At 32.5% G+C, this 55888-nt stretch overlaps 1 protein-coding gene and 1 pseudogene across 1 annotated transcript; one reads left to right on the top strand and one right to left on the bottom strand.

The window, feature by feature from the left end:
• The first annotated feature begins 13003 nt into the window (after positions 1 to 13003).
• On the top strand, positions 13004 to 17291 carry LOC133172988 (uncharacterized). Its single transcript, XM_061307856.1, has 2 exons — positions 13004 to 13097; positions 15680 to 17291. The coding sequence occupies exon 2, from the start codon at positions 15695 to 15697 to the stop codon at positions 16676 to 16678; it is 984 nt and encodes a 327-aa protein (XP_061163840.1). The 5' UTR covers positions 13004 to 13097; positions 15680 to 15694; the 3' UTR covers positions 16679 to 17291.
• Positions 17292 to 32180: 14889 nt separating this feature from the next.
• Positions 32181 to 41337, bottom strand: LOC133173614 (F-box/LRR-repeat protein 4-like; annotated as a pseudogene).
• Between the last annotated feature and the right edge of the window lie 14551 nt (positions 41338 to 55888).

Below are 55888 nucleotides of genomic sequence, written 5' to 3'. Positions count from 1 at the left end.
TCAATACGGTGTGTTCCCCGAACGTCTACTGGACTAAACCAACATCTAATTATCACACTCAATTAAGGGGCCCTGTAAGGGGTACAGGTAGGATCTACAATCATTTATGAACTAGCTTTACCTGTATTTATTGAAGGAGGAATTCTACAGCAACAATAATGTTTGACATCTCTTCTGAAACATGGTTTCAGCATGGAAATATTGATAAAAGATATTTATTGTTTTAACATGATTTTTTTTCGGGGGAAATGTAAAAATCTTGAAGATTTTATGCATTAGTTAAAAAATGCTAAAAATAATGTGTTTTATTTTCATAAATAATTTTTTAGCAAAAATTAAAAAAAAAACCTTATCTGATTTTTCTTGACATTTTCGATTAAATATTTATATTATCCATTTATTTAGGACAAACTTTAAACTCTAAAGGATCTTATTTGCAATTAAAACAATCTTTTCATTTTCTCATAAAAAAGCCCTCAAAATTCATAAAAATTAATTTAAACTAATATCGATCTTTCCATACTTAAGCCATATTTTAGAGGAGATGTCTTAAAGATCGGTTAAATAAAATTTCCGTGAACATGTAAGTAGCATTCTTTCTTAAACAGAAAAAATCTATCGATCATATGTCATTTTAAATAAATTTTGCTTTAGATACTTTTGATTTAATTTAGTTTTAATCACCATTTCAAAGCATTAATTTTAAATATTATATCAATAAATAATTTCAAAATCTTTGTAAGTTTGTATCATAAAACTCAATCACAATATACATGTAATTTATTTTGGTAAAAAATCTATCAAGAAGAGTAAGATACGATTATATTTGAAAAAAAAAAATCATTTTGAATTTTACATCCCCCCTAACTTTAGATATTGCTTCCAAACAAAGAGGTAGCAATGGTTTAAACAGTGGGAGAAGGGGCAACCCCCCAGAGAAATCTAACAAGTAAAATTTATTAAATAATTAAAAAAAAAATCTTGAAAATCCTATTTTGTGTGTTCGTTTGTGGGGAGGGGTTGACTTTCTCTGTTTGTAGATTTTTTTTCTAAGTGCTGGAATATTCGCCAGCGCTCGACCTTACAGCAACAGAGTGTAAGAGGGGGCAACATCTAAATGAAAATTTACATATTTAATATAGATTAAACAAAGCTTAAAATGTTTAAAAAATGTGGTGTAAGTGATACTTCAATTAAGTGCCAAGTGTTAAGTGAAAAAAAAGGTATGCTTAATTGAAAATAATTTATAGATTATTTATTACATGTACATGAAAAAATATTTACGGTAATTGTTTAGTGCCTTCAATTATAGCAAGTATTTAATCAATAAATCTATGCTTTAGTACACAATTTTATCAGTAAGTATTAAATTATTTGATTTTGACTACTTTGTTCAATCAAGGTAACACAGGTAGACTCTACCTGGACCCCTTAGAGGGCCTCTTAATTGAGTGTGATAATTAAATAGTTGTTTGAGCCAGTAGACGTTCGGGGAATAAACCATCAATACGGCGGCTCACGGCGGGTGTAACCGGCTTGGATGCTTACTCCTCCTAGACACCTGAACTCACCGCTGGTATTTCCAGGGGTTCGTGTATTTGCCCTGTTTGCCCTGTGCCCTGTTTGTCTAATATTTATGAGATCTCTAATTCATTAATGAATCCGTAGACAATTCAGTGTGTAAATAATTGCCTAACAATTGGTTTGAAAAACGTCAGTCAGCATTCGACTTAATGATATATTGTATTTGCTGACAAGGTCATTGTATCATGCATAGAACTTGCGAAATATCGACTTCAAAAGAGACTTTTGATATCCTTGTTCCATCAACTTGTTTTTCAATAGTTTGCCTCGTTTAAGAAATTGTTCCTACGTAAAGTATACTCTTGCGCATTCGAATCAACTAGGAGACATAAACTTCATATGCAGGTGATAAGATTATATTGCTACATAAATAAGGAGAGTTGAATATAGAAAAGTTGAAGTCATTACGTTTATCATAAAGTTTTGTTGTTAGGTTACCATTTACGCCTTTTTCTAGTAAAATATCTAAATATGAAACAGATGTGTCAGACTCTGTGGTATCTTTTCTTTCAAGTTCACTGGGATATACCGTGTCGACATATGAGTGGAATCAAGTATTGTTAATTGATACAACGTTGTCGATATATCTAAATGTCAAGCTGAAGAGCACAACAAATGGTTTTCTTTTTTTTTTTTCAAGTAGAAGTTTTTGAATAAATTCTGGCTCATTTGTCTGCTAATAAAGGGGCGCAATTGGTACCTATGGGCATTCCGACAGATTGTTCAAGACTTGATCTTTAAAAACTACATAGATATTGTCAAAAAGAAACTCAACATCTTTTTAATACCAATTTCGGAGTACTTGTGTGTACAATCAACATGTTTTTTTAACACAATAATTTTTGTAAATGACCAATGACAAGGAAAGTAAATGTACGACTTCCATTTTTATTGAAATAGCAGCTGTCTATGATGTCAAAAGTCTGAGTACTTAATGATGGGCTATTAATATGATGTAAATTTTTTTTTCTAGAATTCTAACTTTCATTTACAAAATAGGAGGTAAATTAAAGTGCTTGTATAGAAGCTGCTGGCCCTTGTTGTTTATTTGAAATATATGCCCCGATATTCTTTAATTAAGTGAACCCTGGGTTTCACCAACATAAATAAGACCACAAAGGATACATTCTATTTCTATTCCGTAGACAACATTAGATTTGCAGTTCAGATTTTCCAAGTTTTGGTATAATATAAGCTCTGTCCAGTAAAATTTCTAGTAAAAGAACAGTTTGTACTCAAAACATCACAGGTTTGACAGTTTTTGACAGAACATTTGGAAATAGAAGACATGAGATCGGAAAAGGAATCTTCAAATATATACAATTTCAATTATACCAATCTTAAATTCATTTGGAGATAGGTTCAGTTATTTGAAGAGAGGAACAATTATTTGATTTATATCTATTTTCAAACAATTTACCTATCTTCAAGTCGATTGTACCTATCTCAAAATGAATTGAAGAATTGAAGATAGGTTTATTTCAGTTAAATAAATCTTTAATTCATTGTGAGATAGGTAAAATTGATTTGAGAATAAAAATATAACATAATTGATAGATTGATTGTTTGTTGTTAAACATCCCAGTCGAGAATTTTTCACTCATATAGAGACGTCACCATATGCCGGTGAAGGGCTTCAAATTTAAATCTATACTCGGCACTCAGAGCCATTCAACAGTGAGGGTTCTTTATCGTACCAAAGTTTACCCTGACACGGGACCTCGATTTTTAAAGTCATATATGGCGTATTTTTTTTTATAAGTTCAGACTAACTATAAAATTAAAAAGATCTTTCTATTTGTTTTATTACTTTATATAAAGATAGGACTTTCCTGTAAATTACACAATTTAAATCAATCAGGTTTCAAAGATATTAGAAATTTAAAACAATAACCGATTTATTTACCGACTCCGCATTTAATTAACAGACAGTTTTAAATCAATTTAACTATGGAAACATGAGGTTATTCAAGTTCAAAGTCGGTGAAAATTTTAATTTGAACGTAAATAACATGTTTCATGTTTAGTTTATCTACACTCAATCTCGTATTTTTATATTTTAGCTCAGATACGCCACATATAGCTTTAAGGTCTCATCCAAAAAGACCCGCGACTTTCACTTCTCGCGCCTAGCACTTGGGGAAGGAAGAGTCTACCTATGTTAACGTCTTAGGTTTTACGCGGCACGGCGAACGAAAATCGAACCAAGGCCTCTCGATCACGAAGCGAGCACCCTATACCCACTAGGCTACCGTGACCGATTTAACAGAATTGAAGACAGGTAAGAATAGCAAGAATTAAAGATAGGTATAATCGATTTAAAGATAGATGCAATGCAATTAAACCTACACATAATTGACCTGTAACTATCTTCAAATCCTTTGTGGAGATATTTTAATTTTACCCATCTTTAAGTCAATTTAAATAATTCAATTTAAATCAATTGAAATAATTCAATTGAACCTATCTGTAATGACACTAAAGAGGTGTAAATCATTTAAACCTAGATTGAATTATCTAAAGATAGGTGTATTTTTTTTTACACTGATTTGTAATTCATTTGGACCTATCTTTAATTTAATTGTACCTATCTTCAATTCATTTGAATATAGGTACAAATGTTTGAAGACACTAAGTGCAATATTAGTTAATTTGGCGTTCCATAATGTTCTTGCCACAATCACCTCCTTCCAAAAAGTTGTACAAAATATACCAGTAGTCTGAAACTTGTGAAAAGGTTCATTTTCTCTAAGCTTCATGAAGGAACACACGGCGGGTGTGACCGGTCGGCAGGGGATGCTCACTCCTACATGGCACGTGATCCCACCTCTGATGTTTTGGAGGTCAGTATTTGCTCTGCTCCTATTTTGTATTGTTTAATGGACTTTTGAGCTTGAATACTGTTCGTTATCTCCATATATTTCATCTAAGCTTGCAATACTTTGGTTCCATACTTATATAGTCCAATTGATTCCTCGTGTATATGGTTTCTGGCGCGACTTTAACTTGATTTTGAATAATAGGATTGAGGATTTAAAGTCTAGGAATTATAACATCACAACAACCAAAAGAAAAAAGAAAAAAAAGCTTTAGCGGCCTTTATTCTTTTTTTCCTTGGAGCGTCCATCTAAGAGCAACACATAGTTCTTTAATCCTCACAAAAACTGCTGTAAAGGAGAAACTTAAGACATACTGTACTCAAAAAGTGGTTTAATTAAATCATTTCTGCATTCTCAAAAGCTCAAAAAACTTCTAGAAAATTTCAAATAACTTTTTTTTACTTCTAAATAAGCTGCATCAATTTAACGTTTGACTCTTAAACACTTAAAACAACAATTCTTGGTGATAAATTAAAGACCAGTCTTCCAAACATCACAGATATCAACCCACAGATTCTCTCAGATATTGTGTAGGGTAATATGACTGAACATTTATTATATACAACGTCCACATACAGTTATCAACCAGTTTTCTTTTTATATCCCCGCTAGAAATATTGGGAGAGGGGTGTATATAGTGAGAGTGATAGTATATACTGATGGGGTGTCTTTCGTTACACATAGGGGTAGCCATCTGTTATCTACAACTCCTCTTAAACCACTGCGTGCAATTTATAAAACAATCACGAAATCCTTATGACATAGTGGCATTGCTCATCTCCTATTTTACTTTCCGATCAGACACATATTTGGAGTTTTTCGTAGCAAAACATGGACACTGCCACAATTTCTACAGGTAACATATTGGGAATACCCATCTCGTAACTCCTCCAATATCACTGAATAAAATTTAATGAGTATTTTACAGAATCGTTATTACATTATGTAATTGTTACCTCCTATTAAATACATTTCGATTGGACACATATTTGAAGTTTCCCATAGCAAACATGGATTTTTCCATTCTTGGTACACTTGAGACTACCCATCACTTATCCGCAGCTCCTCTTATAAAAAAAAATGAAATTTAATGAATTTTTCCCAAAAACTTTATCTTATAGTGCCATCTTGCACATCATATTTTATGCTTCGATCGTAAAGATGTTTATGGTTTCACATAGAAAAACATGGACTTTGCCATTATACTCAATAAAGGGGTACCCATTTTGTTAACGCAACTTCTCCTAAATCCCTGAATGAAATTCAATGGAACTTTCACAGAATCTCATTTATATGCTGCCAAGAAATGCACTTTGCCATAATACTCACTCAGACCCGGTGGGAAGGGGGGTGTAGAATAAACACAATGTTGGTTCTCGACTATCGCCTCACGGCAAGAATGTACCGACGTCGTTATGACGTTTCTCTTCGACACTCAGTTTGAATCTGATGGTCAATACGTAAGATTTAATTACGCAAAAAGGATTGAATTTAGAAGTTACATATGGACAAGGTTCAAATAATTTTAATACTAAAACTCAGAATAAGACAGTTTATCCCAAAATGACAGTAAAATAATTAAAAAGAAGCAAATGAGAGGTTTATAAGATATAAGGATAAAAAAAACAACAACACAAAAACATGTTCATTATCATTTATATTTTCCATGCTCACATTTACCAGTTTACGGTCAATTTTCACTAAACGTAGAATTCCAGATTTCTCTTTAAGTCGATTTGTGTCCGTATTCCTTTTGTTGTACTATCGGTGAATACAATTGTCGGGTGGATTCCCTGGCCAAAGACAAAAGATGGACACAGGTGTTCACGCGTATTGTAAAAGAAAATCCTTGTTTTTCTCCCTGTCCTTAAAGCGCTGATTTTTTTTTGGCAAAACATTTTGAACGTAGCAGCTACCTTTTATTGTACATTGTATAACTTTGTGTCGAGTCAACAAAGAAACAAGAATTACAGTCTCAAGTTATGGGGTGAAAAACTTCTTCCTCTTCTTAGTTTCTAATCTTTGTATTACAGAAAACAATTAAAAAGTATCTTCAACTGGTTTTCTCGCATTCCATTTAATTCACCTTGTAGATTAACCAGAAGCACGTGTTCGAAGTAAAATTCAACCACTTAGCTATTCAGTCAATGACTGGACAGTTGTTCGTGGCATGCGTGGAGTACAAAAGCCTATTAGGATCAATCTATGGAGAGAAAAATTAAAAGGCGTTAAAACGCCATTCGAAAAGGTGTAATAACGTGAAAAAAGGCGTTATTACGCCTTTCTAAAAGGCGTTATAACGCCTTTCAAAAAGGCGTTATTACGTCTTTTCAAAAGAGTTAATACGCCTTTAGAAAAGGCGTATTATGCCTTTTGAATAGTCATTATTATGCCTTTGACAGGCCCGTGCTATTGAAAGGGAGGGGGGCAACCTCCAAAAAAAATTGACAAGCAAACAAAAAACAAGAAACACCCCCCTCCAGAAGAAAATAAACTGCCTAAACTCGAGGGGGATTTTTTTTTAATAACTTTTCGGTAAAACTTTTTTTCAATGCAATAATTTGCCAGAGTTTGACCTTACTGCAACAAAATGTTCAGGGACCAAGCACCTGATAAATGAATTTTTATATTTAAACTATAGCAAGTTTTTTTTTTTTTTTTTTTTTTTTTTTTTTTTTTTTTTTTTAAAAGGGGGGGGGGGGTGTTTGAAAAGATGTTATATCCAAAAATGAAAAGGCGTTATTTTATGTTAATAAATATATGAAAAATTGAATCAAAGCCATCTTTATTTATGAAATATTAAAAAGTTTTTTTCTATATCCCTGCACATCTTGCAGACAACTGTTTGCATGCAAATTAAGAAAAGTCAACACCCTACTTGTGAAAATCCAGGGTATAGGCAGATGCAGCTAGGGGCTTTGCTGGCCATGTATTAAAAATTATGTCAAATTTGAAAATGTTTTTCTCTCCTCTTAGAAAAAAGCAGACAAACTATTTGCATGGGTATAATGAGCAATTAGCCTTCAACCAAATTTGTGAAAACTATGACTCTTGGTAGCGGTGTCTGGCATCAGAGAAGGACTAAGTTGGTTTAATTAAAAATCTTTTTCCTGGAAATTTAATTACAATCTGTTTAAATTATTTTTTGAAAAATAACCCCTGTATTAAATTGTGAAATCCATGTCCCGGGGGTAAGATTTCAACCCCCGGGGTGGGCTAAGTTAGTCATGTATTAAAAATAAAAGGCGTTATAACGCCTTTTGAAAAGGTGTAATAACTAATAACGCCCTTTTTTCGCGTTATTACGCCTTTTAATTTTTTTCTCCATTGATTGATCCTAATCGGCTTTCGTAGTGGAGAGACCCACTGTGCGCATTAACAAAAATAGCCATATAAGGTAAACGATGGTTTGTCATTGTAGTATATGTACACTTTTTATGCCCCCGTATCGCAGATTTGGGGGTATATTGTTTTTACCCTGTCCGTCCGTCTGTCTGTCTGTTTATCTGTTTGTCCGCAAAAATTTTAACATTACTCATAACTTTTGATTGATTGGAGTTATAGCTCTCATATTTCACATGTGTAATCCTTGGGACAAGAGCTTTCTTTGGATACCATCATATTTGACGTTTTGTCCTTGACCTTGGAGTTTGACCCAGTTTTACAAAATTTTACCCAACTTTAACCTTGGCCATAACTTTTGAACAATTGGTGATAGGGCTTTCATACTTAACATGTGTAATTCCTTGGAACAAGACCTTCCTTTGGATACCAACAATTTTGACCCTTTGACCTTGACCTAGGAGTTTGACTTACTTTTGAAGACTTTAACCTTGGCCATAACTTTTGAACGGTTGGTGCTAGGGCTTTCATACTTCACATATGTAATCCTTGTTACAAGACCTTCCTTTGGAGACCAACAATTTGACCCTTTGACCTTGGAGTTTGACCTACTTTTGAAAAACTTTAACCTCGGTCATATCTTTTGAACGGTTGGTACTAGGGCTTTCATATTTCACATGTGTATTTCTTGTGAGAAGGTCTTTCCTTGGGCATCATGGATTTTTACCATTTTACCTTGAACTTGATGTTTGACTTACTTTTGAAAAACTTTAACCTTTTCCATATCTTTTCAACAGTTGCTGCTAGGGCTTTCATATTTCACAGGTATATTCTTCGGGACAATACCTTAATTTGGGTACCAACGTATTTGATTTGCGTTTGAGAAAGTTTAATCTTTGCTATAAGTTGCCATACGGGGACATCAGTGTTTCACAAACGCATCTTGTTTTTCCAACCTATTGGGCGACTTCTAAAAAACATTTTTTATTTTATTAGTTAGCTGGGGGCTGATCGACGCTTCAGGTGCCTGTGGTAGGGTGACAGTGCAGTATTTCTTATTTTAAACATATAGAATAAAAAATTGCTTCTAAAGTTGAGTAACAATGTATCATTTTCGTTAGACTTGATACACAGAAATTTTTGTTTAACTGTAAAATCTTTTTATTATTTTTAGGAATATCCTAAAATAAATCATGTCTATCAGTTTTATATAAGGGACATTCAATCAATGAATGAATATAATTTTATCTTCCACACAATTCATGTCACACATTCTACAAATTCTTTTCTTTCAAAAGTGGTTTTCTGTTCTTCCATGTTTATTGAGACCCTAAAAACCGAGGCCCTGTGTCATGGCAGGCGTTGGCACGATTTTTCCTTTTTTTTCCCCCTTTCAATTCTGAAATTATTTGCGCTTATTCTAAACATTGGGAAATATTCTGTGGATTTTCTCCATTGTATAGCTCTAGACTGAACTCAATCAAAGCGCAATCAACGCTAAATCTTTAGGTACCCAGGAGAAAGGTGCGAGGCAAATAATGTCAGTAGTTTTGAGAAATGGATCCAAAATTTAAACAGATTTAATATCAAACCTGGAAACTTTATTGGGGGGAGGGGGGGGGGTGATTTTAATATCCTACTCGCTCAAAAATGATAATAAATATGAAATAAAATATATAATAGAAAATAAACGAGTAAATAATTAATAAAGTAAATTAATAAAAAAGAAATTAAAATAATTTTTCGAAACTGTGATCCTTAATTTGATGTTAGAAAGCAAAAGTATGTCATAGGATACTAATTTTACCCCATTTCATTGACCACGCAAGGACTGTAGTGCCTTTTAAAGGTATATTTCTTTTTCATAATTTTGTTGTTGTTGTTGTTGTTGTTGTTGTTGCTGCTTGTCCAAAAGTTTCTGTGTTGGAACTTTTTTGACTGGGGTGGAACCCCCCCCAACCCCCCAACCCCGGAAAAAAATCTTGGATCTGCGTCTGGGATAAAAGTATAAAATTTAAAATATTGAGAAATTTTGTCTTTAATTAAATGCGTAGTAGGAAGGGTGCAAAGAGGCCATGTTTACCTTCCTCTCAAAGATTAAGTGATATATGCAGTGTAGGGGTAACTTGCTGTGTCTTATCAGAACTTACACACTATGGACTCTCCTTGCAATTAGAAATATTTTTGGACTTAAATCAAAATTTAAAATCGCTATTTTCCAAGATTAATTTAATTAATTCTGAATAAAATTGAAATATAAATTCCACATGCAGAAAGTAGAATTATTTATCATATTAAAGGAAATGAACGCCATAAATAAGATCCGAAAAAAATATTTGTAAAAAGTTTATTTTCTTTCAGCTCAACCTCTGTCCTGTTGTAAATGTTGAGAATGTTGAGAATTTACCGGGTGGCAATAAATACAGAATTTACAACATGACAACTTTCTGCCATCAATCGTCTCGAATCACTCGATCTTGGGGGAATATCGGTGATTAACGTTAATAGCACTTTTATTAAGTTCAGTCCAAATCTAAAGCGGCAAGGAATTTTTGTGATGTTAAGATGACATTTACTTGGCTTTGGTTTGGGTCTAATTTAGTCAAAAATCCGGATTTCAAAATTACTTACGCATAAATTATGTTAACAAGTGAAATTGCAATTTTTTTTATTAAGATGCTCTCCGCTTGTTACGAATTTCAACCAATCTGATACATCGGAAATGAATTTAAAAACAAGAGGCCCAAGGGCCACATTGCTCACCTGAGCACTGTGGCTAGAAAAAAAGGAAAAATCAGTTTAGTATTGAAAAGCTTAAATGCATAAGTGGTCCCAACCTACCCCTAAAAAGGGAATTGGGGGGGGGGGGTCATGATTTGAACAAACTTGAATCTACACTATCTGAGGATGCTTCCATATAAATATAGATGCTTCCAAATAAATATGACCAATCATAGCTTTGCTGTTCTTGAGAAGATGATTTTTGAAGACTTTTCCTATGTACACCTATGTTAAACATTGATCGTCCATTTTGGCCCCACCCTATCCCTGGGGGTCATGATTTGAACAAACTTGAATCTACACCACCTGAGGATGCTTCCATATAAATATGACCAATCATAGCTTTGCTGTTCTTGAGAAGAAGATTTTTCCTATATATCCCTATGTAAAACTTTGATTGTCCATTGTGGCCCCACCCTACCCCCGGGGGTCATGATTTGTACAAACTTGAATCTACACCACCTGAGGATGCTTCCATATAAATATGACCAATCATAGCTTTGCTGTTCTTGAGAAGAAGATTTTTCCTATATATCCCTATGTAAAACTTTGATTGTCCATTGTGGCCCCACCCTACCCCCGGGGGTCATGATTTGTACAAACTTGAATCTACACCACCTGAGGATGCTTCCAAATAAATATGACCAATCATAGCTTTGCTGTTCTTGAGAAGAAGATTTTTGAAGATTTTTCCTATGTACACCTATGTTAAACATTGATCGTCCATTTTGGCCCTACCCTACCCCTGGGGGTCATGATTTGAACAAATTGAATCTACACCACCTGAGGATGCTTCCATATAAATATGACCAATCATAGCTTTGCTGTTCTTGAGAAGAAGATTTTTGAAGATTTTTCCTGTATATTCCTATGTAAAAATTTGATCGTCCAATGTGGTCCCACCCTACCCCCAGGGGTCATGATTTGTATAAACTTGAATCTACACCACCTGAGGATGCTTCCATATAAATATGACCAATCATAGCTTTGCTGTTCTTGAGAAGATGATTTTTGAAGATTTTTCCTATGTACACCTATGTTAAACACTGATCGTCCATTTTGGCCCCACCCTATCCCTGGGGGTCATGATTTGAACAAACTTGAATCTACACCACCTGAGGATGCTTTCATATTAATATGACCAATCATAGCTTTGCTGTTCTTGAGAAGAAGATTTTTAAAGACTTTTCCTATATATTCCTATGTAAAACTTTGATCGTCCATTGTGGCCCCACCCTACCCCTGGTGGTCATGATTTGTACAAATTTGAATCTACACCACCTGAGGATGCTTTCATATAAATATGACCGATCATAGCTTTGCTGTTCTTGAGAGGAAGTTTTTTGAAGATTTTTCCTATATATTCCTATGTAAAACTTTGATCGTCCATTGTGGCCCCACCCTACCCCTGGTGGTCATGATTTGTACAAATTTGAATCTACACCACCTGAGGATGCTTTCATATAAATATGACCGATCATAGCTTTGCTGTTCTTGAGAGGAAGTTTTTTGAAGATTTTTCCTATATATTCCTATGTAAAACTTTGATCGTCCATTGTGGCCCCACCCTATCCCCGGGGGTCATGATTTGAACAAACTTGAATCTACACTACCTAACAATAATTCCACATGAGTTTCATCTTTCCTGGCCCACTGGTTCTTGAGAAGAAGATTTTTCAATAATGCCATTAATTTTTTGCTATTTCGTAATTATCTCCCCTTGGAGGAGGGTGTGGCCCTTCATTTGAACAAACTTGAAACCCCTTCACCCAAGGATACTTTGTGCCAAGTTTGATTGAAATTGGCCCAGTAGTTTTGGAGAAGAAGATGAAAATGTGAAAAGTTTACGACAACAACGACGCCGACGCCGACAGACAACGGACAAATTTTGATCAGAAAAGCTCACTTGAGCCTTCGGCTCAGGTGAGCTAAAAAAAATAATTCAAGACAAGACCTGGAAGGGAGGGGGGGGGGGCGATCCTGTAACTTTACTTATAGTTTTTCTTTGTTAAAACTTTTTAAAAATCAATATTTCAAAACTTCTTTTTATGAAAAAAACCCGACAGACAACCCTCTTTTTATTTAAACCAGTAAACTGTAGAAAACAATTTCCGTATTTTTTAAAAATCTTTTTTTTTTAAGTTATTAGCTTCATTATAATTGAAATTATAATTATAATTATATATAATATAAATACTAGTATATAAATATAAATATATATAAATATATATAATATAAATTATAATTATAATTGAACATTATAATTGAACAGTTGTAAGGGGTAAGAGGCAGAGGAGGATTAAGGTCCTTCAGTATCTGTTTATCAACTCGTTAGGCAACGAGCTCGAAATGAGGTCAAGGTGAATCCGATCTTCCATAGTTAGAATAGTAAGCTATAGTGTAGGTAAAAGTATATATACATGTAACAACACATCAAGATACATGAAACGATGGCTGTGTGGAATGGGTGGAAGACAATGATAAAAGACGCCTATACAGAGAAGATATTTAGTAAGTAAACACTACTTATTTCAGGGGTACTAGTAATCAGTCGCATTGAACATGAACTTGATGAAGTTGCAAAACTTTTAAAGAAGGAACGATAACTCACTCCGTTTCTATGTATGGTCACCTTTTTGGAGCTAAACAGAATAAATACACACATGGGAGTAATAAATGCCTACCTAGACAAATGTAGTAAAAACGAATATAAGACTATATGTTTTGAGTATATGTATTTAACAAATTTTATATATGATTAATTTTCGTGATTATTTCTTAAATCATCATTAGGCGAGCATTTTTCTTTATTTTTAGGTTTACGAACCCAATAATGATAAAGTGCCGTGGGAGAAGGAAATACAAAAAACAATAAAATCAATATTTTTTTAAAATAAAAAATCAACTTTATTCTGTCATGCACATTCATTTTCGGTGCTTTTTTGATGCTCTCCTAACAGGCTCCTTGCCACTGGCCAAACAATGGTTACAAATAGGACACGCTAGATAGTTGGACCTTAAATTGTTAATTTCGTCATTGTCTGCCAGTTAGGGCAAGTGATGTAAACTTTGAGATGTTGGTCAGATTATACGATTTTCAAACAACATAAATTTTCTTCACTCCTTTAATATATCTTCATTTTTTTAAAAATATATGTTGAGTGAATGTGTAAATTTTGTTCTAAAACTATTAGGCCAAATAAAAAAATATGTGTGGTTCCGGTTACCCGACCTTCCCTATTTTAAACCCCCGACCCTAAACTTTTTTTGGGCAATTTTCATATTTTTTCTGGAATTTTCCCCCGATTTCCATCAATGGCTCCGATTTAAGTTTTAGTTTCAGCAATGACGGCCTCCTTGCAAAACATAGTGCAAGTGTTGAATAGTGTTAAATCCAAAGCAAGCTAGCATGTAGGTGTCCCCTACCAATATTGACCAGTATATTATCACACCACATCTAAATGCCATTTGCAAAGCAGTGATAGGTATTATTTAGAAAAATTAAGAAAATCATGTTCAAAAAAAAAAAAAAAAAAAAAAAAAAAAAATCCCTACCTACCTACCCTAATTTTTTTGAAAGTGTAACCGGAACGACGCATATTTTTTTGTTTGGTCTTAATTGAAATGAAACATAAAATATTCCTTGCATATAAAACAGGCTGGAGGAGGGGGGTCCAAAATTTTTCAACTAAGTGTCAAATAATTTTTCTAGATGCCCTCCAATTTTAAAAACGATACTATGTGCCTGTATAATAATATTAATACTAGTTTTGTTTTCTTTATTGGCTATTATTTTCCCCAACAAATGGACTTCCATTTCCTCCATATAGTTACTCAGTTACTCGTTACATCTGATGCATAAGCGATTCTTTTCTTAAGAATTTTGGTTAGCATATAAGATATACCAGACATAAATAATGTTTCTGGCTATAGAAACTATCACCGATTTTTGGGTGAATTTATACTTGTCGGAGTAAATAAACAAATATGTCCATGACAAGAAGTGATGACAAGCGCATGTAATCGAATGTAAGATATAATTCAAATCATGTTGACAATCATTATGAAAGAACCAAATTTTATGAAATATAAAATCTAAAATAATCTTAAAATAGAAATTAATAAAGAGGGTGAAAATGCCCACATGATAGCTACCATAGCCAGTTTTTAACCTATGAGAGGAAATTAATTTACACGCACATATACTTTTGATTACGGATACATAACAAGTATAGCTTTTTCAAAAAGCTTTAGCAACAACCTTAAACTGTAAATTGACATACACATAATAGACCGTATTAATTTTGAGTAATGTAGATCATGGCTTTGTACGTCTTCAACAGCTTTTTTACAGACATTAGCCCAACTTATGAATGAAGGAAAAAGAAGAAAAAACCCACGCATTCAATGTTTGCAAAAAAAAAAAAAAAAGAACTTTCTGTTAATCATGAAAATATAGAAAAAGTTAATAATAGTTGCTTTGAAAAATTAAAATGTCAGTTTTTTTCATTTATTGCAATTTTCTTTTGTTCGTTTTGTCGATTTTTTTAAGATCGAAAAGCTTGAAAAATTATTAAGTCGTACGAAAATTAAATCACCAGAAAATGATCTCCCTTGTCTAGCACAAAATTTCAACCAATGAAATGATTGAAAATTTTCACATCATGCATTTTCTACCAATCACAGAAGAGAGGAAGTGCACAGTCAGAAGACTGTAAAATACTTTTAAAACTCTGTAGACCGTCTTCCAAGGAAGACGGTAATTATATCACCAACATGCCAGTGTACAAAAAAGTCTCCAGTATGTTGTTTGAACGGGCGAAAACTTGTTGATCAGCATTCCCATCGATAAGTTTTACACTAAACCAACAAAGCATATCTACCCTCATTTACGCGCCATGTTTATTATAAACCTTTTTTCCTGAAAATTCAAATAAATTGCGGTGTGTTTGTAAAACTAAAAATAAAAAAAAATGGTGGCCTTTGTTTATAGACTATCTTAAATTAAAATAGCATTCTGTGGGCAAAAACCAGCATTTTTTTCAAATAAAAAATCATTATTGCGATTTTACTGATATTTCTAACCATTGTAGTGCTGTCCTGAAAGTATGGCGGGGATTGAGTTTGCCCAGGACATCATCAGGTGCGACATCTGTCCTGCTTACGTGGAAAGAGGAGCAGCGGAAATTTTCTGTAAAAGCTGCAAGAAACACCTGTGTCAGTCCTGTGTTTCCATACACGTGTTATCCTCAACTGTCGATCACCTAGTTGTGCAATATCTTGCTCACAGAAGAGTTCGGACTTTGATTTCTCCAACAGTAATTCAAACATTAGAGAGCGGGTTTGTGCCTTTGTCTAGAGTAGTGAAGGCACGTGATGGTAGCTTATGGACCTTGGGGGATATGAATACAGTGAAGCAATTGGACATAAACGGAGTAGTTATGGAAACATATAGTAGTGGATCCATTCATTCGCCATTTCAAATCGCACTGAACAAAGGAGGGGAACTCATATTTACTGTTATGGCGGCAAAAGTTTTAAATGTAATTGCAGATCAAAAAATTAAGACATTACTCACATTTACGGGGTGGACACCTCGCGGCCTCTGTGTCACTGCTAACAACGATGTACTAGTTTCCATGTTCAGGCAAGGTGAACCAGACAAGGTTGTTCGATATTCCGGAGTAACTGTTATTCAAGAATTCTCTCGAGATTCTCAGGGAAACTTCCTCTTTCGGGATGCCTCTTTTGTTTGCGAAAATACAAATACAGACATTTGCGTTAGCGATGTAGAAACACGCTGCGTTGTTGTCGTCAAAAGCACAGGGGTCCCTCGATATAAATACAGCGGGCGTTCCCATTCAAAGTTTGAGCCAGGTTGTGTTTCATGTGATAGCCAAAGTCACATTCTGATTGCAGACAAAAATCAGCACTGTATACATATAATAGACAAAGACGGAAAATTCTTATCGCTCATCGACAAGCATTTTATTAAGCTTCCCGTAGGAATAAACGTGAGCGAAGATGACACACTGTATGTGGCTGAGCGGAAGTCAGGGAAAATCAAAGTCATTAAATACCTGAGCAATTAATTAGGCATTGTAATCCTTTTAAAGGGTTGTGAAAACCGTTATTTTTTTTTTTAAATTCTTTGATTGAAATCTGGATTTGACAGTGTTTACTTCACTAGAAACAAAATATTTGATTATAAACAAAATATCTGTACAGTTTTTAGCTCACCTGAGCCAAAGACTTGAGGTGAAATATCCCTCTGCTCTATAAACTTCATCAATTTCTTTTTAAATTCCCAAAATTGATTTTCATCAACAACAATATCATTATATTCAAATGGAAAATAGTTTGAAGTATAAAGCATTGCTTTCTTTTTCAGAAATGAATATTATATCTAATCACGATATGAGGAAAATTTGATATGGTGGATAGAAAGATCAATAATTTATCTCAACATAAAATTAAAAATATGAGATATATATATGAAAATAATATTTACTGTCATACCTATTTAATTCATATTAGAAAACACAATGAAGTGTTGCTTTTTAAATCAGAATATCGCATTGTTTTCTGTGGTTGTAAAATAAATGCATCCATCTACAAGAGCTATCTTTCCATCTAGAGTAGTTATCTTTCTTCAGAATATGCTTTGAGAGAAAAAAATATTAATAAATTGATTATAAAAATTCAGCATCTGAAATTTCTGTAATATAAAATAGAAATCAATATATGTAACATAGTTCAAATTTGATAGAAGTGACTATATAATAATCCTCATTATTAAACTCTGGTAAGACAATTCATTGGATTGCTTGGAATAATTTCTTTGGAATGTTATCTCTCTTATCAGAAGACATTACACCTTAAGTGAACTTTTCTGATCAAAATTTGTCCGTTGTCGGTCGTTGTCTAGAACATTTTACAATTTCATCTTCTTCTCCAGAACCAATGGACCAATTTCAAACGAACTTAACACAGGGTATCCTTGAGTAAAGAGGATTCACTTTAGTTCAAATGAAGGAACACACCCTCTTACAAGGGGAGATAATTACGATTTCGTGAAAATTCGGCGGCATATTTAGAAAATCTTCTTCTCATGAACTGCTGGGCCAGAAAAGAGAAAACTTAGTTGAGAAATTCATTATTATCATTATCATTACAGATTCAAATTTGTTCATACCTAGCTGCAATAATGTAGCCCTCTCCGATTTTTTTTTTATGGGAGAGGGCTACAACTCCTTAGGATCTCCGTAATGGTGCAAGTGCGGGAGTGATTCACTACCGCACAGATTTCGGCTCAAATTATCGGTAAATGGGTATTTTATTGACATATCTTACCTGAACTCATAAAATGTAGTTATGCAAGACATGAATTGATCCAAAAATATACAGAACAATCGGTATATCGGTTATTTTTCGTGTATGTCAACATCACAACTTAAATTTATCCGCCATATTTACTGACCTTGATCGATTTTATTTTGGGACAACCAATGAGAATTCGGGATCTAGGGGAGCGGATCGTATAGGATTTCCCTTATTTTAAGCAAAAATATCACTGTTAATGAAAAAAAATATCCCATGGAATGCTTTTATTTATCGATATTTAGTGATATCATACAACACAAACATTTATCAACACCGACATTTACTTTATCAAGTGATTCTAAATTTCAAGCGCAAGTCTCAGTACATCACGCGAGAACTGTCATGGCTGCTGAAGAGAACGACTGGTAAACACGCAGATTTATTTTACTTGGTTTTCGCGTATAAAGGGCTATGATGTTGATAGTGAATAAAAATTCCGTCTTGTTGGAAGTAAGTTGAATGCAAAAATAATTTATTTTGCCTGCAGTCGCCCGTATCTAAAAAATATATTTGCACCATTACGAAGATGCAGTGGAATTGTAGCCCTCTCCTGAAAATATCAGATTAAAAAAAATCGGAGAGGGCTACATTATTGCAGCTAGTTCATACCATGACCCCGGATGTAGGACAGGGCGACTACAGGGGGCAAAGTTTTACATAGGAATATAAAGGAAATATCTTTAAAAATTTTCTCAAGAACTGCAAAGCCACTAATATAGAAGCATCCTCAGGTATAGTGAAGATTCAAGTTTGTTCAAATCAAGACCCCCGGGGTAGGATGGGACCACAACAGGGGATCAAAGTTTTACATAGGAATATTTAGAAAAAAATCTTTTAAAGCACAGCATAGCCATTATTAGTTAGTCATATTAAAACAGAATCATCATCAGGTAGATTCAAGTTTGTTCAAAATTTGACCCTCGGAGGTAGAACGGGGCCACAACAGGGGATCAACGTTATACATAGAAATATATATTGGAAATATCTTTGAAAATCTTGATCTCAAGAACAGCAAACTCATGATCAGTCATTTTTATATGGAATTATCCTCAGGTAGTGTAAATTTATGTTTGTACAAAACATGACCCTTGGGTGTAGGGTGGAGCAGATATGGGGGATCAAAGTTTTACATAGGAGGAATATATATGAGAAGTCTTTAAATATCATGACCCTCAGGACTAGGGTTGGGCCACGATGAGCAATCAAAGTTCCACATAGGAATACATTTGAAAAATTTTAATAAAGTCTTCTTTTCAAGAACAGCAAATCCATGATTTGTCATATTTATATGGAAGCATCCTCATGTAGTGTAGATTGAAGTTTGTTCAAATCATGATCCTCTGGGGTAGGATTAGGTCATAAAGAGTGTTCAAAGTTTTATATTAGAATATGTAGGAAAAAGAATCTGGTGATGAACAGAAGGGCCAGTTACTCAGGTAAGCATTGTGGCCTCTGGGTCTCTCTTTAAGAGATATTCTCTGTAAGCACTTAAACTTTTTTGTTTTGCCTCGGAAGGAATGACGCTCTGTCATTGGGTAACGGACGTCACGTGCCTGCCTTCAATAGATTGATTGATAGATTATTGTTTAACGCCGAGTCGGTAGTATTTCAGCCATATATACATGCGACGATATGAAAAGCAAAATTTGGACGGCAGCATAAAGGTAAACACGACATTATGTTATCCAAATTTAAAGAAAAACTCCTGCCAGCGATATTTTTGCTTTTAATTACCGATTTGGTAATGGTGCCATTGCTTAAAATGGCACGCAAGGTCATCGATTTTAATAAAACTCGCTCAATGTTAAAGTTTGATACCAAATACATGTATACTAAACAAAATCGTGTTGCTATCTGTCTAGGTTGCCATGGTAACGAATGGAAAAGACTGAAAAAAATTATTTTCAGCTGTTTGATCTTTATTGAGCCTTAGTAGAGACTAAGAAATCCAAAATAACAACGCTTCAAAAACATAGCACTTCAGTTGCCACTTATGCTATAAAAATTATTTAGAATATATTTTTAAGTTAATGAAACCCTGGATATATATGACATACATATTTTAAAAATGCTGAAAAACGGTCAATATTCACTACTGTTAGGTAAAACATGCGGTTTTCGGTGATTAGGAGATCTTAAATAGAACTTTTTCTGTGAAAATATAAAATAAACTGCTTCTACATCCGTACGTGGCGTTACTTATTGAACAACACTCGTAATTCTATATTTTACACAAATTATAAACATGTATCTGTCAAATCGAGAATAAAATGCTCAGGTGAACATGTAGCCCATTGGCCTCTTATGTAAGAATTTCATACACTAAATTCATTACAAGTCTGAAATTACAGAATTTAATGATGCAAATTCTGTTTAAAAAAGAATTTTTGAAAGATTTTTATTTTTAGAAAAAAAAATTAAAAGGAGGGTGTAAATTTTTGGCCCTTAATTGGAACTTGTTGATCGAATTTATTGCCAAAACAGCAAATATTATTATTTTAGTGCATAGCGTTTTTTATGAACTTTAAAAAAAAATTATACGCAAACATGACAACTTTCGGAAATGAATGAATTGTGCAAACTTTCAGTAATTGGGTAGGAAAAACCCTTTCCGAACTCACATTTGTCAAAATCAGTCTCCACCCACAATTCATATTTTTTTCCTGCCATATTTGGAAAAGATAAAGTTATGAACAAAAATTGCAACACAAATTTATGTAAAAAATAAAATTGTATTAAATTATAATGTATATACGAGGGTTGTTCGGAAAGTTCGTGTACTTCTGTCATATCTTTTTTATTTAACGTCATATTATACCCAAATTTGGTAGAAACATTTTGACAATAAATTAAAATGATTTGTATTGAAAAAAATTAATTTTTTTTGATTTATTTCAAACTTATTAGAAGTTAAAAACTGCAAAAATTGGTTCGCGGAGCAAGTCAAAATTCAGCAATTGACAAACATTACCCTAATTAATTTCTGTAGTCATATCCTCTGTAAAATGGCTGAAAATCAAAATAAATCTGGACCATCAAATTAAGAATTGTTACATCGTTTAATATTCCAAATTATGACTGAATAGCTTGCTTCATGGAAAAGAAATCAATTTCTGAAAATAGGTAGTTCTCATTGAAAAAGGCGAAAAAGGTGACGTCGTAGAACGTCACGGAGCAGCAGTTTATGATATAATTTTCTGTTGTACTGTGGAAAAAGTCAGAATAAAATCTGAAAAGGTTGTAAGAAACATGGAATATCTCAAAAGCGGATCATGCATATGTTGTGTAAATGGCCTAGGAGGTATTTGAATGATAGAGACTCTATCAGACGAGGACGATCTGTGAGAAAACGGATTATCTGTAAAGAATCGACCCAAAAACGTTCAGTTAGTAATGTCTTGGAAAGAGAAAGGCGTTTCACGGTTGCTGGTCTTGTGAAAGCATAGTTAAGCGGTGAAAATAGAAAACATTGAAAATCAAAATTATGCTACTGGAACAATTGTTAGCAAAATGAATTTCAATTGATAGAGACACGTTTTAAATGAGCAGATATTGGACCAGACTGTGTGAAATGTATAGGGGGAATATTCTGAGAATCTCATGACGCTATATTTTTGACGTTATAATATTATTTGGTTTGCTCCGGGGTAGCCAAACATGTTGATTTTAAAATAAAGTAAATTGATTTCTATTAAATCGAATGGAATGAAACTTCACACATCAACAAAATAAATATCTTTACATATGATAATGTGCTTGTATTAAATTTCTTGAAAGTAGTATAACGAGGATTGACTTTGTCCACGAACTTTTCGAACAACCCTCGTGTATATATATATATATATATATATATATATATATATATATATATATATATATATATATATATATATATATATATATATATATATATATATATATATATATATAATTACACCTTTTTGAACCTGCATCTGGCGTAGGGACTTTATTGCGTCACCTTACGAGTACTAGTTTTACCATTATTATTAATGGATTGCATACGGTGTTAACATCATTATTATCAGTAGGAATTCATAGTCAAGGCCGTAACTAGGCTCAATTTTTTAGTGAGGCAATGGATCTTAGGGCACGCGAGTCCCAATTAAGCGGATCTAGGGTACTTTCTGATGGGGGTTCTCAGGGAGAGATCCTGAAACCTGGATATTGGTAAATTAAGGTATTCAATTATAATGAAGGGATATTGAACAATTTTGAATCATCTTAAACTAGTTAAAAATGCATTGCTAGATAACGATGAAAGTAAATTGAACCGAATTCATATGACAGATAACATGTAAGAAGCCAGTCATTTTGCACCTTAAAATTTTTGAAGAGTTATCTGCCCTTGATGAAAAGAAGAACATTTTAATTTTTTCAAAATATCTATGGTGAATGATAATGATTCTTTTTATTTCATATTATAATAAAGAGAGAGTTTATGCATATATTCACCAAGAGATTTGTATGAAATTCAAGTTACTGTTTACAACATGTGCTGCCCATAGACTTCAATATAAACTTCAAGGTACAATTAATTGTACAATAATCAAAACTTGGTAAATTCCTTTGGTGGAGTATTTCTGTTTGATAACACCTTCAAAATGATACAATGATTTAAAAATTGGACCATTCATTTATTAGGTACGAAAAATGGTCGTTATACATTGAATACCTTAAAGACTTAATCTTCGAAAGAATTGTTGTCCGCGTGGCGAAGTGGTTAGAGCGTTTGCTGTAGAGTCGCGGAGTAAGGAGTTGATCCTTACGTCGCGGGTTCGAATTCCACTGCAGGATGTGGAGACGGTCCCTCGCAGTAAGAAATAAAAGGTCTGCTGGCATGAAAAAGATCCCCTCACTGCTCAATGACTCTAAATGGCGTGTATAGTTCTAAAATTTGCAGCCCTCCACCTGCAAGTGGTGGCGTCTCAATATGAGTGAAAAATTCTCGGATGGGATGTTAAAAAAACAAAACAAAACAAACAAAACAAGAGTTTTTAGTTATTTTTTACTTGTGGTCTAATTGATAATGAAGTACCTGGTGAGATGATCGATTTACAGAAATTGAAACAAAAGTTGAAAGTATTAATTTAGTAAGTACTAAGACACATATAATTGAAGTTCAAAGTAAAACTATTTTACTTTTCAGAATATTCTAAGTTTTAGTGGGGCATTTGCCTCACTTGCCTTAATGGTAGTTACGGCCTTGATAGTGTGTTTTAAAATGATTATGTAGTTAATAGTACCTATCACAGACGGTAAGTAATTGTACATTATGGGGTGACTAAACTTTTAATAGTTTAGGTATAGAGCGGGGCAAAATAATCTGAAATATATAAAATTAGATATATTCAGCTATGTTGATCTTTATTGAGCCTTAAAGACGTACAACACAGTGGGTTCGTTAACTCCTGCGATTTTAATTAAATGTGTATCGTGACGTCAAATTTGACGTTAATCATTAAGCGTCAATATGACAAGTGATACGATCTCCATGTGTTTAAAAGAAAAAAATGGGATTAGAGGGATTGTGTTGACTTTATGTATACCATATACCATATCCTAATGGCTATCCTTGATTATATGCGCATTTTCATTAACCCCTCCCTTATAAAAGAAGAAAGAAAGATTATCCCTTCAATTTCTTTAATTCCATACGTAAATTGTATTCGTGATCATATCACAGCATATTTTTTTTTTTATCTTATCCTTGATTGACCGGTCCACAGATGATGCTTACTCCTCCAAGACACCTGATCCCACCTCTGGAATTTCCCGGGGTCCATGTTTTATGCCCTTTTCACAGAATTGTATTGTTTATTGATTTTTTTTAGATCGATCATTGTTTGTTTTCTTCACCTTTTTCATACAATTACTGAAAACTTTTACGAGGGGTGATCAAAAAGTTCGCGAACTATCTCTATATTTACAAAACCACAATTCAGACCAGAATTAAATTTGGCATACATATAGTTATACACATGTTCTATAAATAGCACATCATATGTAATCGTTTGCTCCATGTTTGTGACGTCGCAATGTGAAAATGACGTCAATATGTAAGATGACTTGTGACAAAAACTAGAGTACTCAGTCGTACTCGAGCAACGAACGGCTGAAAAGTTTAACGTATATCCTGGAAACTCCTTTGCAGTATCATATAATAATTTCTACAACGTTTATGAAGACAAAAACCTTCCCAGAAGTTCAATCATTCATTGGATTGATTATTTTAGAGAAGGAAGGGAGATGGTTAAAAATGATGTTTGTTCTGTTGCCCAATGAAAGCAAGCTGGGGAAGAGATGTGTCCTTAGTTGAGCAATTTGTTATGAAAGATCGCCAAGTTACAGTTAGAAAAAGAATTGACTATCTTAACAATAATATGATTATTAAATCCCTAAGACATCGTTTACTATGGACTTTAAACATATCAGATATGATAAAAAGAAGGCGTCCATACTTTATCCACATTGTATAAAAGACGCTCTTAAGACAGATGACTCGGGTTGTAATGGTCACCATTCTCATTCTGAGAAAGGATAAACTTATCCACCCATCCTATTGCCGAGATTTGGCCATTGGAGAATTTTTTTTTTCAAAATTAAACGATAGTTTTTTTTTTCACAAAAAAAAATATTTGAATGGAATATATGGCATGTCAAACGTTGCAATATGCGATCTTTTCCATTTCTATTGTATAATTTTTATTCATATTCTTAATTTTCCATTTGTATTGTAAAATTATTCATTTGCATTGTATAATTTTTCATTTGTATTGTATAAATTTTATTTGGAGTGTATTATTTTCCATTTGTGTTCTATAATTTTCCATCTGGACTGTATAAAATTTATTTGTATTCTATATTTTCCATTCCATGTAATTCACGGGGGGGGGGGGGTGGCAAATCAGATTATTTATTTTAATGCTCTTGCAGGGGAGGATATTTATGTCCAAGATCAAAGATGACCAGAGACAAGGAGAAGAAGAAGAAAAAGATGAAAATCTGCCCAAACCCGAAAACTCCATTTCCTGGAAGAGGGAGTGGGAAATGGGGGCTGGGGAGGGAGGTTACACCAGCAAGATCAAACAATTTATTTACTAAGACAACATTTCTAAGGACAGACTATTTATTTGCCATCTGCCAGCGCTCGATCCCTTTTCATCTAAATGGCCGTCTTCTAACATGCACGCAAATAAATATTGGAGCCCAGCTTGCTTTGAGCACTCGGAACATCTCGCTCATTTTCAACACGATACAGGCTAAATGTTAAAAAATGAAATCCTTCGTAACGAACTAAATAAACAATCCTCGGATACAATACAAATGAAAAATTATTGAATGCAAATTTTTACCATACAAATAAGAAATTATACAATGCAAATGGAAAATATAGAATGCAAATGAAATATTATACAATTCAAATGATTTTTTACAATACAAATGGAAAATATAGAATACAAATAAAAATTTATACAATTCAAATGAAAAATCATAGAATACAAATGGAAAATTATAGAATACAAATAAAAATTATACATACAAATGGAAAATTTTACAATCCAAATGGAAAAGATGGAATATTGCAAATTTTTCAAGGCGAAGATGAAAGATAGTATTTCACTTTCTTCAAAATTTTTTTTTCGATGTGTACCTCTACAAAATTACTTTAATTATTTGTGTGTTTAATGTTTTGAAATTTGACAGATAGCCTAATCTTACTTTTCGGAAATCAAGAAATTTATAGGATATCGCTTAAAAATTTCCTCTCCTCGTGAGTAGCCAAAGGGAGGTATACGTAACTTTTGGAACTTCCTGTCCAAACATGACTCGATCGATTTTGTCCAAAATGCATACACATAGTGGATATAACAATATATAAAATATACAGATATAACTAAAATTAAACGACAGGAATTTTAGAGGATGGATGTTTTGTACATCCTTAAGACTAAGAAAACCAAAATAACAACTCTTCAAAAAGCATACCACTTCGTTGCCACTTCTGCAATAAAGAAATTATTTACAATATATTTTTAAGTTAATGAAACCCAGGATACATTTGACATACACATTAAATGCTAAAAACGGTCAATATTCTCTAATGACAGGTGTTAAAACACACAATACAAATGATTTATCGAATTGTACAAGTGCTGACTTCAAACATTTTAATTTCTTGATAATTTTATATAAAAAAAAGATTTCCTATGCCTAGTTTAGGGATTTTCCAATCTATCATTAAGATACTATTAAATATTTTACCAATGGCACTAGTAACAGTGATTCCTCGATAGCTGTTGGGATCTGATTTAATGTCAGATTTGTGTATTGTTGTGTTTTAACCTGAAGCATAAAAGGTAGGATAAATGATATGAGAGAAAAATAAATTGATATTTTTTAACAGCAGGAAGAAGTAAATGCTAGTCTGTTTTATGCTATGATTAGATATACTGTACAGCCCAGATTTTTTTTTTTTTTTTTTTTTTTACATTTTAATTTACTTAATGCTGCGGAATTTTCTCCTTCAGTAATCAAAAATTTAATGTTCTTCTTTTTTAATTCAGAAAGTTTAGAATCTAATTCCTTCAATCTATGTTGAAATCCGTCCTTTATATTGTACTGTTCAGGTTTTTACAATGAGAATACCAAGCTGGAAGGTCATGTTTTCATTTTTTGAAAGGTTATTGATGAATTTCCATTCCATGATGAATATGTTTTGGGTCAAAATTATGCAGGGTTTCTAGATACGAGTATCTTTTGTCATTTGGGGGGGGGGGGGTCAATTCTATACAATCTGTTATAGTTTTTTTTCTTCTTTTTTTAAATGAATCATTGGGATACAAAGAATAAACTTTCCAATAATTAATGAGACTGAATCTTAATTTACTTAAATGACTAAGGTCCTTATTAAATCATTTTTTGGTGGATTGTTTGATTATTGAAGGGTTTTTTTTCCTACTCAGTGTCTGGGATGAGATCTTTGTCAAAATTTCAGAAAAAAAAAACTGTTAGCTATTTCATCAACAATTCCATGTGATTTTGTTGGTGTATCACGTTTCGTAAAACTTAAACAATTGGGATTGAATTTTTCTGGCAAGTCATTTGACCAGTGAAAATTTGGCAAAACAACATGTATATGAATCCAGTAAAAGTTCTTTTTAATTTGAAATCTAGATGTTATTGTCATAGATAGTTTACAATGAGTAACAGGTAATGTAGGCAATTTTCAGATACTGTTACATAATCAACAGTACTAGAGCCATTCGGGGTGTAACAAGTAAAATTTCCTTACACATCATCAAGACATTCATTCAACAGTCTTAAATGGTTTCCTATGCACATGTCAATCAAATCTCTACCTCTGCTATTTACAACACTATCCTTACAAGATCTCTGAATTAATTATCTACAGAATAATAATCAAATAATGGAAGAAATCAAAACAAAAATAAAACCTGTTTCTAATCCAAATCTGGCATTAAAAATGCCACATAAAACTAGAGGAACTGTGAGCACTGAGATCACAAAATGATACCCCCGCCTCCCATATGTTTATAATGGCAAAGTCCATGTTTTTTTTTCTATGTAAGACCCGAAATAAGTGTCGGATTAAAAAGTAAAATAGGAGGTGCAGAATGGCATTATGTAATAAAGATTCTGTGAAAGTATCATTAAATTTTAATCAGTGGTATAGGAGGAGTTGCGGATAAGGGATGGGTACCCCTCAATATTATAGAACGGATGGCAGACTTCTCTCTACTGAAACTGATAGGAACTTACACTGAATATTGATGAATCAGGACCAAGATGGATTTCAGCTAAACATATAAAGTCAAAGTTTTCAATTTGTTTCAAAACGTTGGATCACATAATTTGTCAACTGCGTCAGATTTCAATCCCCTATGATCCAGAAACATATCACAAACACAAGAAAAACCATAGAAATACTTGACTTTACTGTGAAAAGTTAATGTATCTAACATTTACTTTCATGGTTACCAGGGAAACACAGTGTGGCCATTCAAAGTTTGGGACTATATTTTTATTTACTAGTAATACTATTTTAACTATCTTAAGGAAGGACATGGGAAATCAAGACTCTCAAATATCATACATTTATTGATTGGGTTCGGAGCCAACATGCATTTTGTTAGACCAAAGAATCAAACTGTTTGCCTGAAACCGTTAAGCCAAATATAAACAGTTTGGTTCGAGGGGTTGGCAAAACGCATTTTGCCGAGAACACAATTAATAAATATTTTGTTATACCTTTTACGTTTTTTAGGGGGGGGGGTGGGGGTATCTTGTGTTGACTTCCATGATGTAAATTTCATTTTCCTGCACTGCGGTTTAAACTCGGTCAATTCCGTAACTATTCGAACAACAACGAATGCAAATATGATATAGCTGATCCCACCCACAGTTTGACATAAGCAGTCCAATATCTCATCGACAGGTCCCATATCATTCTCCGCGGTCTGACATCCCTTTTTTTTTTTTTTTTTTTTTTTTTTTTTTTTTGGACCGCTCTGTAAAACATTTGAAATTTTAAACTTTTTTCAGTATAGATATAAATAGGAAACAATTTTCAAAGGGATAACAAATATCTTTTTAGGCCCTGTAACACAGATTAAAAATCAGGATTTATAGATATATTCTAGTTTAACCATGGAAACAACATTTCAGGGGTTTATAGTAATATCTTTGTGCTGCTTGAGGACTTTTAGTTACCTTTTAATCAAGAAAAATTCTATCTTATTCACCTTGAATTCTTATCTGATAGAACTTAAGGTAGTATACAATAGATAGGCCAAATTTTTCCTCAAATTCAATTTTGTTCAAACTTTGAAATTTTGTTCTAGGATACAAAATCTCTCTTTATATATAAAATGAAAGAAATTCAACCATACATATTTTGCCCACATAGTTTAATTTGAAATATGGCCTATCAGACCCCTGTAAGAAGATTGCGAATTCAGACAGCCGACCTGAAATTGTGCATTATTTAAAAATAACCAATTGATCTATTGCAAACTTGTGTGATGTTGTTTATAAAGGCAACCTTTTTGTACTAAAATTTAGTAAAATATTTTGATACTGGTATATTTGAGTAAAATGTGATAAAACAAAATAGAGCATATATATGCCATGATTTGAAAATTCACAAGTAAATATGCCACACGTTAAGTCCTCTTTAAAGAAAATATATAATTCAATTTTTACAAAAAAAAAAAAAAAAAAAAAAAAAAAAAAAAAAAAAAAAAAAAAATCAACAGAATAATTGAAATAGAACCCAGATTAAAATACGTCAAAAAAAAGAAATTTGAACCAGGGATTTCAAATATTTTGGCGATTTTTAATAAATCAATTGCAAAAAATGTAAAGATTCAGTAGATGACGTCACTATATTTGATCTTTGACCTCTTAATATGACCTTGACCTTTATTGTACAAAAAGAATGGAGACTTTTTATAAATATATCCAAATATCAGGTCTCTACTTCAAATGGATCAAAAGTTACTTTGCATTTAATAACACACAGTCATATGGCATGTAGATGGCATAAACATGATCCAAAATGTAGGCTTCTGAATGACCAACATATAGGATGTCTCTAATTTTTTCTTCAAAATATGGTGAAATCATGTCACAGCATATTAATTTTCTTACAAAGATTCTTGATTATTGACATTATAGTGATATTTTTCTTTTTTCTGTGTACTTTATAAGATATGCAGTAAAAAGGATTTCGCGGTTGTTGTGTGCGACCTTAAGTTCAATATCACAGTAGGTCAAATTTGATGAAGAAAAGAATATTGTTGCTATGGTTACCAAGAAAGAAAAACGTTCAGTTTTGTTAATTTCATACCAATTTGAACTCTTTGTGGTAGTTTTTTGCTTCCAGTGAGAGATTTTATAGTAGTCGGAATTGAAAGTCAGGTTATCAATCAAAAAAGTTTTGGGAATTTACATACAAAGATACATGTATGTATCCAAGAGAACAATATATTTTTCAAGCACCGGGATGATGAATGTGTTAGAGAAACAGCAAAAACTGATCCTTTCAAAGGAGACAAACAATATCCTACACAAAAAAGTAAATTTAAGCTATTTTCTAACATACGTGATTTTTTTTACGAATGGGAGGAAAAGAGGTAGTAACTATTAAAGTTTTTTAAACTGCATGAATAGGGATTTTTTTTTCGTGCCAACACCTAATGCGACACGTGACCTTCGTTTATATGGTCTCATCCGAATGACCGGTCTCCACTCCTGCAGTGTATTCGAACCCGCGAGGTAAGGATCAACTCCTTACCCCTTGACACTAGAGCAGACGCTCTAACCACTGCGACACGCGGGTGACTGTTTACGGAGATGAAAGAAAATAAAGACAAGCATGCCATATATGATTGTGCAGATATTTATCGTAGAAGACAATGGTGATAAACAGTTTGCCAGTGCATTACCTCTGAAAGTTTTAATGAGTGCGATTCTTGGAAGGATGGTACTCCATGTATTTTAGAGCTGGATACCTTGTGTTATTATTATATTACGGGTTAAAAAATTTATTACCGAATCAAGTGCCTGTGGTAAAACCTGCTAAATAAGCTTAAATGTATGGAGAAATTTTGGGCAATAAATATTAGTTATGCGATATGCTGAAGCGATAAAATATATGGAAAATATTATGGACAATAATTGTGACAAAAGCTATTTAAAATATAGGAATAAATCACTAAAAATAGGAAAATATCACTAAAATTTTAAGATGGAATTATTATCAACCTGAAAAAAAGAAAAATAACTTGGACGTAATTTAATAATATCACCATTGTCATGTACATATACATGTATGCCATCAAGATGCTGTATATTCTATTATCAGTGATAGTTATTTGTTGTTGATGTATAATTTTTAGTCAATAAATGTTTTATGAAAATATTATAATGTATAAACATCTTGATAGTATATTGGGTAAACATAAATGCATAATGATCTGGTTTAAGACCCTTGATATTTAGAAATTGTAAATAATTTTGTTGTGTAGTGATTAGAAACTTACATACATCTATTTAAATTTTCAGCCCATAAAAATAAATCTTCATTTTAAATGTGCTAAAAACCCAAGAAAACTTCGTTTTGAATTTTTTTTTTTTTTTTTTTTTTTTTTTTTTTTTTTTTTTTTTTTAGTGCAGGAACTACAAAAGCATCTTTTTGAGAATCCCTTTGAATGATTGCTATGATAATGAAATATGTTTATTTCAAATTTTGAAACTAAGAATATAACATGTTATTAAATACTACCTTACGCATTTTGCTTTTGTTTCTCGAATCCCACTGTGGGACGTGGAGACCGGTCCTTCGGATGAGACCGTATAAACGGAGGTCCCGTGTCGCAGTAGGCGCTGGCACGAAAAAGATCCCTCACTGCTCAATGGCCCTGAGTGCCGAGCATAGGTCAAAATTTGCAGCTCTCCACCGGCAAGTGGTGTGGTGGCGTCTCCATATGAATGAAAAATTCTCGAGAGGGACGTTAAGCAACAAACAAACAAAAAACTTTTGCTTCAAAATAGAATTTGTAAATTTGCAGGATTTCTTATAGTAAATTGAATCTTGCTAGCTTTGAATAATATAATGTCAATGATAAAAAGTACTAGACTCCCAATATGTGTATCGTGTTCCACGTTATACAACTCAATGTCAACCGATACTGAACATTATTATTGAAATATGATACAAAATGATTTTGTTCAGCATACAATTATTCTCCGTTAATGAGACATGAAATCAAAGACAGTGATCAAGGTTAAAAATCCAGCTCAACAATAAAACTTGAAAGTAAGGCAAATACGGCAAACACGGACCACTGAAAACATCAGAAATAGGATCTGGTGCAATGGAGGGCTAAGCATTCTCCAAATTGAACCGTTGGTCAAAATCTCCCTTTTGTACAGCATAAAATAGTACATTATATTTTACTGGTTTAAAAAAACCTGCTTCAGGATGGTATTTCGTTGCGATATGTATATATACCTTTTTTAGCAATATAAGTAAGGTAGAAAAAAGCTTAATGACTGTTGATACAAATCATGCTTATTCGTACTATGAAGACCTATTCTGATTTCTTGCACAAACCATAATTACTAAATGCAAGCAATCTTGATTTGACAATTTTAATATTGCTCTTATCATTATTTCCTTAATGTTGCAATATAGTGAGGATCTCATATTTCACAGATATATCCGCCAAGATATGAGCCATTATCACAAAAGACATTGTGGAACGTGTACCGTTCTCCTGCATAAAAGAACATACAGTCCTGGGGAGACCTGTCAGATCCGTCGGGTTATCCGGAACCAAAGGCATAATACGTCATCTTGGTCATTTGCCCATGCTTGATCCACCTCCAATCTCCCCCTGGTTTTCTTCCTCCCACCGACGTAAAAATGGAGACCTGTTGATTTGTTTGAATTATTTTATTAGTGAAAGGGTCAATATTAATATTCAAGCTATAAATGTATTTTTATGCTAGAATTAGATTGATTGATTGTATGTTGTTTTACGTTCCATTTGAGAATTTTTCACTCATATAGATACGTCACCGTATACTGGTGATGGGCTTCAATTTAGACCTATACTCGGCATTCAGGACTATTGAGCAGTAAGGACTCTTTCTTTCGTGTCAACGCCTACCGTGATACGTGACGTTGGTTTTGAAGGTCGCATCCGAATGATCCGTGACTTTCACTTCTAATATCAGGCGCTTGGCGAAGAAACAGTAACTAACTATGTTTACGTCTTAGGTTTAACGCGGTGCGGCGAACGAGAATCGAACCCGGACATTCCGATCATGAAGCAAACGCTCTACCACTAGACTACCGGCTAAAATAAGATGAACTAGTTCTAACTGTAACGGAGATAATACAGATGTTCCCCAAACGTTCCTCCTACTCCTCTTGCGGCCCTATTCCCTGTATGGGTCAACAAATAAAGCAAAACCTTTGTATCATAGACATTAAGAACTTATTTTCAAAAGTATTTTGAAGAAATAACAATGCAAATATAGCACAGTGAGCATAAGCAAATCAGATTTTAGTACACATGCAAGCATACGATTTCAAAAATAACTATTTACAGGTCCATGTTTGCTCTGCTCCCGATTTGTATTGTTTATATGGACTACGAGCTGGAATACTGTTCGTTATCTTCATATTTCATGTACAAAAACTGAAAGAATGCCATAATAAAAATCTCCATTTTAAATTTCAAAGAATTTAACTGAAAAAATAGAAAGTTACAGCAATATGAATGTTAAGAAATCAGCGCAGGTGCATGCATGTCCTCATATTCATATATTATTTGTATATACTCTGAATTTCATCTTCTTTTATTAACAATTAAGAATGTTATAAATACTAACAACCTGCCAATCAGATTTCAGCACACTTGCTCGTGCGTTTTTTTCTAGATTTCTGACTTATATATTTTTATAGTGCTTTATAACATATGCCAATGTCTTAAATTTCAAAGAATTATATTGAATAGTAAGAGAGATACAACCTTTAAAGTATTAGCCAATCAGATATAAGCACACGTGCATGCATATCCTTTCATTCAATATCGATAGGTGCATAATGTAGGAACCCGTTATACCTATATATAAATTTCATTCTGTTTTGTTGAAAACTAAAAAAGTTATAGCTATTTAAAGTTTCAGCCACTCAAATTGCAGAACACGTGCATGCGCGTGTTTTCAAGAATTTCTGTATATAACATGTTGTAGAACCTTATAATATATAAGTATATCTTATTTTTTATCAAAAAACAAGGAAGATTTTGAGATTTTGTTTCAGCCAATCGGAGCGAAGCGCATGTGCATGCCTGTGAGTTCATGCTAATCTGACCATGTCATCTTGTCTACACTACTAATATATCTTTATGCTTTGAGTTGCAAAGCATTTCATCAAAAATATAATAGTTATGGCTATATTAAGTATATCAGTCATTTAACTCATTGCACGCTCACGCACGTGCATGCATATGCGCGCAAAATGACCTTGTTCCGCACTTTTACACAACATGCCTGTTAACCCTAAAAAGGTTTCATCTCAATTGGATGAGTAGTTTTCGAGAACACGCGCGGACAAAAAAGTAAAAAAGAAAGTAAAAACAATATGTTTCCAAACTTCGTTTGGGTTACATAATTACTCAATAAATGTATGATTAACATAAAGCTACTTGAGAGTAACGATCTCAAATATATTTAAATTTTATAGGCCAATCTCGTCTCTTGACTTCAAACGTTTTTTGAATGGATAAAAAATCAATTAAACCGAATTTCTAACATACAACGTGTATTCATCTGTTTTATGATCTTTTTCATGCGCAAAGCTTCTTCGAGAGTTTCAAAGTTGGCCAGGTATCCACCAGTTTCTAGACAGTTTGCCTGTAAAATATGGTGAAAATTGATACAGCTAGATTGTAAAGAATTTTATGGCTTTTCGTAGTAAGTCGTTATTCTCAAATGAATTTATTTTACTTACAAACGCCATATCTGCTGATACTTTGGCTTTCTTAATCAAATAACACGAATCTTCGTATTTATGGAATTGCTTGGGACAATCTCCTTTTGGTTAAATAATATTAAAGGCATTAAAGCTTTTTCCCCAAATAAAAATTTTCTCAACAATTCCAATTCACTTTTTAAGGTATATTTCAAATTGTACATGACATATTTCTTACAGAAAATGTATGTAAAAGATATCACAATTTTAGGACAGAACAATTAAGTATTCTTTATAAGTTTATGTATAGAAATTCTTTTTTAAAATTTGATTTAAAATTGTTCACATCAAAAGATAACTCTTAAAAATCCTACTGTCTTATCAAAAAATAATTTTGGAACTGAAAAAAGATAAATAAGAAAATACCTCCAACTATTTCTACAGCATCGATCTCTACATATGAACGTGAGACAGAACAATCAACTTCAATTCTCAGCTCGTTAACGGAACAATTTACATTCTAAAAACATATGCATTTTTATTCGAGTTTGCTTTACATGCATATAGTCTCTATAGATAACTTTCCTGTGACGCATTTTGCCTCCGAGTTATTCCCCTTGGCTGCCAGCTTGTAGGTCAAAGTGGTGGATTTTACTCTTTGAGAAACCAATTTCGAATATGTATGGCAGAAATATATGGGAAAAATCTTTACAATATTGAAATTATGAGTAAAAGGATGCTTTTACAAACTTTCATTCATAAGAAAAACAATTTTATCTACATAATGATGGAATATGGCTATGTTGACTTACAATATGGCCACCAACGAGAAATAACTCTCAAAATCGCTTCAATGGAAATATATCTATTTGTATGCAAAACATATTTTAAAGTGTTTCTCTGTGCGTTTATATCAGTGAATGTATGTGTTTTTATAAAGATAAACTCCTCTGAAACATAATTTTTATTTGATGTAAATCATATACGGTACCAATTTTGATGCACAAGATGCGCATTTCGACAAATTATGTCTCTTCAGTGATACTCATGCCGAAACGTTGGAAATCCGAAATATTTAAATAAAAAAGACTTTCTTTCTTTCCAGGCAACAGAATACCGAATGAGATGAAGAAATTTAAAGAACAGTTATCATTGTTTAAAATTCTAATATAACAATACAATTTGTGAGCAAAACAAACATGGATCTCTGAAAACAGTGATGGGATTAGATGTCAAAGACGAGTGGGCATCTCCTGTCGACCGGTCACACCCGCCGTGTGCCCTTTGTCATGATCGGGTAAACAGAAAAATCAAAAAGGAAAAACAGAAGATAACTCAGTGTGAAACTAATGGCATAACAATTTTTATAAAAGACAAATGTCAACATTCGACCTTAGGATAGATTGTATTTGGAAACAAGGTTATTGTATCGACCGTAGAATTTGCAAAACGTTACCTTTAAACGAGATTGTTGATATCCTTGTATCAACAATTATTTGTCATTAGTCTGCTTCGATTTAGAAATTGTTTGAACGTAGAACATACTCTTCGAATCACTTCAAAGACATACACCAGATATGCAGGTGATATTGCTACATAAACAAGAGGCCCGTGAGCCATATCGCTTACTTGAGCACATTTGCTAGGAAAAAGCAGAAATCAGTTCAATTTTAATAATGCGCCTTATAAAGACTATGTTGTTACCTGCTATGTCAGCTGGGGCCAGTGCATATTGATTATGTAAGCCATCTAATTCATTAGTCACTTCATAATTACTGACGACAGAAGGATCGATGGTTTTCATAATAACATTTAATCCATTCTGACAAAGTTTCAAGGTTTTCTTTTTACTATCTGACCCCGGCCCATCTCCTGGCATCTTCGACAGAATTATTAATATTTATGAAATTCTGTCTATTTTTAAAAAATATATGAAAAGATGAAGACTTACTCTAATTTTTGGAGAAAATTTTCTGGCCTTTCTGATTAAGTTTATATGTTGAACTCTGAAAATTTCAACCCATCGATTTTGTTCATTTTTTGCCAATATTCTTGTGACACCTCCAGCATGAAAGGTTTCGTATATGTTAATTTCAGTAAGCCAAACTTTCTCCTGGAATTTAATCTGAAAGAAAATGCAGGAATACAATGAGAAAATTAACTAAAGTATATGGTAGTAATTGAGTATATGTTAAAAATTTTGGAGATGCATATTTTAAGAATGAAACAAATTTTCAAATACATTTTTTGTATATTTTGAACGATATCTTATTTTGATCACAGCACAAAACCCTCTTCTAGTATATTCCCAATATACAAGACAAGAAATGTATATCTTTCCTGAATTATGTTGTTGACTGGCATAGCTTCTCACTGTCTTTACACTATCTTTACTTCCAAATGAAAGTTTACCTCAATAAACTGGTTTGCATTTAGTTATCCACGAGCTTGTGCCCATGTTCCTTGTATATCCCCATAACGAGGATACACATTGGGTTTTCCAAGAATTTATTTCGCCGAGAAACTACAAGATTTGGAAGGAAAACTGTGAATTTTAGTAATTCTTGGCAGATTAAAGAATGTGATAACTTAATTCTAAATTTTGCTTTACTACACTTTTCATCAGATTGCAATATAGCAATAAAGTATTTCTAATTCAGACACAATCTCGCACTGTGTACAAAAAATGCCTTCCCAATCGCATAAACAACCATCAAGAATTGATACAATATTTCAGATCTCGAAAGTTCTGTTTTTAGCATTTGCAAAAATATACCGTGTGCTCTCACAGTGAAGATTTAAGCATTTTCTTCCCTTTTAGTTGAAAATGGTTCAAGAGAATAATCAAGCATTGGTGAGTTTATTAAAAATCACAATGCCTATCTACCATATTTTGATATTTCGTGCACTTGTACATGTATCAGATACATCTTGTGTACGAAAATCTCAGGCAAACTTGCTCTCTATGCTTCCAGTTGTGAAAAGTATTTTTAAATTTGACGAAATTCCGTCAGAATTGAGGAAATTTCATAAAAATTTTCCACTTTGTCACTCTCTTGTGACCTCCTATTATGCTTTAATGAGAATGCTGGTTTTAAAACAAGCATTATTTAAAGTTCTTAAGTGGAAATCATCAGAATTTCAACTGTGTTTTGATTTTATGTCACATAAGGGCAATGCACCCTTCCACCTGCAATGGGGTAACGTCGAAACATGTTTTAAAAATTCTTAAAGGGACGTAAAGTAAATGACATCCAACTGACAACAATTAACATAATCGTTATTTATTTTGTCATACAATCTACAAGGTCAATAAATTATTCAATTAACCTCACCCAGCTGAGTTGTACTGAGAGGAAAATCCGCTCACTTCCGATGCCCATTGACGTTTGATCACTCTTGTTTCTAAGAAAAATATATTTATTCACATGCAGCTAATAATCTTTTTATGAGATTGGTCGGTGTTCGATATATTCACATTCTATTTCAATAAATCTAGATCCTAAATATTCATATATACAACATTGATGAGAAAAGTATTACATTTTCTTTATACAGTTAATGTTTGATTCTGGGTATATTAACGTATATCCTGTGATGATGTTTACCTAAATTTGCATTGTATTCATTGATTTATTATATTGAATTAAAATGTTGACTATGCATTTACTATGCTGATGATTGTTTTAATCCAGATTTGTGCAGTTGAGAATTGACCACAGTGTTAACAGTCCACTTCTTATTATGGATATTGCTTGCGTACTGTGAATATGTTGATTGTCATGTATTGATTTATTTGTGACATTTGTGAATATGAAAACTAACCAATCTCACAATATTACAACTTGTAAGTTTTCAAGTTAATTTTGAAATGTTTTGTATATTTTGAGGTTGGATCTTTGGTATCCCCTAATTAACATCTCTTCCAGTTCCGATATCAAGATAAAAAGCAAGATAGTTATACTATTCTTAGTTTTTTCACTTTACTGGCATCAGTAATTGAATATTTATGGAAGTTTTGTTTGATTCAAATATATTGAATAATTAAAGGATTTCACATTTATTACAACACTATATACGCATTGAATCCAATGATTTTAGATCTTTATTAATTTTAAAATTAACAACATTAAAATTTACTCACGGTGCGACTTGCTTGTTAAGAACATCAAGAGAAGCAATTGTTGAAACCACATTGTTTAAATGTACAGCATATTTATCAAAAAGATCTTTAGTAATCAAAACTTGAAAAAATCAACAACAAAAAAGTATATCATGGTGACAGAAAACATGAAATAACATCAGATTGTTATGGATTGAAACACATTCAACTTTATCTTTTTTAAGTCAGCGTTTCTAATAATTATTTCTTTCCATCCTCATGTTTATATGTCCGTCAGTTTGTTTATGATAACATTTCAAATCCTCTTTATCTCTTTGGTAAATAAACTGCCCATCTTATCTCATGGAGATATAATACTGTAAATAAGTGCAAGAAAAAAGTCTTCTATCGAGGATCTTATATATATATATCTTGTCCAAAGTTGTTGATTATTCTCAATAATAAGATATAAAATTATACCATAGGTTCAAAACAAACCAATTGTAATGAGAGTAATATTTAATGAATTTGACCAAAAAAAGTTGAATACTTACAGTCATTGACATACGGTGTATCATAGAGGTTCTGTATGAACAGAAACAATATGTTGAGCGAAAAAAATCAATTTATTTATAATGTTAATAGTATACCAATTAAGTGGTTATATTTCATGATTAACACCCATTTACTAGTTCTTCTGGATTAAAACATTTTGAAGAGAAGGCTTTCGGAACATATGTGGGAAATTAAACGAATGAAGTATTCTAAAGTTGTACTGATCTGTACCAGAACAAACATTGATCGAAACTAATGCAAACATTGATATATTTTTTTATGGAAATCTGACTCGTTATAAAGGAATGACAATGCTCACCATTTGTTACTCAAAAATATTTTATAAATCACCTGCTGGCCATGTCATTTCTGGTGACGTGAATATAGTTAACAGTGCGGACCTTTTATAACTTATATTAAATATTTCGAAGATTGTGCCAGGCAATTGTTCTGTTGTGAATTAGAGACTGTGTTTCGTTAACTATGCTAAATCTATTGTTTCTTAGTTGTATCATATCTTTATAACTGTATTTAGTACAATGAATAGTTGACTGATTTCCTGTTATCTGAATCATAATTAACTACTTTTGTGTTACTTTTAGTCATTATAACAAGTAGAGTAGTTTATATTAAATAGTTCAGATGAACAGTCGTGTTGTGTATTCTTAAGCATTATTTTTCTCTCCCACATTGTCGGTTGGAAGAACTGTACAAGATATTGTTCTTGTCCACAATGAAGGAAATATACTTGGCATTATCAAAGAACTGTTATACGGAAGAGACAAATATATAAGGGCAGCAACTGTGAAGACTGATATTGGACTAATAAATCGCCCTATAACAAAGTTATATCCACTGGAGGTGTAATCAGAAAATAAGACGAATGACCTGCTAAAATTACGAAAAGAAGCGATCGTTTAAGAAAATAATTTTTCGGGTCAAATATGAAAGAGAAGACAATGGGTGCACTTATTTTCTCAATTCAGTACATCCTAAGAACCGTGTACCAAAACATCAGGAATCATTGTAAAATTGTGTACGCTATAAAATAACAATATGCTCTGATTGTTTTGTGGAAAGAGATACTAGAAGATGATTGAAATGAGACTGTGGAAACATATGATGATGTTCCAGTCCTCATCACAAGCGCCTCTTGGTATATATGCATTTCTTCAATATATATTCAAAAGAGAAACGCAATATATCGACGATGTATTATCAATTAACAATAGTTACTTTCATTTATATATCGATTCGATATATTCCAGTGAACATGAAATAAAAGACACCACAGAGTCTACCACATCTCTAGATGTTTTACTAACTATAGACAACTAACAACTAAATTGTATGACAAACGAGATGACTTCAGCTTTTCTATCGTCAACTTTCCTTTTTATGTATATATCCTGCTATCACCTGCATATGAAGTTTACATCTCCCAACTTATTCGATAATCAAGAGCATGCTCCGAGTACGATCAATTTTTAAACCGAGACAGACTACTGACTGATAAGTTGATGTTACAGGAATTTCAAAAACCTTGTTTAAAGTCAGCATATCGTAAATTCTATAGTCGTTACAATGACCTTTTTAACAAATATAATTATCTATCATTGGGGTATTTTGGATGACTTATTCATACAATTTGTTAAGGCCCTTGTTTTTACACTGAATTTTACTACGCAATGTTTTGTTTTTCCTGATAAATACGTGGGGCTCACGGCTTATGTGATCGGTCAATAGGGTATGCTTACAGGGGGAAACTGTAGAATGAAAATAATATGTACAATTGTGATAACGATTATGCTTATTTGATAAGTTTAGGATTGAAAATATGTGTAAAATGAATTTCTTTTCACGTCTCTGGGTGTCACTTTTACCAGAAAGTTTGTAGAAAGGAAATATTTCCACAGAGATTCAACTGTTCACTTAGAGGGATTTCCCGATAATCCGGGGAGTTGATATACGTTAATTGTCTGTGGACACGCACACGGGTGCGAAGCAAAAACTCCATCACCAACTAGTCACTTTATGAGGATTGGAGGATGCTGAAGCTATATGTGGTACAACAGACCAATATTTATTATACCCTGGCTTGAAAAGCGGGGAATGTATAGTGATGGGGTTGTCTGTCCGTCCGTCTGTCTGTATGTCTGTCCGCCACGCTTTGTGGTACCCATCTCTTATCCGCTACTCCTCTTATACCACGGAATGAAATTTAATGAGACTATGACAGAATCTTTGTTACATAGTGCCATTGTGCACCTCCTATTTTACTTTTTTATCGGACACATAGTCCGGGTTTCCAATAACAAAACAAAGACACTGCCATTCTTTCTATAATATTGAGGGGTACCCGTCATTAATTCGCAACTCCTCCTATACAACTGAATAAAATTTAATGTTACTTTCACAGAATATTTATTACATAATTTAATTTAAATTAAAACAATATTTTATTCACAGATGCAAGAGTGAATAGGATTGGGAAGCAGGCTCAGCCTATCTCCCTACATCAAGGTCAAGGCAAATACATAGTAAATTCATAATTAAAGCAAAAGTAAGAATGCACAAAAGAAGACAGCAAAAACAAAAATGAACAAAGTTACAGAAAACAAACAGAGCAAAATTGCAAAAGAAAAGAAAAAAAATAAGCAAGAGTACAAAGTAGTACCGGTTTCGAAATATTGAAAATATTGCAATATACCACATATGTATATGACAGTGTTTATATAAATCGTTTTGTTGCTGCTATAAATGTATGTACAGCTTCAAATATTTGTATATAAATATCAATATATATTTATTACATAATGCCATGGTGCATCTCCTATTTTACATTTTTACGGTCTCCCGTCGCAAAACATGGAATTTTCCATTATAAGCATATGCTATAATATATTTTAATCATTTTGTGAGCTCAGTGCTCACAGAACCTTTAGTTTCTAATGTATTTATTGGTTTTGAAATAATTCTATTTTTCGTTTTATCTAAAGTAATCTTAAATAATTTTGAAATATAATTCTTTGCGCATTGGTTTAAGTTGATTTCTATCTTCAATTTCATTAGTTAATTTGAAATTATCCAATAGTTTAAAGTTACCTTGAGTATAAGTGACCGGCTACATTTTGTGGCATGTAACTATTATATTTATTTATTTGTTATATTACTATAAAAGATTGGAGTATTGAATTTTATTTTAATTGCAAAGTTTATACTTTATTGTATTTTTGCAGTTAAAGTTGTCTGAGTAAATTCTTATATTTGTCTATATGTTCAAAGTTCATTTTGCTACAGAACATTTTTTTCTATCTTTTACATGTATGCTACATTAACGGTAATTTATTGTCAAGGTTTATGAAAGTATGTGTAAATTGTATTTTTCTCTAATCTATTCTTTATATTTTTCATCTGATTTCTTTATATCACCCTTACTGCTCGGTTACGCATAGTTGAAAAGCAGATGGAGGTATCAATGGACGATGCAATGGAAAAATTTTAATAAACACACTGTGTATATTTATATAGATCGACCTAAACCAGGACGGGATTTTATTTTCATGGAGTTTCTTAGATCAGTCATTCTACAAAACATGCCCAATTAAGAATTCTTTATGTTGCTTACAAATTTACAGTTGTAATATTTTTAAACTATAATTTTGAAGATCGATTTCAACACTAAGAATTAACATACACACATCGTTTTGTACATTTTTTCGATATACATGTGTATATGCAGTTAAAGTTTTGATCTGAACGCAATGTAATGTTTAAAAACCCATTCCACTGCAAATCTTGATGTCGCTGATTTTCAGTCGTATAAGTGTTCCTACGAAAGCCGGATAGGCTCATTTTTGACAAGATAAAAATATTTAACTCGTTATAACGTATTGTTGAAGACCAAAACTTTTTCCTGGATATTTCTGCCAGCCTTATTAAAATATGTACATTGGTTTTGCTTGGATAAATAGTCAAGCACCAGTCATTCAAACTTACTTAGTATTTTAACTAAACGAGTCTTTCTTGAAGACCTTTAGTGAAGTCGATAAGAGAACATGATCATAAATCTTTAATAAATAACGTACTGGTGGATTGTTTAAAAACACTCAATGAAATTCTGGAGATAATTTGACAAATCATTCATAAAAATTTTAAATAAATTGGGACTTTAATTTCTCTAATTGATTTGCTCCTAAAGAGACAGGCATTGGTTCAGTTATAATGTAATCGCATCGAATGCACAAGTGCTGACTTCATACAATTTAACTTCTTAATAATTTTACTAAAAAATTTCCTATGCTCAGTTTTAAAAGCTTAAGTTTAAATAACAATATCAAAAATAACAAAACAGGGGGAAAAAACTCTCCCTTCTTTTGAGTCACAGTATTTATCGATAATTGTTTTTAAGATAAACATATGATCCCAGTTGTCCTTGCAGTTTTGGTGAATCCAAGCTGACAACTTGCAATAAGTTTGTTTTAGTCAGGACTTTTTCCAATCTACCATTTAAGATGCAATTAAATACTTTACCAATGGTAACAGTGTATATGATAGTACATGAACATAGTAACAGTGATTCCTCGATAGCTGTTGGGATCTGATTTAATGTCAGATTTGTGTATTGTTGTGATTTAACCTGAAGCATATAAGGTAGGATAAATGATATGAGAGGAAAATAAATTGATAATATTTTAACAGCAGGAAGAAGTACATGCTGGTCTGTTTTAAGCTATGATTAGATATACTGTCCAGCCCAGATTTTTTTTTTTACATTTTAATTTACTTAGTGCTGTGGAATTTTCTCCTTCAGTAATCAAAAATCTAATGTTCTTCTCTTTTAATTCAGAAAGTTTAGAATCTAATTCCTTCAATCTATGTTGAAATCCATCCTTTATATTGTACTGTTTTGGCACTTACAATGAGAATACCAAGCTGGAAGGTCATGTTTTCATTTCATTTTTTGAAAGGTCATTGATGAATTTCCATTCCATGATGAATGTGTTTTGGGTCAAAATTATGCAGGGTTTAAAGATACGAGTATCTTTTGTAATTGGGGGGGGGGGGGGGGTTATAAATTCTATACAGTCTGTAATAGTTTTTTTTTCTTTTTTTTAAATGAATCATTGGGGTACAAAGAATAAACTTTCCAATAATTAATGAGACTGAATCTTAATTTACTTAAATGACTAAGGTCCTTATTAAATCAGTTTTTGGTTGATTGTTTGATTATTGAAGGGTTTTTTTCCTACCCAGTGTCTGGGATGAGACCTTAGTCAAAATTTCAGAAAAAACTGTTAGCTATTTCATCAACAATTTCATGTGATTTTGTTGGTGTATCACGTTTCGTAAAACTTAAACAATTGGGATTGAATTTTTCTGGCAAGTCATTTGACCACTGAAAATTTGGCAAAACAACATGTATATGAATTCAGTCAAAGTTCTTTCTAATTTGAAATCTAGATGTTATTGCCATAGATAGTTTACAATGAGTAACCAATCTAATTAAAATTAGATCTTTGATCCGCTCCAACTAGATCGCTACACACTTTGTGTAGCGATCTAGTTGGAGCGGATCAAAGATCTAATTTTAATAAGATTGAATGAGTAACAGGTAATGTAGGCAATTTTCAGATACTGTTACATAACCAACAATACTAGAGCCATACGGGGTCTAACGAGCAAAATTTCCTTACAAATCATCAAACATTCATTCAACAATCTTAACTGGTTTCCTATGCACATGTCAATCAAATCTCTACCTCTGCTATTTACTACACTATCCTTACAAGATCTCTGCATAATTATCTACAGAATAATCATCAAATAATGGAAGAAATCAAAACAAAAATAAATCCTGTCTCTGATCCAAATCTGGCATTAAAAATACCACATAAAACTGAGGAAATGTGAGCACTGAGATCACAAAATGATACCCCCGCCTCCCATTTGCATATAATGGCAAAGTCCATGTTTTTTTTTCTATGTAAGACCCGAAATAAGTTTCCGATCAAAAAGTAAAATAGGTGCTGCAGAATGGCATTATGTAATAAAGATTCTGTGAAAGTCTCATTAAATTTTAATCAGTGGTATAGGAGGAGTTGCAGATAAGGGATAGGTACCCCTCAATATTATAGAAAGGATGGCAGACTTCTTTCTACACACTGAAACTGATAGGAACTCTGAATATTGATGAATCAGGACCAAGATGGATTTCAGCTAAACATATATAACGCCAAAGTTTTATTTGTTTCAAAAAGTTGGATCACATAATTATCAACTGCCTCAGATTTCAATCCCCTATGTTCCAGAAACATATCACAAACACAAGAAAAACAATCGAAATACTTGACTTTACTGTGAAAAGTTTATAGCAATGTACATGTATCTAAAACTAACTTTCATGGTTACCAGGGAAACACAGTGTGGCCATTCAAAATTTGGGGCTATGTTTTGATTACTAGTAATACTATTTTAACTATCTTAAGGAAAGACATGGGAAATCAAAACTCTCAAATATCATACATTTATTGATTGGGTTCGGAGCCAACATGCATTTTGTTATACCCAAGAATCAAATTGTTTGCCTGATACCGTTAAGCCAAATGTAAACATTTTGGTTCGAGGGGTTGGCAAAACGCATTTTGCCGAGAACACAATCAATAAATATTTTGTTATACCTTTTACGTTTTTTTAGAGGGGGGTATCTTGTGTTGACTTCCATGAGGTAAATTTCATTTTCCTGCACTGCGGTTTAAACTCGGTCAATTCCGTAACTATTCGAACAACAACGAATGCAAATATGATAAAGCTGATCCCACCCACAGTTTGACATACGCAGTCCAATATTTCATCGACAGGTTCGATATCATTCTCTGCGGTCTGACATCGATTTTTTTTTTTTTTTTTTTTTTTTTTTTTTTGACCGCTCAGTAAAAAATTTGTAATTTTAGACTTTTTTCAGTATAGATGTAAAAAGGAAACATTTTTAAAGGGATAACAAATATCTTTTTAGGCCCTGCAACACAGATTAAGGTCAAGATCTAGTAAATGACTTTAGACTGTCTTTTTGGTGCTAGATCCATTATGACGTCATAATTGTTTTAAGCTTAATTTTTCTCGTACTTTATGGCTGTAAAAGAATTGTGTAGCAAATGAAGGATTTTCAATGTATTCAATTTGAAATCATGTCAAAAGTAACCCCGATATCTATATTCAATTTAATATCATTTTAAAATAGAGGTTAAGAAGAAATGAAAAACCGTTTTCTGAGAAACTGTAGGCAATATTGATACATTTCTTTTATCTGAGATGGAAAAAACTCCTAAATTTATACCTGACTTTCTTCGTTTTTCATTAAAAATTACAGTTTAAAATATGTTTTTTCGTCTAGTTTATCAAAAGATTATGTCCCGAAACACCCAATTTTGCAAGCCATATTTGTAAAGGATCATAAAAAGAACTCGTTTCTCAAATTTGAAAAATTTGTAGGCATCTTTCATTTACTAGATCTTGACCTTAAAAATTAGAATTTATAGATATATTTTAGTTTAACAATGGAAACAACATTTCAGGGGTTTATAGTAATATCTTTGTGCTGCTTGAGGACTTTTAGTTACCTTTTAATCAAGAAACATTCTATCTAACTCACCTTGAATTCTTATCTGATAGAACTTAAAGTAGTATACAATAGATAGGCCAAATTTTTCCTCAAATTCAATTTTGTTCAAACTTTGAAATTTTGTTCTAGGATACAAAATCTCTCTTTATATATAAAATGAAAGAAATCCAATCATACATATTTTGCCCACATAGTTTAATTTGAAATATGGCCTATCAGACCCCTGTAAGAAGAAGATTGCGAATTTAGACAGCCGACCTGAAATTGTGCATTATTTAAAAATAACCAATTGATCTATTGCAAACTTGTGTGATGCTGTTTATAAAGGCAACCTTTTTGTACTAAAATTTAGTAAAATATTTTGATACTGGTATATTTGAGTAAAATGTGATTAAAAAAATATAGAACATACATACCCTGGATTTGAAAATTCACATGTAAATATGCCACACGTTAAGTCCTCTTTAAAGAAAATGTATAATTCAATTTTTACAAAAAAATCAACAGAATAATGAAATAGAACCCAGATAAAAATACGTCAAAATGAGGAATATTTTGGCGATTTTTAATAAATCAAATGCAAAAAATGTAAAGATTCAGTAGATGACGTCACTATATTTGACCTTTGACCTCTTTATATGACCCTGACTTTTATTGTACAAAAAGAATGGAGACTTCTTATAAATATATCCAAATTATCAGGTCTCTACTATAAATGGATCAAAAGTGACTTTGCATTTAAGAACACACAGTCATATGGCATGTAGACGGCATAAACATGATCCGAAATGTAGGCTTCTGAACGGCCAAAATATAGTATGTCTCTAATTTTTTCTTCAAAATATGGTGAAAACATGTCACAGCATATTAATTTTCTAACAAAGATTCTTGATTATTGACATTATAGTGAGATTTTTTTTTTCTGTGTACGTTATAAGATATGCAGTAAAAAGGATTTCACGGTTGTTGTGTACTACATGAAGTTCAATATCATAGTAGGTCAAGTTTAATGAAAAAAAGATTATTGTTGCTATGGTTACCAAGAAAGAAAAATGTTCAGTTTTGTTAATTTCATACCAATTTGAACTCTATGTGGTGGTTTTTTGCTTCCAGTTAGAGATTTTATGGTAGTCGGAATTGAAAATCAAGTTATCAATCAAAAAAGTTTGGGAATTTACATACAACGATACATGTACGTATCCAAGAGAACAATATATTTTTCAAGCACTGGGGTGATAAATGTGTTTGAGAAACAGTAAAAAACTGATCCTTTCAAAGGAGACAAACAATATCCTACACAAAAAAGTATATTTAAGCTGGTTTCTAACATACGAATGGAGGAAAAGGGGTGGTAACTATTAAAGTTTTTTTCAAACTATATGAATCGTCTGTAAAATTAATATTTCAGGATACACTTACAGAGAGGAAAAAGGGAAACCTTGTTGGAAACATATATAACTGCCCAGTCAACTCCATCATTTCCAAGGATCTATTTTGCCTCGTCGCGAAGTGTCACTGTGGTTTTTTGAGGAAGAATATATCTATTTATGGGTTTGCGAATGGTTGTGGGACTGGCGATGCGTTTGTTTCTTAGAGTCTGTTTGCTGTGATGCAGAATTGTTAAAAGTTCCTTGTTTCAATAATATCTGATTCATACGCTATATTTACTGTCTTAGAGTATTTATTTAATTTCAACTGTGACGTACAATTCATGGTGTATTTTTTAATTTTCTTCCAACCCAGAATAGAATGCAATGAACGGTAGACTAAAGTAAGCTTTACAGAGTACATAATAGTATAGGGTTACAATATCCAGGTTGATTCCTTTTCTATTTCTTTTTCTTATTTTGAAAAAAGGAGATTTTTTGGTATACAGGCATACAAGGTACTAACACAATTGATCCGTCCTAATTTTTACAACCAACCATTTACAGATCTGCAGCTAACGTTAATTACAATACAATACAATGCAATGCAATGCAATACAATACAGTACTTTTCAAATGTATTTATATCTTTGTAAAGAATATAAACTAAACATTGTTAAGAATTAGTTCGTATCTTTTTTTAAACAAAAATGACAAGATACTTGAATTTTACGCAACAATATAAAACCCATTTTGAACAAACTTGAAAGGCTGTATCAAATGAATATTCAAACTAAAATTTCCTGCAGTATATTATTACATCGCTTTATTTTAAATTAATATTACAGTGGAATACATTTTACACATGATATATTTAAAAATGAAATAGAAGCCATTTTTTCAAAATGCTGATACTCCTACAATTTTATTTCGATTGCCATGAAACTTGGAACACCGCAATACTACAACAAGATTGACAATGATGTTAATCGGTTCTTAATGAAACAAATTTCATATGGTTACTTAAAATATGATTACCTGTATATTCTTTTTAAAAATTTCGATGAACTTTGTTGACATGGTTACTTAAAATAGATTTTTTGAAATTCTTTAAAAATGCTACTCCTTCGAATGTTTGGGTTTGATTTCAGTAAAAGTTGGTAATAGTAAAGAAATCATCCGGATATATAGATATGTACATTCAAAACTTTTAAAGTGCTTCAGTTTGGAATTATCTCTTCTACTTTTAAAAAATGAAGGTGTGGAGCTACAATCTCATCAAATTCTTCTGGTTACAAATATATTTCAATTTATTTTTTTTTGCTATTCATAATGGAAATTGACATACATGTAATTTGTTATTTTTTCTTAAATGCCCTGTCACCCTATAATATTGTTGACGTGAAGACGGTTTACATAAATAGAAGACTTCCTTTAAAATTGAAATACCAGAATATTAAGTTTTACACGCTTTTCCGTCCGGTTTAAATCAAAGGAGGAAGGTTTCTCGAAAAAAAAAAATGTAATCTCAGAGATTCCATTCACTATTTAGTTCTCAATATCTCCTCGTCTTTACAAGATTCTTTGATCCGCCTATATTCTAGCTTTTCTTCCTTATGGAGGTTAAAGACAAATATGATACTTCCCTGTCATCTAAATGAAAATCTTGGCTGGGAGCAGGAAAAAAACACGACATGAAGGTGTGTAAATCCTTGATTTTATTTGTATTATTCAAAATAATTTGGGTTCCAGTAAATGTTCAACCAAGCCTCTATCTTTACTCCTCACTAAGATATTAACAGTGGTGAAGGAGAAACTTCAAGAGTACTGTGCAACAATATATTCGAGAAGTGGTGTAAATCAGATGTGGATACTTAAAAATTCCAAGGAACTTTTGTAAAATTTGAAATCACAAGATTTTACCAAAATCAACAGCTTAAAAACTTACGACTTTTCAACTTTATACATAACCATTCCCCACGATAAATTAAAGTCCAGGCTTTTTGATATCATTGACAGCTACTTTTTCAATAAAAATGGAACTCGTAAATATACTTACCTTGTCATTGGTCATTTGCAAAATTATTTTGTTAAAAAACATTCTGATTGTACACACAAATACTCTGAAGTTGACATTAAAAAGATGCTTGAATTTCTGATTGACAATATCTATGTTGTTTTTGGAGACCAGGTCTTCCAACAATCTATTGGAATTCCTATGGGTACCAATTGCACCCCGTTGTTAGCAGACCTTTTTTTTGTATTCATATGAAGCAGAATTTGTCCAAAATCTTGTACGTGAAAAGAAGAAAACACTTGCTGTGGCCTTCAACTCGACATTTAGATATATCGACGACGTATTGTCAATTAACAATGGCTATTTTCATTCTTATGTCGATACGATATATCCTGGTGAACTTGAGATAAAAGATACCACAGAGTCTGACACATCTGTTTCATATTTGGATATTTTACTTGAAAAAGACGTTAATGGTAATCTAACAACCAAGCTTTATGATAAACGTGATGACTTTAACTTTTCAATCGTCAACTTCCCTTACTTAAGCAGCAATATACCTTCATCACCTGCATACCGGGTATATATCTCTCAATTGATTCGATACGCAAGAGCATGCTCTACGTATGTACAATTTCTAAAACGAGGTAAATTATTGACAAATAAGTTGATGAATCAAGAATATCAGCTGTCTCGTTTAAAGTCATCATTTCGTAAGTTCTATGGTCGATACAATGACCTTGTCAGCAAATACAATTTATCATTGAGTCAAATGCTGACTGACGTTTTTCATACTAATTGTTAGGCCATTATTTACACACTGAATTGTCGACGGATTTTTCCGTTATTTCCCGATCATGACGAGGAGCACACGGCGGGTGTGACTCGGCAGGGGATGCTCACTCCTCCATGGCACCTGATCCCACCTCTGATGTTTGGAGGTCCGTGTTTGCTCTGCTCCTATTTTGTATTGTATAATGGACTTTTGAGCTTGAATACTGTTCGTTATCTCCATATATTTCATCTGGAATTTTTTTTAAGGATGGCTAAAAGTTACAGTATTTCAAAAGCATCTTTTTTGCTATCTCTATTAATGTGTACAATTACAAACTTATTTGCTAAAATATCGACTATGAAGCAAGAAAAGAAAACTACCTGTAGGTGTTTTAATTTTAATCAAAATTTGAATAACGAATAAAATTGGTTTTGAAGTCTGATTCAGCAACAGCATAGCTTTCCAATTATAACTGTTCATACTCTTTCACCAATTATTTACTAATATTTCAATATGATCCAGAAACAAATTGTAATAATATTTTTATGTTAAGTAAAAGATATGTCAAAGACAGATCATTTGACATTTTAAGGAGGTTCGATCCTGAGTTTTTGAGCAGATTTTGGTCTGGACCTTAATTTCTAAAATCCTGCATCATTTTTAAGTTCTAACATTAAATCTGGATTCTAGAATGCAAATTAAACTACATCCAATGAAAAAATCGCGATTTAATTCCATTCAAATAGGATTAAGTCAGGGACTATATTTTGTGGCGGAAGGTTTTTTTAGAAGAAAATATATACAGTACTGTTAAGTTTAGATTCCTATTTTTCCATGCTGGTTGCAAACAGAGCTGTTTTTTGCTCTGAGATATTTTATGCTAGTTCTGAAATATCTATCAAATTATTTCTTTTGAATTCTTTCATTATATTGTGACAAATATAGTAAATATATTCTGAAAGTCCAGGAAAAAATTGAGCCAATTTTAACATAAAATTAACACATTTTTAGTAATATCTAAAAATTTACATCATAGACCCCCACTTTTGTTTTTCTTTTCTCAATATATAAGAAAGCTTTGATCAATCTGCTTAAATTCAGCAAAAGTTTAAGACTTTAAAATAATTTTCTTGCTTGTTAAATTTTTAATGCCAGAAAAATCACATTTTGTGAGTGCAGAAAAGTCAAATAATTGATTTTGCGAAGCAATTTGAAACTTTTTCTTAGTCACAATTTTAATGTGACTTTTTTTAAATAGACTTATAGTTTATTTTGCCCCATGATTTATTTGGATAAAAACATTGGAGGAAAAACGTCGAAGATATGATTTTTGATTAAGACACAAATTTCAGTGCAAAAAGGTCATACTAAATGTACTGTAGCGCCAAAAGAATCATATTGACCCCAACTTTTTGTTTTTATTTTTAATTAAGCTTTGTGTGTAGAAACTAAAAATATACTTGACAAAAAAAAGTTTAAGACTTTAAATATCAGGATCCAACCTCGTTAAGCGACAGGGAATTTGTTGATGAGGTTTTTTAAGGCACAAGTCCTCTCTTTCAGAATTAATCAAAGCAGCCTCTCCTTCGTCAAATGAAGTAGTAAAAACGTAAAGTAAACAGAATACCTTTTAAATATAAACATTTATATCAGTATTTATTGGTTTAAGGGGATACACAAATGATTTTGAGCGTTGCTGGAAAGCGTTTTTTATGTAAATGTTTATCGCTAAGTAGACGAGAAAATGCTTAGATTGATTGATTGTATGTTGTTCGAGATTTTCTCACTCATATAGAGACGCCATTGAGCAGTGAGGGATCTTTATCGCGCCAACGCCTACTGTGACACGGGGCCTCGCTTTTTAAGGTCTCATCCGAAGGACCCGCAACTTTCACTTCAAAGTTTGGCGAAGGAACAGTTGCTACCTATTTTTAATATATTCGATCAGTGCATACTATCTATTCAAGATATATTACTAAAGCCAGGTACTCTTCACACATTTGCTTTGAAAAAAAACAGTCCATTCATGATCAGCAGATACAACATTACAACAAATGTTTAGAATATCGATGAGTATGTTATACATGGAAGAAAACAAAATTAACGTAAAATGATTTTAAGAAAATCATTTTATACCTAGAATTGTAGATAAGAAGTATTCTTATTCTCAGCCTTTTCCCCGAAAATATGTAGGTCATTCTTCGATTGACAATCTTTTCACCAACTACATTACTTTCATGATTATTCTTCGTTAATTATTATACAATTTCTTATGATAGATAATGTTAATCATTAATTATGTGTGTGTGGTTCTTGTTTCTCTTTTTAACTGTTTACTGACGGATTGGTTATATAACAGCTGCAATCGCAACTTCTCGGGACTTTCCGACTAACGAAAAACGAATTTATATCCGATTGACTTTCTGATCGCACGTGTTGCAGATTTTATTTGACAAAATGAAATATGTCAGACAGGACACTATTTGGTCTTGAAATCACAGATGTGTGAATTGTTTGCTAGTGACGCAAGACTGTTGACAGTATTTGCTACGGATCGAAGAACTAGTTTCATAACAAGTGCATTTTTTTTCTTATAGAGATCAGCTGAGCACAGTGAAAATTTGAGTAATTTAAAAGTCGAATATCTTGGATATGGGGTAACCCATATCCATTCTTGTTTATCGACTTAAGTCGTGATTCGAACACACGACCTTCCGATCACGGAGTGAGCGCTCTACCAACTGAACTACCGTGACGGTCAGGTGCTTAGACAAACTCCTCTATGGCACCTGATCCCATCTCTGATGTTCTTAGAGGTCCGTGTGTGCTCTGCTCCTAGTTTTATTGTTCCAATGGTCTTTTGAGCTTGATGAGCTTGTCTTCAAATTCATAAACAAAGTGGGATTAGTTCCCAAGATTGGTATGTTGTTAAAACAAATGAAATGTAAGCAACTTCAGTGAAGTTGTACAGGACAAACACTGGCTTTGTTCACTCATAAAATTATGTATAGAAAACTGAGTATGTATGCTCATTGTTTGATTAATAAACATAAAAAGAATTATGGGCAATGTATTCACAACATTTTGCAGGATTTGTTTATACGCAGTAAATTCATAAAGAATTCAAAATATCTTCCTGTTAATTGTATTTCATAATCAAAAGTCAGTTTCATTCGTGAACAAGTAACTATCCATTTAGTTTTAGTTTTCTTTGTTTACTTTCATTCCTTTAGTTTATTGCAAAATCACGACAAGGCTTCCTGTTTCTAAGGTTATTACAAAAGCAAGCAATACAATCGTAAGATTATACAAAAATAAAGGGTGAAAATGTTATTAGCATTTAGCATTGCTTAAGGAGGAATGCCACACCAGAATTTTATTTAATAGATTTAAGACGTCCATTTTAAACTATGGTTTCGGCATTGAAAGGCCGAAATTAGCTCTTAATCATTTTATAAGATTTTGTTCCCAATTTTTCATAGAAAATGAAAAAAAAAGTTTTATTTGCAAATAAGATGCTTTAGAGTTAAAAATTTGCTGTTAATAAATGTATAATATGAATATCTAATAAATAGGGATGTCAAAATATTTATTTTCCTTAGTCGATTATTCGATTGCATTATTCGAACGATAGTCGAATATTCCGAACATTTTCTGAATGTAAAGTTTTATTTCAAACTTCACTGGTATATGGCGTACTTATAACTCAAAATCTAAATCTATTTTAAAAGTAACATTAAAATCAATGCAACTTAATGCGTGAAAAGCATGACTATATGAAATAAATTAAGAAACTTTTATAAATTTTCCAAAATGTGTGATTTTCCCGTCAATTGAACTCATAAATCTGTTTGTACATACAGTCAGTTTTTATTTTAGTAAGCATTAAATTATAATAAAATTCGAATGTCGTTTCATTATTCGATCGTCGATCCATTCGACTGATAGTCGAATAGTCGACTATTCGTTGACATCCCTACTAATAAAATATGTAAAGAAAATAAAATACCACGGCGTATACGTGTCTTTTCAATTTTGCAGGGGAAAATCATTTATGTCACATTTAGAAAAATCATTTTCGAAATCATTTGTACAATTTAGAAAATACTTTGTGCGAATTTTAAATAGTTGGTACAATTTAGAAAAACTGAAGAAATACATTATTATGCAAATGATAATGCAATATTGAGTTATTTAATTCCTATATCCCTTTTTTCAGAAGTTCCCCACTACAACTTTCAAAATCGTTGGTTCGGGCCTATAGCTAATGATTGAAGTTTAGAGATCATATTGTGTAAGATCATGAAATAAGATCAAATTCAGAAGAAGTAGCCTGTAGTCAGTAATACCTTACGGACATGCGCAACGTTTTGTTTGTTGTTTAACCTCCCTCTCGAGAATTTTTCACTCATATGGAGACGCCACCACTTGCCGGTGGAGAGCTGCAAATTTTGACCTATACTCAGCACTTTAGGGCCATTGAGCAGTGAGGGATCTTTTTCGTGCCAACACCTATTGCGACACGGGACCTCGGTTTATACGGTCTCATCCGAAGGACCGTTCTCCACGTCCCACAGTGGGATTCGAACCCGCGACATAAGGATCAACTCCTTACTCCGCGACTATAGAGCAGACGCTCTAACCACTGCGCCACGCGGGCGACTGCGCAACGTAATTTTGGACTTTATTTTCCTAGTTTCTGTAATTTAAGAGTTCCAGTAAGTTTTCGACTTTAATGATACTGTTTACCTCCTCTAGAACAAATTCTGAGGAAATTTCAGCTAAAATGATATATTTGGTAATTTTTGTATATTCTTTAAAGGTGCTTGGACACAGATTTGAAGTTAATATTTTCTCAAATTTTCTGTAAAATTTCATGACTTATATGTTGCTATAGCATTTCATACTAAAATATAATAAAAATCTTAATTTCATCTCGAAGTTATTGAAACTT

The sequence above is a fragment of the Saccostrea echinata genome, unplaced genomic scaffold (assembly GCF_033153115.1).
Source record: "Saccostrea echinata isolate AGI-Se365-2 ecotype Australia unplaced genomic scaffold, CSIRO_AGI_Sech_v1 ptg000056l, whole genome shotgun sequence".
Taxonomy (NCBI): domain Eukaryota; kingdom Metazoa; phylum Mollusca; class Bivalvia; order Ostreida; family Ostreidae; genus Saccostrea; species Saccostrea echinata.
This window is presented reverse-complemented; position numbering and strand designations above follow the sequence as displayed.

Coding starts and splice junctions, on each gene's coding strand:
- LOC133172988 (XM_061307856.1), top strand. CDS start 15,695: ATGGCGGGGATTGAGTTTGCCCAGGACATCATCAGGTGCGACATCTGT.